The sequence below is a fragment of the Dryobates pubescens genome, chromosome 4 (assembly GCF_014839835.1).
Source record: "Dryobates pubescens isolate bDryPub1 chromosome 4, bDryPub1.pri, whole genome shotgun sequence".
NCBI classification, from domain to species: Eukaryota; Metazoa; Chordata; class Aves; order Piciformes; family Picidae; genus Dryobates; species Dryobates pubescens.
This window is the reverse complement of record NC_071615.1, coordinates 2,527,090-2,589,029: the sequence shown is the minus strand read 5'-3', so window position 1 is coordinate 2,589,029 and position 61,940 is coordinate 2,527,090. Positions and strand designations below refer to the sequence as shown.

The window sequence follows — 61,940 nt, the reverse complement described above, 5'->3', positions numbered from 1 at the left end:
CCCAGCTCGCCTTCTCCATTACCTCCGTGCTTAATAATTAAAGCAGCAGTGTAAAGGCATTAAAGTTTCAGGACCTGACACGTTCAGAGCAAGGCAAAAGGCTCAGGGACCAGGAAAGTGCTGCTGCTAGTAAGCCCTGCACAGTTCAGGCAGCAGGGAGCAGGTTGTTGCCCATCTGCCCACACGGACAAACCCTTTTCTCTCCATCCAAATCCTCTCTTCCCAGATCTGCATCCACTCCAGACTACAGGGGAGGTTTGCTCAACATCAAGTGCCTCTAAAAAAATCCTATTGGGGGGAGGGGGGCGAGGGGGGGCAGGTCTCCACGGGGAGCTTTTTATAGAGCACATGGCTTTGCGTGGAGCCAGCTCTGAGCAAGGGTTACGAGTTACCTTTGGCTGCGGAGGCTGAACAGGAGGGCTCTTCTGCAGGAGCAGATGGAGCCGACGTGCCTGGGAGCCAGCCCAGCCCTGCTGCGGTGACAGACTGTCCCACGCCGCCTCCCCAGTGCCACTGCACCCAGACCTCCCCATGCAGGAGCTGGAGGAGGCCCCCCAGGGGCTGAGCAGGGGCACGATTCATCCCACCACCAAACAAACACCAGCCAGCCCCCCACCCAACCCCACAGCAGGCAACCTCCCTGCTCCTCCAGCATCCAAGCACACACACACACACACACACACACCCCTCCTTTCCTCCTATATATAACCCAGCTGGCTGAGGAGGAGGATGCTTCTCCTCTCCTTGCTCAGCTGGCCAGAATACACAGTCTTCCCTCAAATACTCCTAGCAATTAAGGCAGCCCAGGCTGCCCCAGGGCAGGGGAGTGGGGTCTCTCTGCATTTTGGGGGATACAAGCCCCTTGTGTGCAGGATGGGATCCAGATAAAATTCTTTAAGGTACATTATTTGCTCTCAGAGCCTCACTGAATGCAGCCCACAGCAGCTGAGGTAGGTGCAAGAGCAGAGCCCATGTCTCCCAGGAGCAGCAGAGGCTGGGGTTTGGTGGATCCTTGCCCATAGGGCAGCAAGGCCAGGGAGTGGTTTGGGGGTTCTGAAGTGGGGGTCAGGAGCGTTCAGGCAGCTCCTTTGACTTCCCTTCTCTGGCTGCATCTCCTCCAAAAATGAAGTGCTGTTTGCATTAGGAAGAGCAGAGGACTGGGGCCATCTGAGCCCAGGCTGTGGCCAGAGCTGGGGTTTGGTGTGCCAGCAGCACAGTTCAGTGATTAATCCTCCCCCATGACACCGCCTGGGCCCGGGCACAAGTGAGCATTACCTTGATTAAAAGAGATGAGTTCATGCAGTGCTCAGTCCAGGCTGCCTCCCAGGAGAGCAAGGCAACACGTCCCCACTCATCAAATCCCCACACTGCAAGTGGTGTGGGGAGCCTGGTGGGTCCCCAGGACATCACTTAGCGCTGCAGGCCACCCGCTGCCTGATGCTCCCAGGGACTGTCCCTCCTTGCTAGGCAGCCAGAGGTTGTTTTCCTCATTAATCCAGCATTCGGTCCCCTGAGGATGCTCTTGCCCTTTCAAAGCATCTCCTGCTTTGTCACCTGCCTTTTCAGACACAAAAGACCCTGTTCTCTGTGCAGTGCCACCAGCTGGGCTCCTGGCCTGGGTGTGCACCAGCACCCCTGGGTACAACCCTAGAGCCCAGCTAACGATGCCCCTGGTCAACTTCTTCTGCTACCCCCAGGCCATTGTCCCATTTTCCAGCTTTGTTTCACCACTTTTATCTTTCAAAGAGACTTTTGGAGAGAGTTCTTTCATAGCAATATTAGCAAGGTGTTTTGAAGGACACCTTCTAGAAGCAGCCCAGGCACAGGACTGTCCTGCTGCAGGGTCTGCCCTGTCTCCCAGGCTGGTGCCATTTAGAATCATAGAGTTGTCAGGGTTGGAAGGGACCTCAAGGATCATCCACTTCCAACCCCCTGCCATGGGCAGGGACACCTCACACTGCAGCAGGTTGCTTACAGCCACATCCAGCCTGGCCTTAAACACCTCCAGGGATGAGGCTTCCACCACCTCCCTGGGCAACCTGTGCCAGTGTCTCACCCTCTCCTTCCCATCTCTGGAAGCTGCAGCCACCTCTGAGGTCACTTTTCCCCTTGTGTTGCTCCTGCATCTGCTTTCCTTTGCTCACTACCAAATATTTGACTACCTTTGTGGAAAGTTACTGGAGAGGTTTCCTAGAACAGGAAGCATTCAGAGCTGTGAGCTGCTCCTGGGCGTGCACCAAACACAGGGATGGTTACAACCACCCTTGTCCCACACAGAGGACCTGGGAAGAGGCCAGCCCCAGTCTTGCCAGCTTGCCCTGGCACCACTGACCACGGTAGTTGTGCTTCAAATGTGCTCCTTCACATCATAGAATCACAGAATTGTCAGGGTTGGAAGGGGCCTCAAGGAGCATCCAGTTCCAACCCCCCTGCCATGGGCAGGGACACCTCACACTGCAGCAGGTTGCTTACAGCCATCATCCCTTTTTATGTGGGGCTCTGACCAAGCTGTGAACTTGCTGCCCAGTTCTGCTTGGCATCTGCCACCAGGGAGGGCAGTGATCTGCTGTGGTGGCTCACCTCATGGTCTCCACCTCCACAGTGGCTCCAGTCCTTTTGGCGAGGTGATGCTGGTGGCATGGGGCAGCAGGAGCCACCAGATGGACATAGAATGATGAAATCACAGAATGGGTTGGGTCAGAAGGGACCTTAGAGACCATGTAGTTCCAACCCCCCTGCCATGGGGGGGTAAGGACACCTTCCACTAGCTCAGCTTGCTCAAGACCCTGTCCAACCTGACCTTCAACACACTGAGGGTGGAGGCATCCATAACTTCCCTGGGCAACCTGCTCCAGAATCTCACCACCTTCACTGTAAAGAATTTCTAACATCCAGGCTAAATCTCCCTTCTGCCAGCTGCCCCTTCTTCAAGCCCTTATAAAAAGTCCCTCCCCAGCTTTCTTGGAGGCCCCCTTCAGGTATTGGAAGGTTTCAGTTCTGGGCCCCTCAGTTTAGGAAAGATGTTGAGCTGCTGGAAGGTGTCCAGAGAAAGGCAACAAAGCTGAGGAGGGGTCTGGAGTACAGCCCTGGGAGGAGAGGCTGAGGGAGCTGAGCGCCTGGAGAAGAGGAGGCTCAGAGGAGACCTTCTTGCTGTCTACAACTACGTGAAGGGAGGTTGTAGCCAGGTGGGGGTTGGTCTCTTCTCCCAGGCAGCCAGCAGCAGAACAAGAGGACACAGTCTTAAGCTGTGCCAGGGGAGGTTTAGGCTGGAGGGGAGGAAGAAATTCTTCCCAGAGAGGGAGACTGGCCTTTGGAATGTGCTGCCCAGGGAGGTGGTGGAGGCACCATCCCTGGAGGTGTTTAGGAGGACACTGGGTGGGGTGCTTGGTGCCATGGTTTAGTTGATCAGATGGTGTTGGGTGAAAGGTTGGACTCAATGATCTCAAAGGTCTTTTCCAATCTGATCTGATCTATTCTATTCTATTCTATTCTATTCTATTCTATTCTATTCTATTCTATTCTATTCTATTCTATTCTATCTTCCTGGGACCTTCTCTTCTCCAGGCTGAACAACTCCCTCAGCCTGTCCCCACAGGGAAGGTGCTCCAGCCCTCTGATCACCTTTGTGGCCTCCTCTGGACCTTCTCCAGCAGTTCAATGTCCTTCCTGTGTCAGGGACCCCAGAAGTGGACACAGGCCTCCACGTGGGGGGAGAGGGGGTGTCTCACAAGACATCCAGCACCATGGATGGTTGCATGGTGAAGAAGAAGAAGACTTCATGCCCAAGCTGACCTGGCCCCATGGGTTCCTCACACCATCCCAGTTCCCTGTGCTGGGTGTCAGGATGATAAAGCAGAGCCAAGCTCCCCGGAGCGGCCGCAGCAGCTCCCATAATTAATGGCACTGCTAGCACTTCCCTGCCAGGCTATGAATAAAACATTCTTGCTGAGGACCCAAACTTTGAAAAATCTCTGCTTTTTTCCCCCCCTTGTTAATTATATTGGGTGGGACACTGTGCTTTTCCCATTTTCTCCCTCTGCTTAATCAGGAGGGTGGAAGCTGCTTTGGGAGCCCAATCTGCTTCAGACTGGCGCCCAGTTTCTCAGAGGAAGGGTATGACTGTTAGGGAGATTTTCTCCCCCCCCATATCTTCTCCCCAGTCCCCTGGAAAACCACACACCACAGAACAGAACAGAACAGAACAGAACAGAATAGAATAGAATAGAATAGAATAGAATAGAATAGAATAGAATAGAATAGAATAGAATAGACCAGGTTGGAAGAGACCTTTGAGATCATCAAGTCCAACCTATCACCCAACACCTCCTGACAACTAAACCATGGCACCAAGCACCCCAACCAGTCTCTTCCTAAACACCTCCAGTGATGGTGACTCCACCACCTCCCTGGGCAGCACATCCCAGTGGCCAATCTCTCTTTCTGGGAAGAACTTCTTCCTGACATCCAGCCTAAACCTCCCCTGGTGCAGCCTGAGACTGTGTCCTCTGTTGGTGGTTGCCCCCAGCTGGCTACAACCTCCCTTCAAGGAGCTGGAGAGAGCAATAAGGTCTCCCCTGAGCCTCCTCTTCTCCAGGCTAAGCAACCCCAGCTCCCTCAGCCTCTCCTCACAGGGCTGTGCTCCAGACCCCTCCCCAGCTTTGTTGCCCTTCTCTGGACACCTTCCAGCATCTCAACATCTTTCCTAAACTGAGGAGCCCAGAACTGGACACAGGACTCAAGGTGTGACCTAACCAGTGCTAAGCACAGGGCACAATGACTTCCCTGCTCCTGCTGGCCACACTCTTCCTGATGCAGGCCAGGATGCCATTGGCCTTCTTGGCCACCTGGGCACACTGCTGGCTCACGTTCAGGCTACTACCAACATCACCTGCAGCCCTGCCCCTGCTGGATCTCAAGATTTGCTGTAGCCATTGGGGTCTGCATTTTTGTTGGCATTTCTGAGTTCTTCAGCATCCAGGATCTTCTCCTGGAAGCCAGCCTCCCCAGACCCTTTTCCATCCTGCAAACATTTTTGCTGCATGCCCAGTCCAGGATGATGAAACTCACCATTGTCTTGCTGCAGAACAGGCAGCTCCTCACCCCTGGACCACCTGGACTGGAGGAGGAGGGCGAAGGGACCCTAAACACTTGCAAGTGGCATGAGTGTCAGGACGTTTCTCTGCCTCAGTTTCTCCATTTCTCTACAAAATCCACTAACTGCAGTGGAGGTTTTTCCAACCCACCTGGTTTTGCCCTTTGGCTGAAGCAGCAGATGCTGACAGGAGGCTGGGGACAGCTCAGGGGGAGAGTGGAGGGATGAAGGCTGATCACAGCTCACATGAGACCCTGGACTTCTCCTCTGCCCACCTACCCCCCCATGACTTGTATACCTATTTCCTCAATCCTAACCAACAGCACCCCCCCAGCATTCGTCCATGCCGTGCCTGTGGAAGGAAAGAGTTTGCATTCCCAAAGGCTTTTGGGGAGGTTGTGCTACAAGTTAGTCCCATCCAGTGACTTCTGCTGGGCGAGCAGCTCCCATGGCACCTTGGCCTGGGGAATCAGAGCACCATCTGAGCAGAAGCAGCTGCTGCCTGGACACATCCACATCTCTGAGCATCCCTCTCTGGGGGAAGGTGAAATTCCACCCCCGGCTTTGCTGACTCCGCTCCAGGAGCTGCATTAGCAGAGCTTTGCCAGATCAGTATCAGACCCAAAGCCAGGTCCTGCTGTTACAGAAGCATCTCTGCTGGCCATGCTGGGTGCCAGGCGGTGGGAGAGAATGCTGCCCTGCACCGAGAGCCCACAGGTGCTGGGGTGGAGGCATCAGGGAGCTGCGCCGCACTGGGACGCGGCAGCACGGTCCCCGTGCAGGTGGCAACAGCCAGGGCTCGCCTTTCCCCAGGGGCTTTGAGCTGCAGCCCTGCAGATTGAGTCAGGCTGGGTGAGGCAGCACTGCCCCTGCCATCTCTGGCCAAGGGGGACCTTCAGCAGAGGACCAAGCTCTGGGAGACACAGCAATTTCCTGCCTGAGCAACAAGCATTTGACTGCTCGCCGGATCCTCTGCCAGCCAATTTTCTCTCTCTGGGCTCCTTCCAGCTCGGAGGTTCAGCCCCAGCACGGCACAGGGCTGCAGCCAGCAATCAACAGATCCAACCTGTTCAGCCTGGTCACTAGCCCACATTCTCCATTCTGTGGTGCCTTCTCTTTTCCTTGCATGTTGCAGGGAGGTGATAGCATCCCCTTGTGTCCTCCCTTGCTTCTGTCTTTCCTGATAGTCCTGGAAATGCTCAGCTCTCGAGAAGATTGGTGTCATAACTCTCCAAAGCTGGAGTGTAAGTGCTTGAAGTGCTCTCAAATGGGAAGAGCTGACACCTTTAGCACTAGGAAATCTAGTTGCATCCACTTGCACAAGCTAAGGATGCTCCACTGGGTATTTAAGAGGGGAAGCCTGCAGAAGGAAAGGGATCTTCCAGTAGCTGTGCCACTTCAATGTTAAGTCTAGACTCTGCCAAGGTGGAGAAGAGCTAAGGAGAGCAAAATGAATGAGCAGTCTAAACAGGACACTAAAAATCCCCTGGTGCTCCTCAGTAAAGCAGAGATTAGCAGGAGGATTTGCAGGCTGGGACTCAGATCCAGTGCTGAGGTCTTGCATGAGCTTGGGTGAACAGCTTTGTCTCATCCCATCCTCCTGTTTCCCTGTCTGGCAAGCAGAGACAGTCTTGATCCTCTGGTAAAGGCTAATTTAATGCTGGCTGTAAAGCCCTTTGAGATCTCCTGGAGCAGGGAGAATCCATGGGGAGCACACTGCAATGGTGAGGAGCAGCAGGTAGGATCCCTGCTCCTTCCTGCAAGTGAACTCTGCCCTCAGGTGCTTTGCCTCAGCAAACTGCTCCTTTGATGGCATTGGGACCCTGGCACTGCAGAGCAGCCCCAGCTCCACCCCTTGCAATGCAGGGAGGCAGCAGGACCTGTGGCAGCCCCTGGCTTCCCCAGCCTCATGCTCCCTGTGGCTGGTGTGCAAGGCTTCCAGCCCACCAAGACAGCAGCCCCCACCCAAACCAGCCTTCTGCCATGCTCCAAAGCCAGCAGTCTGCCTGTTGAGCAGGGGGTTTCTATACAGGTGGGGAGATGAAGACCTCAAAGTGGAGGCAAAGTGTGCAGAGGACATGCAGCAGGTGAGTCTTTGCTACACTGCACACCTCCTGTGGTGTCAGGGTGAGCCCTTCCCCACCTGTGTGTCCCAGGGCATCTCCTTGCATCTCCCCAGGGATGGAAAGCAGCCTCCCTCATCACACAGCCATGGCAGGGACTGGCTTTGCTGGGCACTGGCACAAAGCAGCAGCAGCTTTCCCAAGCCCTCCTCAGTACAAACAACAGGGAGGGATTTGAGGTGGCCAACAAAGATAGAACCAAAGCTGGATTGGTAGCTGGCACTGTGTGCTCACCAGCCCAGACCTGACTCTGTTCACAGCAGCGTGGGCAGCAGGTGGAGGGAGGGGATTCTACCCCTCTGTTCCACTCCACTGAGACCCTACCTGCAGTGCTGGGTCCAGCTCTGGAGTGCTCAGCACAGGAGAGAGAGGGACCTGTTGGAAAGAGGCCAGGGGAAGCCATATAAAAGGGAGATTCAGACTGGATAGAAGGAAGAAATGTTTTACACTGGGGGTGGTGAGACACTGGCCAAGGTTGCCCAGAGAGGTGGTAGATTCCCCATCCCTGGAACCATTCCAGGTCAGGTTGTCTGGGGCTCTGAGCAGCCTGCTCTAGTTGCAGATGGCCCTGGTGACCTCTAAAGGTCCCTTTCAACCCAACCCAGTCTGTGGTTCTATGATCCATCACTCATACCCAGCACATGTAGCTGAGGGAAGATGCCTCCCACTCAGCTGGGCTCAGCTCTGCTGCTGGGTCAATAAAGGGCTCAGGACAGGGTCCCATGCTTCCAACATGTCCCCAGAAATACCCTCCCTGGGTGAGGGAGGGGTGGGACACGCACAGGACTCCTGAATCCCACTTGCAAAGGCAGCTGGAAGGGTGCTCAGGCACCCAGAGCAGCCACACAGGGCTCAGCACCGCCGGGCAGCAGGGCTGATGGCAAAGCATCAGGCACCAACCCTCCTCCTCCTCATGGAGCAGAGCCAGCGCTAACAAGGTCAGGAATTGGCCTTTTCTTCTCTCAGCCAGGGCTGCTCAAGTCCCTGTGGCCCACCACTGAAGCCAGAGCAGCAAAACCCATCAGCTAACAATGATTCACCTGAAAAATGAGGGTCTGGGGAAAGAGCAGCTCTTTGCCAACTCAGCACAAAGTGAGGCAATAATTATGGCAGGGGGGAGCAAAAAAAAAACCAACAAACCACCAAAGTCAAGGGTGGTGAAGCACTTCAAGGCATTTTCTCTTGGGAAACACAGATGTCTGCTTGCTTGGAGGTTTTCCAGGGGAATTTTAACATTCTCCAGTCTCAAACCTGGCTGCTCTGATCATGGAGGACAGAGAGGCTTAAGAGGAGGCAAGAAACACCCTGGAGAGGAGTAGGCAGGTCTCCCCTCCTTCCCTGCCTCCATTAAGGCTTCCACCACCCCAGGACCTATTTTCTCACATCTCTCCCATGGCATAACCAAACTTCCTGGACCTCCCTAGCTCCAAGCATCAGTCCCAGGCAACTCCTGGCTACGAGAAAAGCCCAGGGCAGGGCAGGGCTGAGCAAGGTGCCCCCATCCCAGCACCCTGCTGCACCATCTTCTGCAGCCAGCACACATCAGCTTGCTCAAATAAAGCCCCATCTGTGCAGGTTATTTACAGAAGGATGTTTGCTCTGCTGCAGAAGCTGATTTGGTGATGAAAGTTTAAACAGGATGGAGAAGGGAGAACAGAGCAGGGTGTCCTAGAGAGGGGATGTGGCCCCGTGGGTCCTTCCCAGAGTCAGAGCCCCACAGCAGCACCCCTCAGTCCCACTCACTGTGAGCACCTCATTGGCACAGGCACAGAGGCTGAGGTCTGTGGAGAGTCACCAGCCCCAGGACAACCTGCCCTGCTGGTTAGAGGAGACACAGAGTCACCTGTCCACACGCAGCCAAAACTCCCTGCTGGTGACCAGAAGCCCGTGGAGCCCCACCAGAGCCAGCCCTGCCTGCTGCCAACAGCCCCCCAGCAACAGGCACAGCAAAGCCACTGTCAAGCTGGGGAAGGGCAGAGCAAGGGTGCCTGAGCACCCTTGCAGCAACAGTTCCCTCAAAAGCAAGCCTCTGCTCTTGCCTTGCTGCCCAGTTAGAAAGGAAAAGGCCTGCTGAGGGGCTGGAGCACGTTGCTGCACCCCAGGGTAGACCAGGAAACCACCCCAAGTCCCTTCAAGCACCGAGATAGTCCCCAGGCACCACAGCCATCGTTGCCTTTGCTGTTGGGGGTAGATGAGGAGCCCAGCCCAGGAGGAAAATACCCAGATTATTTCCCAACCTTTTCAGGTCCCATGGGTGAAGGCTGCTTTGTCCCCTTAGCCTCTAGAACACGTCTGCCAGGCATGGACTGCTGGGGGTCACCTCTTTGAAGCTCCAAATGTCCCCTCTTGGCCATCCAGGAGCCTCCTGAAAGGAGGTGAAGCACGGGCAGAGCAGTCACACACTCATCCCACCCCAACTCAGCCACAGGGACTCACTCAGCTCCTTTCTCAACACCCTGAACGTGGCTTTGCTCTTTCTCCTACCTCCAAAGCCGTGGTGCAGAAAGATCTCACCCCTTCCGAGCCAGCCCTGGCCACACTGCTCTGCCCTGGAGCCCCAAGTGTCCGCTCCTCCCGCGGGTGAGGCCTGAGCAGTCAGTGGGGACCAGCAGCTTGGAGAAGATGTTTCCCCATGAATGGATCAAGAGTGGGGAAAGGGCTGGGGAAGTTGGAAAACCTGCATTCAAGCCAGCAACACTTGCTCTGCTGCTGGTTAGTGGCTGCACAGGAAACACCTTCCCATGCATCACCTGGCCAGACACGTTCCTAGCCAGGCAAGGCCACCAGTGGGCAGGGAGTGGACGAGAGGCTGCAGGAGATACACCCTTTGGCAGCTGCAATCTCCTCTTTGCCACAGCTGGTGGAGAAGAAGAGGCTGCCAGCGAGTGCTTCAGCTCTCAAGATGCTTTTGCTCTCTGCTTTGCAGCTTTGGGGCTTGCTATGGCCATTTCTAGAGGGGATTCTCAACCAAGATGAATCCAGCCTGGATGTGTTGGAGGTAATACACCCTCACACCTTGCAGTTCTGTGTTAGACTGAAGCTGTGAGGTCATACAAGAGGCTTTTGGACAGGCCCTGATCCCTGCCCCTTCCTGAGCTGACCCAGGACCGAGCAGTGCATAAGCAGAACTCTGCAGAGACACAGCCTGCTCCAAGTCCAAACTGCATCTGGTTAAAACCAGCAACATGGGTGGGAAATAGGTGGCCCAGGGAGCTGTGGGGCCACAGTTCTGCCACTGACCTCCCCAGGAGAGCAGGGTGCAGCAGAAGGCTGAACTCTGGCAGGATTAGGTTACTCAGAGGAGAAGCATGTGCTCACTGTGTCATAAACCCAAACACTGCTTCCTCCTCCCACCACCCTCACCGTGGAGCTGGGCGGTATCTCCAGTGCTCGCCACAGCACTCCTGCCACACCACCAGTAGCCTCCCTCTTGTCACATCCCTCCAAGGTGGCTCCACCACGTCACTTCAGAGCACGGGCATGGGATGGGGAAGAGGAGAGCTTCACAGACCTGACAGGAGCAGTCAGGTCCTTGAGGGGCACACCAAGGCTCTCTCAGCCTTCCCCTGTGACGTGGCAGATGCCATCCTTTCCCCTCCTATACCACAAAGGCATAGCTCCAGCACAGCTCCACCGTCACCGGTGCCATGACTCACAGGCATCATCCAAAGGCTGGTCACATTCCTCCCAAGTGCTGGGTACTTTCCATGCTCAGACCACTCTTCAGATGTTGCATCAAACAGCTCCTGGATGGCTGAGTAAGGCCCCTATCAGCTGCCTTCCCACTCCTCAGCGAGGCTGCATGCTTCTTCTGGTGCAGAGCCGTGGCTGCTCCCAGCAAAGTGCTGATTTTGCAAGGGGCTCTACCAGCACAGCAGAAGCAAAGCACTGCTTGGGACACCTGCAGATCAAAGCAAGCCATGAAACATTTGTTTGCCAGCCACGGGTGAAGGAAGGAGAGGAGGAGGAGCAGGTAAAGGTAGGGATGAAGCACCACCTGCAGTATGCCTTTGCAGGATGCTAGCCACAGGTCATGGAGATGTGAAATGGAGATCTGGAGTTCACAAATACATGATGGTGTCTGGTGCAACCGAAGGGCTGTGGGCTGAGGATGAGACACTGTTCCACATCCATGAGTCAGCCTCTAGTGTTGCTGTGGGCAGGAAGCCCATGGGCTGTACCTAGGTTGGAGATGACCACTAAGAACATCACTGATATGGGCATAAAAACCCCATGGCAGGGGTACTGCCAGCAGGGCATGTCCTGGGTTCCTGCTGCTCTCATCTTCTGGATCCAACCTGGAGCTGGGTTTCTGGCATGCTGGATGTGATCCCTTCATCCAGGTGACACTCTCCAGACTGGATGCTAAACCCAGCATCACTGGTTGTCTGAACACTGCATTTCCCAAGGGTCTCCTGCCATGGGTGCCACCCTTGGAAAGAAACTCATGGAAGAACAAACACAGACTGTGCAGAGGATATCTCACAGGATTTATCTGGCATTCAGGAGGCACTAAGGAGATACAGAAACTTTTGCAGGAAGCCTTTCTTCTCTTGAAGCTTTGGTCAGCCAGACCCCACCTTGGTGGCTCAGGACACTGCTTTGACTGTGAACGATTGAACCAGATGGTCCTTGAGGTCTCTCCATTCTCTGATACAATTCTATGACTTTCTTCCCAGCTCCACAGTCAGCCCTCAGCTTAGACTCATCCTCCACCCTCCTCTGCACCCTGGTTTTGAGGCATTTGGCTTGTGCTTTGCCAACGGGGAAGGAGCAGCTGTGAGCACAGCACGCAGAGCCGCGAGGCCAGGAGCAGAGCTTGCCAAGAGATTTGAAGCGGGGCTGCTTGTGAGTGGCTGCCCTTTGCTAGCTGGTTTCCTCCATGCCTCCCTCCTGACTGCGTGGTGCACTCAGCCAAATATCATGAAAGGTTCATCCACAAGCTGATCACCTTATTTGCCTTCAGAGCAAGATCTCTCTCCTCAGGGAGAGGTGGAAGCTGCCGCACCGCCTTCAAAGCCAGCGGAGGCTGCGCGGACTCGCTCCGAGGCTCCCTTGGCTGCGGGAACGGGTCAGGAGGCTTTGGAGAGAAGTGGCTGATGCCTTCAACGTGAAGTATGGGTTGATAAGGGAAGTGGAGAGACACATTTTAGTTCCTACTGGGTAATTATCACCTGTGGAAGGCTGCAGAGTTAGCTGGTGGGAGGGAAATTACAACCTAGCACAAAGCCAATCTCTCCCCCAAATCCAGGCTCTTTAGTGTTCTAGAGGGTTTGGTCTGGCTCCAAGGCTCAGCTTCTGAAGGAGTTTGGAGAGGTCCCTTGACAGACCTCCAACATGGCTGCAAAGCAGAAACTGCACTCCTTCTGTGGAGAGGTGCAGAAGAATGGGTGATGATGCTGCAGGGGGGGAGGCTGAAGGAAAACAAATGGCTTCGTGCGGGAGAAGCAGTCGTGGTGAGATGAGAAGTGGCTTAATTACAATAAGTCTCTTCACAGCAGAACTTGCCAGGTGCTAAAAGACTTTTTAATTTAGCAGAGCAAGGCAGATCAACTCCAAGCATCTGGAAGCTGAACCAGAAGAAAATCCAATTAAAAATCAGGCAAGGCTGCAAGTGGAGCAGGCTCCGGAGTGATGGATTCTTTGTTCCAGGACGTGTTGAACTCAGAGGAGGAGGAATCTAACAGATCCTTCTAGCACTCTCTCTGCTGCTGCTGAACACTCCTACCCAACTCCTGGGAGCATGCTCACTGCACTGCAAAAGCAAGGCCAGGAGCTGGGCTGAATGCAAAGCTCCAGGGCACGTGATGGAAGACGACCCACAAGTCCTACGAGGTGAGTCTCACTCTTTCATGCTTGGAGGCATTAATAACCCAGAACTAGCAGCCAACTCCATGGAAACCAACTGGTACTCAGTGACAAGTTCTCCTGTTGCTATAGGAACAGGGCCCAAACAAATAAAAATTACCTATAATTTTTCCTCCCCAAAGTTCTCCCACATTACATTTCCATAGCAACTAATTAGCTCATTAGTGATCCGAACCAACCCAGTGGTCAGGTGGAAGCGCCTGGCTCTGTCCTCTCCTGTGGTGAGCTGAGAGGAGCCACTCGCGTAGTTCAGGCCAAGATTAAGGGACAAGGCTTGAGCACAAGGAGCTGGGTATCTCAGGGATGGATTTCTTCATGCCTTCCACATGATGCCTCTGACATAAATATCACTTGGTCCCTTCTATTTCTAGCTGTCACCTCACACTTCAGCTTCTTGACCTTGTCGTTGCTTTCCAGAATCCCCATGACTCCTCCAGGCTCGGCATTGGGCTGGTGGACAGCTGCATGGTTTTGCAATGTTCTCTCATTCTTCTGCCTGTGATATCCAGGGCTCTTGGCTTGTTGCTATCTTCTGTGCCAAGCTAACATATCTCATCTGCAAGGTCCTTGCAGGAATCTCTCTTTCCTCGTTGACACTCCACAACCACACCTCTGGCACTTTACTGTCATGGGTCTCTTCCACGTCCAAGCCACGCTGGAACACTGGTCAGGCATTTTCACCTAAATCCTCCCACTTTGAGCCCTGTTCAACTCCACTTGGGCAAAAGAGTGCCTGTGACACAGAAGAGCCCCACTACTACCTCGTTTAAAGTAATGAGGGATGCTGTTGTCACTTTCATGGCCAAGGAGAGACTGTAGCTTTGCAGCTAGGATGCACTATCTCACCTTCTCTGGATTTCAGGACATCCTGGGCACAACATGATCCTCCCCTGGGGCTGGTGGACACGCTCACATTCTCTGCTGGGTAGAGTTCAGGCTGAGCAGCTGGAGCCAGGCTGGATGGCATCAGTCCACGGGTGCTGTGTGTCCTGCCCGAGCTCAGCAGTGGCAGGAGATGACCAATGACAGAGCAGCCAGGCGTTAACAATCGACCAGGAAGGGAAACGATTGCTGAAAGGAAAGAAGTGGCAGGGATACTGTTGACAAGTGTTGGTGTAATTAACACAAATGAGTGCATCTGAGGAGATTAGATGCATTAAGCCACAGTTACATGCCCACAGAGAGGAGATGCTACCTTCAATTAGTGTCAGAAACTTTGGAGAGCAGAGACCAAGTCTGAGTCCCTTCGCGGTAACAGAAATCCACCGAAACCTGAAATCCCCAGAAACCCACTGAAAAGCCCCAGAAATCCACTGGCTTGCAGCCACAGGGAAACAGAGCCCAGGTCTTTCTTCTTGAATTTGTTTCTTCTGATTTGCATTTTTTGGCACCTCTCAAGGAGTAAGTTATGAAAATAAGGGGAAAGAAATTACCAGCAGTGGAAGACGAGAAACTGAGAGACTTTGAAACCATCAGTCTGGAGGCTCTTAGTCCAGGGCCTTAAATACAAAGTGAGAACAAAACCCTCAGAGAATTACAAGGACAAAGGGTGATGGCTTCAAACTAAAAGAGGAGAGATTTAAAATAGATAGAGGGAAGAAAGATTCTTTTATGCTGGGAGTGTTGAGACACTGGCCCAGGTTGCCCAGAGAGGTGGAAGGTGCTCCATCTCTGCAACTGTTCCAGGTCAGGTTGTTTGGGGCTGTGAGCAACCTGAGCAACCTACTCTAGCTGCAGATGTCCCTGGTGACAGCAGGGGGGTTGGACTGGGTGATTTTAAAGGTCCCTTCCAACCCAAAGCAGTCTGTGATTCTGTGACTTCTAATAGAGTCGACTGCACTGAACGTTTCTCTTCATATAAATTGTTGATAAGGATGAGTCAGTGGAAGCTGAGTGTTGATTTCATCAAAGGCAAGAAAAATTACCCTAATCTTTGTGGATTTGGTATTACCAGATGGGAGGAATCTGTTGCAAAGACCACTGATACCATCTGGAGACCTGCCCACCCTTTGCATCCTTAGCTCGGGACACTTTCTGCTACCACCTCTGCTCCACAGGCTCCTAAATGCAGGAAACCCTTTTCCAGCCCATGCTCCTCACCAGGCTCAGGGGTGCAGCCCCCACCACAGCACAGAATGGCTTTTGCCTTCAACCTCCACCAGACAGGGCAGAGGTGAAGTGGGAGCTGGGAGGGGACATATCCCTATCCCCCAGGACTCCTGTCTGCTGTTACATCAGTGCTCAGCATCTGGAGTCTTCAGGAGGAGGAATGTGATGCTCATGTTGAAGGTTTCTTCTTCCTTACTTTGGAGTCCACTTGGAGTCATTTTGAGATGACCAACAACTCCTTGTGCTTCCTCCTCTGGTCTGCAGCTCCATCTTAAACCTGCATTTACTGCATGCTGTGCCATTGGCATGCATTGTGCACTCTTTTCTTTGTTCTCCTCCTCACCCCTGAAATCAGCTTTCCAGGCCCTTCACTGACTCCTGATGAGTTGTTTAGAGCTGTGGGGCTGTGATCCAAAAATCAGCATAAACATCCCTGCACACAAATGCTTCTGGCATGAATAGAATAGAATAGAATAGAATAGAATAGAATAGAATAGAATAGAATAGAATAGAATAGAATAGAATAGAATAGAATAAGAATAGACCAGACCAGACCAGGTTGGAAGAGACCTTCAAGGTCATCACATCCAACCCATCATCCAACACCATCTAATCAACTCCAGTTGATCAGCAGTTCTCCCCTGCTGATCCTGGGACTCCAGGTTCTCTCCATTCCAACCACATCCTCACTTCTCAACACCTCTACTTTCAGCCCAGGCCTGCATTTCTCTATCCCACATCATTACATGGGAGGAAAACAAGAAGCTATCCCATCTGACAAAGAATAACAGCTTGGTGCTGCTACCTGTGTGAAACTAAGGCTGTGCCACACAGGCAGCAGTAAGACAAATTAGCCAGAGCTACCTGCTCAGCTGGGAAAACTGCTGTGACATCTACACCAGGAAAAAAACAAACCCAGCACCTGCCATGGAAGGTCAAGAAAAGCTCAGACAGAGCAGGTCCCCCCCAAGTCTCAAGGAGCTGCAAATTCAGTGCAAGGCTTACAGCCTTGTGCAGCAGCAACAGCATCGCAGGGTTGCATGGAGGAGCTCCATCCTCTCACCTCCATGTGCCCTGGGGTAAGCAGCACTGGCACCCTGTGGGGTGGGGGAGTGGACAGATCATAGAATAGCTTCGGTTGGGAGGGACCTTGAAGGTCATCTGTCATGGGCAGAGACACTTCCCTCCAGACCAGGGTGCTCAAAGCCTCATCCAGCCTGGTTTTAAACACTGCCAAGGATGAGGCTTCCACATGTGCCCCTCTGATGGCTCATTGAAGAGCCTGCGGCCAGGGTGGAGGAGTTTTGTTTAAACCCAAACCATTCTCAGGATCTCCTGCCCCTTCACTGCTGTGTCCAAGCTGCTGCTGAGGGCCAGGGGCTGGAGGACAGGCTGCCAGCTCCCTCCTGCCTGCCTCATTACCTCCAGGATTACACACACAATAAACGCCCAATTAAGCACACGCTGGCAGCGAGGCATCTGGAGCAGGGGGCAGCATGGTTCTACAAGCAGGGTTCCACCTCCATCCCAGGAGCTGCACTTCCAGTTGAATTCATGTAAATCACCCATGAATTCCCCTAATTAATCGCTGCTGTCCCCACCGTGAGTGCCAGCAGATGGGGTGGGTGTGCAGGAGAGCTGAGCCCGCAGCCCCAACAGACACCAGCCAGGTCAGGATGAGGTCAAGCCAGGAGCAGCAGCGGTGGGGAACACTAAGACAGAGCCACCTCAGGGCTTTGTCAAGCAAATTGGCTTTTTGTTAACCAGAAACAGCACAACCTGGCTTGTGAAGTCCCCAGAGAGATGTACAGTGAGTCCACTGAGCCCCAGAACATGATCTGACCCCGGGATGGATGGAGCCTGGCTGCCACGTAGCTGGTCTGGTGTCTCATGAGGACCAAGTAGCATCAGCACAGGCATGGAAGCCCCCATCTTGCCTCCCTCCTCCACCAGCCCTGCCCCCACGTCACCCATGGGAATCTGATTATCAGCAAGATCTCTGCTGCTGTCAGATGTGATCAAAACCACAATTCAATTAAATTTGATTGGATTGAAAGTGGAGGGAGGGTTTCAAGGAGACAGGCACGTACACCCAGTGCAGGATGTCATTCCCCAGGGAAGAGGGCTGAGGTCTGCAGGATGGTCACCCCTGGGTGAGGGAAAAGCCAGGACAAGGCTCCAGCCCCGAGGTGAACTCCATCCCTTGGGGGCCAGGAGCCTTTTTCAGTTCACACAATCTGCCTTTGTGGCGGCTCCCAGGCAGAGTAAGGTGAGGCCAACCTGCCAAGATGCCTTTAATTCTTTCTCATCTTTTGAAATCAAATAAAATTCTGAAGGAGAAACTTTGTCATCTGAGCAACAGAGAAGAGGGTGGGGGGGTGGAAAGAAAGGAAAAAAAGACAGAAACAACCCCAAACATGCCTGGAGATGAAAGGGAATTGCAGATGTGGATTTCATCTCTTGCTCTTGTAACCAACGTGGAAATGCAGGAAGAAAAAAACAAAACAGAAAGAAAGGAAAGGGAAAAAAAAAAAAAAAAAAGAAAGAAAAAGAAACAAACACACACACCCCAGAAAAAAAAAAACCCTCCCAGACATGGTTTAATGAGCTTTGCATTTCAATGTGGCACCAATGTCACCGTGCAGACTGCTCCCTCAAGGTGCTGCCGAGGGCGCGGGGCAGCCTGGTGCAGCAAATATTGGATCAGCTGAAGTTCCACCAAGGTTTGCTAAACACAGCAGAGAGTGGGCCAGGCCAGAAGAGACCTCCAAAGCTCCATCTGACCTCCCTCCAGTCTGACCTCCCTCCAGTCAAGCAGGGATATCCCCAACTAGAACAGGTTGCCCAGGGCTTCATCGAGCCTTACCTTGAATATCTCCAGGGATGGAGCCTCAACCACCTCCCTGGGCAACCTGTTCCACCACCCTCATAGTGAAGAACTTCTTCCTGATATCCAATCCAAATCTGCCCTTCTCTGGTTTGAAGCCATTGCCCCTGGTTCTGTCACCACAGGCACCTGCAAACAGTCCCTCCCTGGCTCTCCTGGAGCCCCTGCAAACAGTCCCTCCCTGGCTCTCCTGGAGCCCCTGCAAACAGTCCCTCCCTGGCTCTCCTGGAGCCCCTGCAGGTAGTGGAAGGCTGCTCCAAGGCCCCCCCAGAGCCTTTTCTTCTCCAGGCTGAACACCCCCAGCTCCCTCAGCCTGTCCTTGGAGCAGAGGTGCTCCAACCCTTTGATCATTTTCCTGGCCCTCCTCTGGACCCTCTCCATCAAGTCCATGTCCTTCCTGCATTGAGGGCTCCAGACCTGCACACAGCACTCCAGGTGAGGTCTCACCAGAGCAGAGCAAAGTGGCAGAATCACCTCTCTCCTGCTGGCAACGCTGCTTTTGATGCAGCCCAGGCTGTGATTTGCCTCCTGTGCTGCAAGCTCACACTGCCTGCCCCTGTCCAGCTCCTCATCCATCATCACCCCCAAATCCTTTCCCCCAGGGCTGCTTTCTCACACCTCCTCCCCCAGCCTGTGCCGACAGCGAGGATTGTTCCAGCCCAGGTGCAGCGCCTCGCACTTGTTCTTGTTGAACCTCAGGAGGTTCCACCTGCCCTGCCAGAAAGCAGGGGGAGAGGCAGAGGCAGAGTTTGTTAAATATTTGAGTACATCTGGTTCTGCCTCTTCCCCACCCCTAGAGGAACTTAACAAAATGCTTTGCATATTTATTTTAGCGTGCACTAGATTTCATCAAAAAATAGCATCCCCAGCACTGGAAGCAGCCCACTTGCTTTGCATCCAGAGCTTTGCATTGAATCAATGAATCCAAAATTAAACAAGGTTGGGTGAACTCAATCTATACAAAGGACCTATTTGCTGATCAATACAGAAATGGATGCCTGGCCTCCCTTGGCTGTGTGAAATATGAGGGCTCACGAGAGAGAAATCGCTTTGGCTATTAGAGTTAAAAAAAGAAGAAGGAGAAATCAGATTTCATCTCCCCACATATAAAAAATATATATATATATTTATTTATTGGAGATGCTCTCTCTCCTAAATCATTCATGCTGGTTGTAGAGTATCCAGGGAGAAAAAAAAGAAGGCTCCTCTCTTCCATTCCTAATGAGATGGGGAAAGACCTCCCGTATTAGTCTTGTACTAAGTTTCAGCAGCACAGGGGGGCTGGGACTGCCCTTGGCTTCAAGAGGGAGTTCCTCACCACCACCATGGGGGAGATGACTCCCCCAAAACACACAGAGAACTCCCAACACAGGGAGGGAGAAGAGCTGCAGACACATCACCAGCAAGAGACTTCTAAGTGAGGGATTTTTTAGGGTGTCAGGGAATAGAATAGAATGGAATAGACAGGACAGAACAGAATAGACCAGACCAGGCCAGGTTGATAGGACTAGGGAGAAGGGAGCAAAACTAGGAATGGTTAGATTCAGATTGGATGTGAGGAAGAAGTTGTTCCCCATGAGGGTGGTGAGACACTGGCACAGGTTGCCCAGGGAGATGGTGGAAGCCTCATCCCTGGAGGTCTTCAGGGCCAGGCTGGATGTGGCTCTGGGCAACCTGCTGCAGTGTGAGGTGTCCCTGGCCATGGCAGGGGGGTTGGAACTGGCTGATCCTTGAGGTCCCTTCCAACTCTGACAATTCTGTGATTCTGTGTTGCTTTGGCATCAAAGTTCAAGGGGCACCTGGCTTTGCACTGACTTTCAAGAGCTGACAATAGAGGACAAGTAGCCAGAACCTACCTGGCAGAGAAAAGGGTTTCCTGAAGAAGCCAACTCAATATGACCATAAAATAACTCCACTCTCCACTTTGCCTGTGCCTGGATGTGCTTCTCTAGAGCAGGGTGGAGCTGAACCCACCCTGTGCTGTACCAAGCACTGGCTCCCCAGCAAAAGGGAGATGAAAGGCAGCCAAAAGTCAACCCAGGCCACCCCATATGAAGTACACAGGAGACATGAGCCACAAAAGTCAGTGGAAATCTCTCCTGGCCCAGAAGAGGAACAGAATTGGGGCTGAAGGGCACGGATTTGGGAAAGAAAGACGACTGGCCTCCTGGCTCAGCCTGGGGACAAGACTTGGGGACAGCTTTGGGAACGACCTGGCACAATCCTGCACTCAGCCAGGCCCCTTTCTCCTAAGCATGCTTCAATAACTGATCCACCAAGGGCTGTACCTGCTCTGCTCTGAATAAATCTGCATATCAGCCGTTTCCATGAATGAAAAATGCATGCAGCAGGAAATTGGAGGTGAAATCATACATCTGTTGTCAGCACTGCCTTTTTTCTCTTCCACCAGTTTCATTACAAAGAGACACATCTCCTCTGATAAAGTTACCACCACCAGTTCACTAATTGTTCCTGACACTTCCCTGTTGCTCTGATGATGGATCACTGCAGAAACCCCAGCCCCAGGCAGGCAGGCAGGGATAAAGTCACCTCTCTGGGCTATTTCTGGAGAAGAAAACATAATGAAGCTGCAGAGGGAACAGCCCCAAGCTGTGGGGAGGCTGGGGACATGGAAGTGGCAGGGGTGGCCCAGGAGACCTGTGAGGTGCCAGTGCTGGATTTGGATCTGGCACTGCTGCAGCCAGCTCCTGACATGCTTCCTCTGAACGAGTCAGTGCATGAATGAAAGGAGGAATGAGAAACAGCTGACCCTGGCCAGACACAGCATGGGTCCAGAAGGCCAGCTGAGCTCAAGGGACAATCCTAGCCCCAGCTTAGAATCAAGGACTGGTTTGGGTTAGAAGGGACTTTTAAAGGTCATCTAGTCCAAACTCCTGCACTCATCAGGGACATCTGCAACAAACCACCTGCCCTGGAATGGTTCCACAGATGGGACACCTACCACCTCTCTGGGCCACCTGGGCCACTGCCTCACCACCCTCGGTGTAAGAAACTGTCTTACTTCCACCTAGCCTAAATCTCTCCTTTTTTAGGTTAAACAATCACCCTTTGCCCTGTCACAACAGGCCCTGCTAAAAAGATTGCCCCATCTTTCTTCCAGGTCCCTTTAAGTACTGAAAGACCATAATAAGGTCTCCAAGCTTCCTCAATCACCTTCATCCACCCTCATCCTCCATCCTTTCTTGAGCTGAGCAAGCCCAAAAGGACTGGGTTTGAGCCCAGTGTCCTCTCCATGGGGTGCTGGTGGCTCCAGCATCTCCTTGGGGACACAGTGAGGGCCAGAGCACTCAGTTTCCACTCACACCTCAGATGATTTCAGCCCTCCTGTGGGCAAGTCGAGGGTGATTGTAGCAGCCAACTCCACTCAGCATCACTTGGGGCCACTTGGAGAAACTGGGTGGGATAGTAACACCACCAGTGGCCCCCAGCTCTGTGTGAGCATCATCCCATCCCCATGCTGTCCCCTGTCCTGTCCCTGCATGGCCTGCAGTCATGTTAGCAGCTTGACACACACCCAAGCAAAGAGGCAACAGCTGCTTCCCACTGGCCCAGATCAAAGATTTTAATTAAGGAGAAGATTTGGGGGAATAAAGGGCAAAATCCTTCCCAAAGCTGTAATTAAAGAAACTCAGGGTGAGGCAGGACGATGAGAAAGGGCATGTCCTGCTGCTGCCAGGGCTCAGCTCAGGAGGGCAGCAGAGACCCCCACCACGGCCCCCTGGTGCTGGTGCAGCCCCTTCCTCAGGAGGAGATATCTCCCCATACACAGGTCACAAAGGTTGCTTCACATCCACAACAACCACCTTTCAGTCATCACTGGGGACACCCCCAGCCCTCCAGCAGCATTCACTGAAGGTGGAGTGAGCTCCACATCAAACCCCAGCGCTGCCGATTCAGGTCTGAGCTGGGTCCGTGAGGCAGGAAGGTTCTCATGCGGTTTGACTCCAGCTCTGGTTCACCCATTCCGAGCCAAGAGGAGACAAGGGAGAGCCCAGGAGCCACTGTAGCTTTCAGGAGGTGAGTGCCACCACTGTTAGGACATGCAAAGCCCTTCTGGGATATTTGGAGAGGCTCCTGAAAAGCGGCAGGACTCGGGACGGGGTGCTCCGGGAAAAGCAGCGTTTCCTCCCGAGCTGCAGCACCAGCCAGGATGGGTGAGCAAGGGCTCCAAGACCTCCCTCCCATCTCCACAAGAAGCCTCACCACCACCCCTACACCTTGCCCTGGCAGAGCCCTGGGAGCCACCAGCACCTCTGAATCCTCCTGGCTTACCCAAGGCTCCCAAGACTTCACCCATGAATGCTGCCCCTTGCTCCAGCCCAGCTCTGCCAGGTCTCTGTGCCCGGAGCCGTGCAGCTCCAGCCCGGATCGATTGGCTGGGTTCACGTGGCAGCTGCTGGGTATTTACACAGCGATTATCAACCCTGTGAGGAGGAGGAAGGCAGAGAACATCCCTGGGGCTCCCGTTTCCAAGGCTATGGGTGCAGCTGCACACCAGCTAAACCCCTCCTGCCACCAGCAAGGGCTCACCAGGCACAGCTTCCCTTGCACGGTTACATCCTGGGGGTACCCTCAAGCTCATTTAACAGCTTCTGGCTGCCCACACTGAGTGGGGACCTGTTGCAGACAATGATGTTCTGCAGGGCCCTTTACAGAGGGTTGAGATGATCCAGGAGATAATGAATTGCTTTGCTGAGCTGGAGCAGAGGTGCTCAGAGAAACCACACATGCAAACCACGCTGCATGGTGTGTGGGGCAGCTCCAGAGGCAGGCTTGGGTTTTGTTTAGGAAACCTCAGCTTCCAGGAGAAGCAAAGGGGATGTGGGGCAGCTCCAGAGGCAGGCTTGGGTTTTGTTTAGGAAACCTCAGCTTCCAGGAGAAGCAAAGGGGATGTGGGGCAGCTCCAGAGGCAGGCTTGGGTTTTGTTTAGGAAACCTCAGCTTCCAGGAGAAGCAAAGGGGATACCACCCCCGAACAGACATGAGCAGCCCTGAGCAGGGAACAAAGCAGAGGAAAACACAGCTGCTATCAAAGTAACTGCTTTGGTTCATCAAGGTTCCTGTCTCCTCCAGGTCAAGATATAACTCAAGTGCAAAAGGCCCCCTGGCTCCCCTGCAGCCCTCTGCCCACGTGCCTGCAGCTCTCACCCGTGGCTCCCAGCGTCTGGAAACAAACAGCCTGTTCCAGCACGGCTTGGTATTTCCAGAAAGGTTAATGCAGCATGTGAGGGGCCAGAGCCACTGCTCACAGGGGCTGGAAAGCCTCCAAGCAAACCTGCCAAAGGCCTGGGGCTCTCTGCACAGGAGGTAACCTCCTTGGTCTCCCCCTACCCACCCCAAAGCATTCCCTTCAATCTCTGATATTTTTAAGCTTTGCACTGCTAAAGGTTCCCTCTGCCTCCCCCCATGCTCCCCACCATCATTGCCACCTCTGAGAAATCAACAGGAGTTTCAGGCCAGGAGGGAAGGCAGGAGGTCCATGCTTGCTGGGCAAGCCAGAAGCGTTCCCCCTGCTTCGGGGCTCCTGCTAAAGGCAGAAGGTCAGCCCAGGCTTCCAGCACCCCACCAACAGAGAGCTGTGGTTTGCCCTGGGGCTTGCAGTAGCAAAGCAGCTGCACATGGGCCAGTCCTGTGGCTCCCTCCACAAACACACACTCACTGGGGCTGCACTTGAAAACCAGCCTTAGAGATGCTTTATCCAAATCAGAGGTGAAAAGAGAGCAAAGCTTAGAAACTTTTAGCCAGGGATGAGGAGGGCTCACAGAAAAAAGGGGAAGGCACCAAAGCACCTGGACAGTCATGATTAAACCAGGCCTTGAGCTCTCCTCACCCCAAAACAAGCCATCTACCCTTCTGCTGGAAAGAAGGGCTAGGAGACCTCCACAGCAGCTCACCTTGGGCAGCAAAGACCTTTTCCAACCCCAGCACTCCTCAATTAACTCCTTCCCTCCCTGATGGGCTGCACCAGTCCCTCCAAGTACCAGCTGAAACTATTTTAAAGCCTCTGGCCAGCCTAGCTGGGCCTGAAGAGGCTGCTCCATATTCCTGAGGGCTCATTGGTATTCTGCAGCTTCAGCTCATTAGCACTTAGGTGCTACAAGAGCAGGAGCCTTGGAAGTTTCTGGGCTAGACAGCTATTAGGGGAGGATTGAACACATCTCACACAAACCCATGGCCTGCATGAACTCTCTAATTTACACCATCGATCTAGAAGGTGCCCACAGGCCACCTGAACCAAAAAAAAACCCCAGCCAACCAACCTGCCCTAGATACAGCCTCAGCCACCTTCAGGAAAAGGAAGGGGGGGGGGGGGGGGGGGGGAGAGTAAAAAGAAAATAAATAAGCCAAATAAATAACCTGCAGCCCCAGAAAACTGGCTGCATCATCACACCCCCTGCCAGCGCTATCAGCCAGCCCTCCTCCGCAGCCAGCTCCTCAGGAACGGCATGAGCTCCAGCTCAGCAGCTCCTGCAGGGACCCTCCAGCCCAGCACGGGGCCAGTACGCCCAGTACCAGCCCCCACCCCGTGCTGGGAGAGCACATTTGAGTGTCTGACCCCTTAGAGAGCCCATTCCCAACACTTGCTGCTCAGGAAAGGGCAGGGATAGCTGCTGGCCCTAACACTGAGGAGGGCTGCGCTGCTGCCACAGGGATGGTCTCAATGTCCAGTCCTTGTGTTGGATGAGCTGAGCTTTCCTTCCTCTGCATCATGAGCTGTATCCTCTCACCTGGGTTTGGGCACTGCCTGTTTACACCTTGTGATAGACCCATGGGAAGCCACTGGGTAGAAATAACCTCTCTTGGCCTATGGCTGAGACAAACAGGGGAGGGGGAGGAAAACCACCATTTCTCCTCATAAGGGAAGTCGAAGTGATGAATTTTCTGCTTCTCCTGAAGTTCTTTCCTCGGAGGCACTGATGCATTTTTAATGGCTCTCGATGCAGCTATTAAGCCGGTAATTGAAACGCTGAGCTCTCCAGCTTGGCCCGGGCCCCTCCTCCCGATGTCCCCCAGCCATGTGGGTGGGCCGTGGGTGCTACTGAGGTCGCTGCTCACCCACCGGACCCCTCCCACAGGTCCCTGCTTGCCCATAGTATCCCAGTCAGAGGACCCAGTTCACCCACAGCATCCCCAGCACCTCTCGGTCCCATCTCCAGGCAGAGCATCACCGCCGAAGTCCTGGCGCCCGAAGGACCTGGCGTCCCCAGCCTGACCCTGCCCGGTGGAGGCTGACAGGGGAAATATTTGGGGAGGGTCCATTCTCCTTTCCTTCTGTCCCATTGCCTGGAGGGGGATACAACATCACCATCATCACCACCACCATTACCACCCCGGACCTGCGGCGATGTGCAGCTGGCGGCCCCCTAATCCCGGCCACGCAGCCCCGAGGGGCGGCTGGAGGGTGCTGGGGAGAGTGGGCACAGCAGGTTGTGGGATGCGCAGGGACGGAGCGATCCTCGCCGGGTGCCGCCGCCAGCCGAGGCTCATCCCGCGGGGCCGGTACCGGGCACTGCCTCCCCCTCGCGGCCACGGGCAGCCCTGCCGCCCCCGGGACGCCCCCGGGAGCATCCTGCTGCCCTCCAGCCCCAGGCAGACAGAACTCAGTCTCCCCTCCCACCCTTGAGACCCCACCGGGGGGGGATCATTCCCCTGTCCCCCTGTCCCAGGCAGCCAGACCTGATCTTCCTTTCTGCGCGTGGGACCACCCCAAGATCGCCCCCGGCCGAGCATCCCGTAGCCCTCCTGCCCCAGGGAGCCGGCCCCCAGCCCCCACCCTCTTTCCCGAGCCCTGGATGACGCCGGCAGCACTCTCAGGGTGATGCTCAGGGGGCTCCAGCCCATATAAGCCCCAAGTCGGGACTAGCCTTACCCTATCGTACGAGGACGAGGCACAGAGGTAGCAGGATCCCTCTCAGGCAGTCATCCACCCATCCCTGGGGTGCTCAGGTGCCAGGCAGACAAGACAAGACAGGCAGAAGCAACAAGTGGGTTTGAGGGTGAATTTTATTGGAAACAAGGACTGGGTTTGATGGGTACAGACCGTTCTCAACAATACAAGGGGCTTCTGATGAGAGGCAAAATCCTTGTCCACCTTAAAGCCAAGCTGGTGTCCCCCAGAGCTGCCATCCCCCTCTGCCATCGAGGAGGGGACCAGGACAGGAAGGAGTGGGGTGTGTAGGGCAGGGAAGACCCATGCTGGATGAAGCCAAGCAGATGGCATATGAGGGGGCTGTGTTTGCCTCTTCAGCAAAGCCTTGCTTCATCCACAGGGTCCCAAGCCCATCCCAGAAGCATCTCCCCTGGGTCTGAAAGGGCCAACGCTCCCTTTCCCCAGAATATAGCAACTGGGAGGTGTTGGGTTTTTTCCCAGGAGGAGAAAAGCAGGAGACATGCAAAAAGCAAAAACCACCATTCCCCAAAGCACCTCATGAGGGTGAGATAAAGGGTGGGGAAAGGGGTGGGGACAAGGAGGAAAGTGAAAACAAACGAAACCAAAAGCTCAACATCAAACCCAGAAACAATCCAAAGCAACCAGCCAAGAGAAACAAAACTCCAACTGTACATCTGGGCTGCAGAGCTGCCCAAACAAGCAGGTAATGGTACAGGGGCTCCTGGACAGCACTGGGTGGTTTGCAGACTGGGGTGGAGGAGGAAGATGTGGAGAACATCAACCACCTTCTTATTTTACATGAAGCAGTGAGGGGAGGGGAGGGGGTCAGTGCCCAGCAAAACTGAACAGGCTTTCTCCAGCTCAGCCTGGGCTGGTTCTCAGGGTCTGTGGGCTTGGGGATGAGGTTAGAGCAGTGACAGGGGGGGAAAGCCCTGCTGCACGGTGAGGGGCTGAAACCATTTGCACCCTGGAGCAGGTTCCCCCGGGAGCAGATGGTGGCAGGCAGCCCCATTCCCTAGCAGAGGGTCCCCAGTGCCACTTCAAACCCTGGGCTGCAGGAGCAGAGAGCAATGGATTCAAAGGGACACAGAGGGGTGGGGGGGGACACGGAACCACTGGAACTGCACCCTGAAACCCAGACCTCCAGGGTGAGGCTTTTAGGAAAGATGGTTTTAAAAGGTTCAGTTGAGAAACAGAGGTCTTTCACTTAAAAAATACCAACACAACAACAACAAAGCCTCAGGCCAGGGTGTCTTCCAGTGACCCCTTCCCCACCACCCTAAATCAGCCAGGGGGGGAAAAAAAAAATCTTGGCCATATCACCAAATCTGCTGGCCACAGAGGACAGTCACACATTCATTGTTGATTGAAAAATATATAATATATATATATATATATATATAGCACACATACACACAAATATATATTAGAAAAGAAACCAAACAAAAAAATCCCTCTGGAAAAAAAAAAAAGTCAATCTAGTAAAAAAAAAACCAAAAAAAAAAACCACAAACAAACAAAGAAGAAAAAGAAAACCCCAACAAAATCCACAGCTGCTGTGCTCAGCCCCTGACCAGATACAGCAGAAGACAGAAATCCTGTTGGCTCCTGAGGGGAGTGCTCAGGCTGGGAGAGTGGAGGAACACATCAGGTTTTCACAGTGGAGCTGTTGGCAGGGCAGGAACTCCTCCTCTCCTCCTCTCCTCCTCTCCTCTCCTCCTCCCCTCCTCCCCTCCTCCCCTCCTCCCCTCCTCCCCCAGGAGCGAGGTGGGTTAAAAGCAGGGAACGCCTCAAGAGGTCCTGCGTCGTAGGGACAGAAAACCGGCGGCAGCCCCCGGGCTTTCAAGCTCAGCTGACACCTTGGTGGCTTCAAAGGACGCGAAGGGCCTCCGAAGCTGAGCAGGTGTCACAGTGCGAGGTCTTAACGTGAGCTCCGGGTTGGAAGGGAGATGGAGCAAAGTCTCCTCTGGGAGGCAGAGGCTGTCAAAGGCGTTAGGTGCCCGGAGATGGGGATGTGTCCTCCCAGCCAGGGGCTGGAGGAGAGGCAGGCAGTGTCTGGGGACCTGCTTGTCCCTCCATCACTTTGTGCCCACGTGGGGAAGGGAGCATGGTGTGCTGGTGAAGTCCTGCGGGCAGGCACGGGGAGAATGTGGGTTGATGCTGACATCGAGGTGGGTTCATTGACAAATGCTTTTTTCTCCCCCCTCCATGGAAGCAGTGCACTGAGGTGGGGAGGAGGACACCCAGTCTGGTGCTGCCTCAAAGGGTCATTCAGATGTCGAGCCAGGCATTAAACAGCCTCTGGTGCGAACAGCAGCGTGCCCAGGGAGCCCCATTGCCCCCTAAGAAGTTGTTCCTGGGGGCAGAGAGCTGGGCACAAAGGGAAGGCAAATGAGACCCAGCTCCAGGGAAGGGAGGGGAGAAGAGCTGGGCAAGCACAGCAGCAATTTTTCTCTCTGCCTTCCCCAGGCAAGCACAGAAACAAAACCTTCCTGCCCTGTGCACCAGGCTGCTGGGGAGGGGAGATGCCCTCTGGCACCCTCTGCCCTGGCCCCACAGGCATGGTCCTCTCCCCGGGACAAATACGATGATGTCAGCAGGGAACTCCTGAACCTTCCATCTCCGTGGCTTAGCTGGGAAGGTGTTGGCTCCAGAAGACTCATCCTGGGGGATTTTGTTTATGGGGCAAAGAGAAAAGAGACTGAGAGGCCAGATGGGGCCAGAGATGCCCACAGGTCGGGGAAGTGCGATTTGTGCAAACCACCATCAGAGTCCTCAGTTGCTCCTCTGCGGGGAAGCCAGGCTGGAGGGGACTGCACAAAGCTGAGCTTCGAGTTAGGAGTCTTCCCCCAGGATCTCTGTCACGAAGGAGGCCATGTCAGTCTCTTTGGTGTCATGCAAGGTAAAGAAAGGGTGTTCCTGCCAACAAGATCAAAGACAACGTCAGCCGATGCCCACGCACAGACAGGTCCAAGAGCAGTCCCTGGGGGGTGGCACACGGCTGGCAAGGTGCTCGGGCAGTCATGGAACATCAGCCTCCTCCCCAGGCTCCCATGGACACCATCCTTCAGCTCAAAGATTAACTAATGCTGTCAGGTTTGGTGTTTCTAGGTTCAACCCCAGGGGGACAGCCCACCTTGGCAGCTGTACCACCACCACTTAAGGTCTGATCTTGCCAAGAGCAGACAGGGCAGAGGGAGAAATCACCGAGAAACCCTGAGCTTAACAGCCATGGAATCAACACCCCCTTCTTTCCACCTCAGACACACTACACCCATGCCACTCTGTGCCTGAAAAATCACCCACATGTCCTGTTGTCCACTTCCCCAGGACCTGCTGGACTATTCATTTGGCTTGCAGAATGCATTAGGATAAAGCCAGTAGGAATGGCTCCACACTTACCATAAGTTCTAAATAGTTCATTCGCTCAGCAGGGTTCTTCCTTAAGCTGGAATCAAAGAAAACAGGGGAGAAAGGCTGTAAGAGCATCTTCTGCTGTATGTGGTCTGTCACAAGGGATCTCCCCTTCCCAACCAGCATGGCATCCTTCTGTGGGCACCACCTACTCCTTTCCCACCTTGGCTGAGCAGGTTGGAACCACCAGTGAAGCTGCCAGGCAGGTAACTGTCAAAGGACAACTCACAGTGTTTTGCCACACTGCTTGCCCACCCAGACAGAACAAACAGGGAAGAGAGGAGATGGCTTCCCAGCACTCACAGGGTGAGTTTTGCCTTGGTGGATCCACCTCTGCCTTGCAGCTCCCAGCAGCACCACAGGGAGCAGAGAAGCACCCCGAAGGGAGCTGCTACCCACAAAACCACAGATCAGATTTCACCCAGAGGCACCCAGATGCTGCCAGGTCTCTGTTCTCCTTTCATTGCTGCTTTGCCAGAAAACACCAAAATTTCAGCAGCAGCAGCGATGGCAAAAGGGGAAGAGAAACTTCTGCACCTTCCAACCAGCTCTGGGTGAGTCAGGCCGAGAGCAAAATCAGTTTGGGCAGCGCTTCCTGCCCCGGCCAAGCACCGGCCTCAGCATCTTGAAACGTGCACTTAAAGAACGACAACCCCAGCCCCCAGGGACCAGCCAGGCTGGCAGAAGCCACCAGTCCCTGCCAGAGCCTCACCACTGTGCTGTGAAGTCCACAAACTCCTTGGAGAAGCGGTCAGTGGGCAGCTGGGGCGAGGGCTCCTCCACCACCTGCTTGAGCTGTTGGAAAGGGGTCCCCCAGGACTCGTAGGGGAAGCGGAGGATGGCCAACTCGATCTGAGGGGGCAGACAAGTCGGTGTGAGACACTGGGATGAGCACAGCCCCATGCAGCCTGCCCAGCTCCTTCCTCACCCATTTTCAATTTGGGTCACACCACTTTCTGCCCTTCTTTCTTTTTTCTTTTTTTAAAGAAATACAAAGACCCAGAGGCCAAAAATACTTCCTCTGGTGGCTGGTTCAGCATTTTAATGCATTTAGAGGAAGCCACCAAAGAGATGCAAAATGGGATTACTTGAAAAGATAACAGCACACCCTTTCTGCACTGCCTTCCAAAGTGCTCTGCTCGCCACAAGGCAGCCTCTGGGCTTCAGCCTGGTACTGTATGAGTTAGACACACACACAAAAAATCCACAAACCCAAGAAAAACCAAGTGGTGGAACATCACTCAGGAAGATTTTTGCTAAAACCATCTCAATGACTGTGTCCTTCCTACAGGTCACCTCTGCTCCCTCACCCGTTCAGGCAGGATCCTGCTCTGGCAGGGAGGTTGGACTCGATGATCCTTGCAGCTCCCTTCCAACCCCTAACATCCTCTGATCATCAGGCCCACCATATCTTAGGCAGTGTCCTCAGGCCAAGGGTCTTGAAATGGGCAACAGAACCTCCAGCCCTGGCAGGGTGGGACGGGATGGGAGGAGCAAGAGGACTGCCAGGATGCAGGGCAGAGCCAGCTGCCCCTGCCTGCCTCTGGCTCACGTCAGGGCAGCTCAGCTCCTGCTGCTGGAAAACTGAATGAAGCCACCAGTCAGAAAGGCCTGGGTTAGCTCTACCACAAAACAGCCCTAAAACCCAATTGGTCTGAAATCAAACCCCTTCAGAAATTGTCAGTAAATAAATGAAATCAGGAAGCCAGCCCAGGAGGAAGACATTAGAGGGAATCAGGCAGCTTGGGGCTCCAGTCGGCTGCAGGCTGGCAGGCTTTCAAGCAAGGTCTCCTCTCCCATCCAGCCTTGGAAAGGTTGAGAGACTTCGTCATTCATGCAATCTCCCATCCCACAGCTTCCTGCATCTTGGGAGGAAAGCCAGAGCTGATTACATTCCCAGCCAGCCAGCCCAGCTCTGGCACAGGGACACCAAGGAGAGGGGCTTGGGTTTGGCACTGCAGACAAAACGAGCTGGGGAATAGTTGCCAAGAGATGTGCAGGGTGCACACAAACGTGAGGCTGCAGCACCCAGGACAAAGGCCACGGCTAAGAGGGCACAGAGGAAAAAAAGTCCTGAAAACAATCTAGCCCCAGGCAGAGTCTCCTGGCAAGGGAGAGCCTCGGCAGCCCCCGGAGCCAACAGCTGGGATTTCCTTTGTCCTCTGGCGCCAGAAGATCTCAGCTGCTCTCTGCAAGATCTGTTTCTTGCAGGAGGTAGATAAACCATCCTGAGCAGCTGCGATGCTGGACCTGAAAGCATTTCCCCTTCCTGTTGGCTGCTCTGAACTGCCCTGCAGGCAGGGCTTGCTGCAAGGCATGCACAGCATCCCTCGGCGCAGCTGGCTCACCCGGATCCTCCTGCAAGGCTTTGCTTGCCCAGGAGGGGGATGCACGCAGGAAGGCTGTGACCCACTACAGCAAACCCTGCTCCACTCCAAACCTCTCCAGCCAGTGCATGGGGAACAGCAGAGCAATTAAAAGCCCAAAGTCCTGGATACCCAACTAAGCCTACTGTTATCCAGGTGCAACTTGAGGCCATTTCCTAACCTATGGCTTATAATCTGGGAGAGGAGACCGACCCCCACCTTGCTCCAACCTCCTTTCAGGGAGTTGTAGAGTGCCAGAAGGTTTCCCCTCAGCCTCCTTTTCTCCAGGCTAAACAACTCCAATTCCCTCAAAAGATTTGTGCTGTAGACTCTTCACCAGCTTCACTGCCCTTTGTCTGGGCACACTCCAGCACCTCAATGTCCTCCCTGGGAGAGGCCTAAGACTGAACCCAGGACTGAGCTGTGACCTCACCAGTGCTGAGTACAGAGTGACTACCACTGCCCTGATCCTGCTGGCCACACTCTTTCTGATACACACCAGGATGCTGTTGGCCTCCTCGGCCACTTGGGCACACTGCTGGCTCACACTCAGCCAGCTGTCCCAGCTGTACTTCCCAGGACTCAGCAGGAAATGCAAGAAGGGAGGGGAGGAACAGAGAAGGGGCAGAAGACAGATCACCTCCTGGCAAGCTTGCCAGCTGACTTGGCAAGAACTGCAGCAGTGGTGGCAAGGCTGGGGGTACACTCAGCTCACAGCTGCCTCCCTAGGGGTGAGGTATCCCTGTGCACACAGGGCAGCACCTGCACCCTGGGTAGCTCATCTCATGCCCTGAGCTATCACACTCATAATTTAGCCCTTTTAGGTGAGGTGAAGCCACCAGACAGCACCAGTCATGGCAGGGATGGAGCCCCACCAGCACAGACCCCATCCCACCCCCAGGGCTGCAGGGTGCTGTTCCCAGCCCTTGGCATTACCATTGTGATCCCCAGGCTCCAGACATCCGACTTCACGTTGTAGCCCTTCTGGTTCAGCTCAGGGTTTATTCTTTCTGGCTGTAACAGCAAAATGGAAGGTATCACAACTCTGTCTTTTCTCCCAGTGCAAAGCCCACAGTGCAAACCTCTGGCTCCAAAACCCAGGCTGGGCAGACTCCCCCAGGCTCACATCCTCATGGGGGTAGGAGCTGAGGTTAAATCTAGCACTGATGAAAGCCCTGTCTTGCTCCACATAATCCACAGAAATTCTCCCTTCCAGCTCCTGAGTGAGGTTTGTGCTATGCCTGCAGCATGATCTCTGCCCCAGGAGCACAAGCCCACAGAGATGTCACAGATGGCAAAGGGAAATGCACACTGACTTGAGGATGAAATTAAATGATCCTGCCAAGAAAAGCCTCAGCATTTTCTAGCTGACAAGGAGCACCCCTTCCAACCACCACAAGCAGCAGCAGCCAGTGTTTTGCCCTGCTGCAAATGGAAGGTGGCAGAGGAGTCTGCTGTGGCAGACTGCACATAGCAGGGCTAATCCTCTCCTTGGAGAACTCAGTGCTGAGTCAGGAAGCTCAGAACACTCTGAAGTGGTTTCTATCTCAGAAACCAAGGCTGAAGTGGCAGCCTCTTTGAGTCAAGGCTGAAGGCAGCTGCCAGCTCCAGCCCCACACAAGCACACTTACAGCCATGTAAGGTTTGCAGCCAGCATCCATGGTCTTTGCCACCGAGTCCACCAAGTAGCCGCTGATCCCAAAGTCACACATTTTGACGTGGCCCTCCTTGTTGATCAGCACGTTGGAAGGTTTCACATCTAAGAGAGAGAACACAAGAGGGCAGATTGAGCCTTTGCTGAGGTAGCAGAGAGCCTGAGACCAGATGGACAACTCCCCACTGACCTGGGAGGGGACCAAGCAAGCCCTAACACAAGGGGAGACAAAATCCCACCACCCCTTTATTACAATTACCATAACCCCAGCCTTCAGGCAGAACAGACCTCTTCTCTTAATGAGGCAGGTCAAAAGGCTGAAATAAAGGGTTGAGGAGTTAATGCTCAGCTCCTTAGAAGAGATTTGTGCACCCAACACATCCTTAAAACACTACCAAGGTCTCAGGACAGCTTGTCTCATGCCCATCACAATCTGTCCACAGCTACACAAGAAACTACACCAGGATGAAGAGCAAGACCTGAATGTTACAATTCCCATCTGGCATTTTATAAGACCTCCTTCAGCCCTCACCTTGATAGACCTAACCCAGCCAGGAAGGCTTGGGGATTTTTGTTCCCAACAGCTGCCTTTGAGGCACCTCTGTCATCAGAGAGAGACACAGAGATGTCCACAGCGGTAGTGAGGAATTCAGTTAATATATTTAACCCTTCAGCTGGAAAGGAGGAAAAGAACAAGATCATGCAAATAGATGTAAGTGCATCTCAGGAACAAGCCTTGGGCATCTACATCTGTCCACCTTGGTCCTAAGTACCCTTAGACCCCACTGTGGGCATCCCAGAGGGACACACCACCCATCTCCTAGAAAGAAGCCCTCACATCACTTATTCCAAGGCTAGGTCTCCAGCCACATCATGCTACCCCCATCCAGCACCTACCTCTGTGGATTACAGAAAGTTTACTGTGCAGATGCTCCAGAGCTCGTACAATCTGGGGGCAAACAGAGCAAGAAGAGAAGCCATTAGTCAAACACAGCAGCAGCCTGCCACTGCAAACACACCACCTGTTTCCACACACCATGGCCCACAGCAGAGACCTCCAACAGGCTCAAGGGCTAGGCAAAACCATGCAAGAATACACAAGGCACTCACAGACACAGCCATCTTCCCCAAAATGTCTTCAGGGATGGTTTTCTTCTTCTCCAGCACTTTCTTGTAGAATTTATCTAGGGAGGTGTCCATGAGCTCCATGCAGATCCACACATCACCCTGCAGATGGAGAAAAAGCAGCTGAGAGGGAATTTTCTGGAAGTCTTCAGGAGCTGAAGGGAGCAGTGGGGATGAACTGACAAACAGCCACTGCTGCTTCCATACAGGGCAAGCCAAGGGCCCTGACACACAGCCACTGGTGGTCACAGCACCAGCACACAAGCTCAGCACTAGTCAGTGATGGGCAGACGTCCAAGAACCACCCAAACTACCTGCAGTGGCCTTCCTTTGAGGATCCACCCCAAAGTCAACCTGGGGTAGATCCAGGGCTTGGGCACGTGCCATGCAAGTGAGGAATCAGACCTGCTCAAGCCTTTGACTTTAACTCATGGCAGCATCTCAAACAGCTCAGGTGGGCTGAGGAAAGCAAGAGGTGGTTCGGAACAGTTCAGCGCCCACAGTGCAACTGGATGAGCCCCCAGTGCTCCAGGGTCCACCAGCCACCCCCTCAGCTCAGTACCTCACGGAAGAGGGCTCCATAGAAGGTAACAGTGTAGAAGCAGTCAACTGTCCTCATGGAGATGTCCAAGTCCATCAACAGCCTCTTCTGCTCCTGAGTGTTCACCGTGGCTCGGATCCGCTGAGACAAGAGAGCAGAGCACAGAGGCTTCAACAGCCGAAGCACAGCAGGAACACCAGAGGCTGCCAAACCAAGACAGGCCTGCCCCCCGATTTGCCACGATGGGTGCAGCTCAGCAGCGTGCCTGCACTCCCCGGGAGCTGCACATCCCGACCCCCACCGCCCTCAGCACGCGGCTGCCCTCACCTTGACGGCCATGATGGTGCCGCTCTGCGCGTGCCGGACCTTCTCCACCACCCCGTAGGCTCCGCGGCCCAGCTCCGAAATCGTCACCAGGTCATCAGCTTCCACCTCAAAGTTCTTCAGGGACAGAAATGAGAACATCCAGACAGTGAGGACCTCAGCAAAGGGCCAACGCTCGCAGCTCGCTCCTGCAGAGCGCTTCAGGTTGGACTTGGGTGGTCTTTGAGGTCTCTTCCAGCCTCATTGATTCTATGGTTCCCAGAGAGGGGACCCACAGGGCTCCCCCAGCTCTGGTATGCACCACAGGATCATAGAACTGCTGAGGCTGAGAGAGACTTTTGACATCACCATGGCCAACCACTCCCCAGGAGCTCACAGTCCCACCACTGCTGCTAAGCTAACACCTTCTCCCAGGCGGCCAGCACCACAACAAGAGGACACAGTCTCAAGCTGTGCCAGGGGAGGTTTAGGCTGGAGGTCAGGAAGAAATTCTTCCCAGCAAGAGAGATTGGCCATTGGGATGTGCTGCCCAGGGAGGTGGTGGAGTCACCATCACTGGAGGTGTTTAGGAAGAGACTGGATGGGGTGCTTGGTGCCATGGTTTAGTTGATCAGATGGTGTTGGATGATAGACTGGGCGTGATGATCTCAAAGTCTTTTCCAACCTGGTTAATTCTATTCTATTCTATTCTATTCTATTCTATTCTATTCTATTCTATCCTATCCTATCCTATCCTATCCTATCCTATCCTATCCTATCCTATCCTATCCCTAAGCACCACATCCACACCTCTCTTAAATACCTCCAGGGACGGTGGTGACTTCACCACCTCCCTGGGCAGCCTGTTCCAACCCCTTCTGTGAAGGAGTTTTTCCTCATACCCAACCTGAACAACCTGAGGCCATTTCCTCTTGTCCTGTCGCCTGCTGCATGTGAGGCGAGCCCAAGTCTCAAAGCACCACATTTAGAGAAGATAAGTATATTTTTGGCTCTGTTGAACTACAGCTCAAACCCTCTCATCTCATACCCACCAAGGCACATTTAATTCCCCCTCTGCAACTAGAGATCAGGACTTTCATCCTTTAAGCCAGGGCACACTGCAATTGGAAAGGGCACCAAAGCTTGGTGCCTCTCTGCCTGCTCAGCATTACTCACCCAAGGGTCTCTCTGCAGTTGCTGAACTCCTTGCAGGATTTTAACAGCTCCCATGCCAACACGAGCAGCAGCCAGGAGCCTCTGCCACAGCTCCAAATGCCTGGGCACAGCCAGGGATCCCCCACCTCACCCTGCATCCCAAGGGATGATCCCTCACAAACACACCTACGTGTCTAACACCACCTCAGGGGTGGTGGGACGGTGCCCACAGCAGCCCAGCAGCTCAGCTCCTAATTATCAGGGATTTCAAGTGGGGTTTTCCTGCTTCTGTGCTTTCTCCCAGCAGCAGAAAGCAGCCAGCAAGGTACAACCTGAGTTAGCACCCACACAGGAGCTCAGGTGACTGCAACTGCACAAAGCTCACTTCCAGCTGGAAAAATCCCACCAGAGTGCTCAGGCAGCAGGGGGCCAGCAAGCTCCTGCACAACCCACAAGAGAGTTTCCCTAAGGACACCTTCCCCTGCAACCGCTCTGCTGGGCAGGGCACGAGCGAGACAGGGGCTATTTTTGGATGCTGTGTTCACAGCTCTGAAGTCACAGACCTCCTTTTAGCCAGGCTTTATCCAGCCTCCAGCCTTCCTCCGGTCTCAGGGAACAAAAATAATACCAGGATGCCAAATTGCCCCAGTAGCCACAAAGGCAGGGAGGGTGGGAAACACGCACGGCACAGCGCCGGATGCTGTGCCTGCGAGCTACGCCCAGAGCCCAGAGGAAACAGCCTTTGGTGTCAAGGAGCCAAGCTGGGAGATGTGGCTGCTGGGCTCCTGGCCAGCAACCTCCCCCTTGGTGCTGGCCACTGGATGGCCAGCAGCCACCAGCTCTACCAGACCTTCCTACCAGCCCTGTCTCTGCTTATTGGAGCCAGATGTGGCTGGCAGGAGGCCGGGGCAGGGAGCAAGGGAGGTCTGTGCCTGAGCTCAGCGCTGAGCTATGTGCTGCCCAGCACAGGAAGGTGCCAGCCCTTTCCTGGGCAGATGGTGGCTCCAGAAATGAGGAGAGCAGGGCTGAAGGGGGATATGTCCAACCCCCCACCCAGGCTGCTGGCAGAGGAGGAGCAGGGCAGGCTTGCAGCTCCTGCAGAGGCCTCCAGGAAGGATCTGGTGGTGCTTTTCAGGACACATGTTCTGCAGTTGTTCCAGGTTATTGTTTGGTTTTTTTTCCTGGCATTTACCCTAAGGCTTCCCCAGAAGCTGGCAGTTCCCAGCACACTCCAGGAACCAGCATTGCCCTGCCCAGCAACAAGAGGTGATGCAGTGACACAGCTGATGCTTCCCTGCCCTTGCAATAGGGCACACCGCATCACCTACATGGATCTGATGGGCCTGAGGTCACCACCCACCCCAGGAACCCGAAACTGGCCTTCTACCCAAGCCCTCTTCCTCCAAAACACCTGGACCAGCACCCTCTTGCAAGCACTGGAGCAGGCAGAGCAGGGAATAAAACAAACCTGGAGAGCTTTCCCCAAGCTGCAGCCTCTCCCCTTGCACACACCATGCCCAGGCTGTCACAGAGCATCTCTCCCAGAGCTATTAACACACACAGCACAATGGCCAGAAAATGGCACAGGCAGCAGGACTGTTCCCTGGACCCAACTTCCCCACTTCTCCCTTAACCCCAAAACCTTGCAGTGAGGCCAAGGAGCCCAGATGCCATCAGCCAAGCCACCATCCAGCCTGGAAGGTAAGCAGACAGATATAGGGCTGAGCCACTGCATGGTATTTTTAGCTCCCTTGCAAACAGCCTTCTGCAGCCCCAGGAGTGCCCATAACAAGAGAATGAAATAAAAGAGTGGCTGTTCCTAGCAGTGCCTTTCATCAGGTCACCAGCAAAGGCTTTGGAGAGCTGGAGAACAGCTTTGTGCTCAGCTTCTCCTGGCCCATGGGCATTAACACAGCACTGCAGGTATGCAGGACAAAGAGGACTTTGCTTGGGGCAGTGAGGCCACATTGCCATAGGGTCAACAGGTTGGTTCCCTCTCTTCAGATTGAGGTGGCTGGTGGGGCTGTGAAGAGACCACTGTGGTCTCCCATGATGGACAAAACTGCACACTGAGCCCTTGCTGTCACCCACCTGCCTTGCAGGGACTGCAAGACCAGCAAGTGCACGTGCTCAGGGCTCAGCTGTCTTGCAGGCTGGGTGAGGTGTTCGGCTGCCCAGCAGTCACTGCTCTCAATACAGACACCCCACTGCTTCACCAGAGAAAGGTCCTGCTGTAGGATCCCATCCCTACAAAGATGCATCCCATGATGCTGTACCAGCTGGGTACTGCCCTCACAGGGTGCCCTGAAACCTCAACCTGACAGGCTGTCAGTCATGATCCAGTAAATTCTCCATGCAGGGGGCAAAGGGAAAAGGAAGTGAGCCAAGAGGGAAAGCACACTGACACGTACTTTATCTCCAATGGTAATGAAAGTTCTGGAGTCCAAGTTCCTTGGAGGCCTGCAAGAGAAGAGAGAGAGTCAGGAGAAAGTCCAGCTCCTTCAACCCTCTTGGGGGTTCATGAGCCAGGTTTCACCTTCCTTCAAGCACTTTCAGCCACTGCTTTCCACCGTGTCTTCTTGTCGTGGCTTCAAAACAGCCCCCTCCAAACACTCACCGATGCTTTACTCATGCCAGCAACACCTCACCCCCACCACCCACGAGACACTCACTCCACACAGGCAGCAAGAAGCCCAGACTCAGCCAGGTGAGACAGGCACCAGACCAAGAGGCTACGAAACCATCCGCGCTCGGAAGCCGAGCCCCGGGAGGCGAGAGGGGAGCTGCTCGTGCGGCTGAGCGGCTCAGCTGTCGTGCTTTGACAGGCAGGTGTTGTAACAGGGCAGCCACGTAGCCTGAAACGCAGGCTGAGGGCACAGCAGGTAATTCCTCACCCCTGAGTCATCTGTGTACACTCACAGGCCTGTGCCAGGCAGTGTGGCAGGCGGAGCAGGCAGCACCTCGGCGTCAGGCTCTGCGCTACACCATGCAGGCAAAAGTCTTCCTTCATGGCTTTTTTCCCCCTCCCCTTGTAACTGCCCACTTCCCATCATGGGCAGCAAGGTACTTTTAGAGCAGATGTGAGCCTTTTGCCCCTCCTGCCTCACTTCTTTGCTCTCTGTCACTCCTCTAGAGTTGAGATTGCCCAACTGGTTTAGCCTCTCCGTTCCCATCAGAGCAATACAGCAACCCCCAGCTTCAAGGAAGTACTTCAGGCTCACTGCAAAAGCTTTGCACTGTGCAAATATTTGCACTGCAGCTTGAAAAAGCTCAGAGAGGAGGAGTCATGGGTAGCCTGCACCAGCCTCTGGGCATGCAAGCACTCTGCAAACCCCAGCGTGGTGCCTTCTCCAGGGGAAATTCAAGCACCAAAGGCAGCAGAGACAGAATCACACAGAATGACTATGGCTGGGAAAGAAACTTCAAGGCCATGGAATCATGGAATAGATTGGGTTGGATGGATGCATCCATTGTGGAAGGAGGTGGCTGTTGCATGCAAGGCTCAGCATGTGCAAGCTGGGCTGCTCAGCATTAAGTGGGGAGTTCCCCAGGCTCCCCACTCTGTCAGATTTGCCCTATCTACCTGGGGTTTCAGTAGTGGCATTTCCCCTTCAGGGATTTCACTGCTCTCCTGAAGCTGGGAGGGTCTCTAGAACAGGTTTCTGGAGCAAACAAGGCTCAGTGGTTGAGCCCAGCCTGAGATGTTTTGGAAGAGCACCATGGAAGAGGAATTTTAGCCATCTGCTCTTTGTCAAACCAAGTGCCACTACGCTGGGCTCTCTCCCACAGCGTAACAAGCATGAGCTGCACGAAGCAAACAGGGCTGAGCAAAATTCCAGTGCTCTGAGGCACTGCTGGGCACCAGCACCAAGCAGCACAACAATGCAAGATGTCTGTGTCCTCTTCATACCAAGGTGAAGCATTGCAAACAACTCAAATTAGCTCCAATATTGACCTCATCTCTCATCCCCCATCCCTCAACCCTCATTGTCCCTGCTCCTTCCACAGTCCAGCTGCCACCACTATTTCTCTTCCCCTGCATTAAAAACCCTCAGACAGATTTTCTTTCTCCCCCATGACTTTGCCCTTTGGCATCAGCACAGCCATGGCTGGAAGACTGAAGCAAAGTCTCCCAGCAGCCTCCCAGCCTTTGCCTTCCAGCCACTTCAAGTCAAAGAAGACCTTTCCAGGCAGAGGCATCCAGGCTGTGGATGTGTGCATGCACATCTGCACACATGTGCAATTCCTTCTCAGCTCCCACAAGCCAGAGATTAAGAGGAAAAAAAACCCCTAACTATTCTGATTCTTCAGGCCATTCCCCTTGGCACCATCAGCTTGAATCCAGCTCCAGAGAACACTTGGCTGGCTTTAAGCAAGGGAGACACTTACGTGGTGTTGGCAACAGGTGGCTTGATGGGGACACATGTTATCCTCAGGTCCCTCTTCTTCTTGCCTTTCACTGCAAGAGAAGATTCACACATCAGCAACTGGCCTTTTGACTTGTCTTCCTTCAAGCATTCTCCTGCCTGCAGCCACCAAGTAGGGAAGCAGGGCCTGGATCCCTACACCATACAGCTACAGCAAGGTGACAAGAAGGTCACAGTCCTCACAGCCACCAACCTAAAACCTCAGGTAAGAGCCAGAAGCACAAGTGGGTCTCAATGTCCCCAGCCAGCACTTGCCTGCAGAAATGCTGAGGAGTGCACTGACAGAGACTGTTTGCCAAGTTTCACAGTGCCCTGCAACGCTCCTCAGACATCCCTAGAGTGCTCTTTACCCTTTGTGGCCATCAGCAGTGCCCTCTCCCTGGGGATTTTAGCTGCTGACGCTCAGGAGCTAAAGCTACGCTTTCTGCTGGGCACTTACCTGGTTTGTGTGGCTCCAACGATCCTTTGGAATCTGGAAGAGAGAAGGGAGACACCAGCTCAACCTCATGCTCCGGACCCACCAGGTACCAAGCCTGCACCCCTCACGGTCCCACGCAGCGCTCAAGGAGGGCAGCCCCGGCTGGGCTGCGGGCGGAGGGAGGCAGACAGGCTGACAGAACGCAGCCAAGCCAAGCCCGGCCTCATCCCCATTTCTCCAGCCACAAGAGGTCCCCACACCATTAGTGACGCTCCCAAAAAGGCTCCCTGTCCGCCTCCTTGCCCCACAGCCCCCCCCGCCCCGATCCCACGCCAGCCCTCTTGGAGAGAGCCAGAGCCCTTCTGCAGCGTGTGTCACATCTGGCACAGAGGGCCACGGCCACCAGACCTCAAGCACAGCCAGAGAGCATGGGAGCTGAAATGGTACAGATGAAAGCATCCAAGTCCTGACACACACACACACACCCTGCCAAGAGAGACAGGGCAGCTGCATTTTGCAGCTAAAAATGCTTGTGGCTGCACAGACCTGGAAGATGCATTGAAAAGCACAGGCCAAGGTGTGCTCCAGGCACTAGGCTGGGAGTGGACAGCCCTTCAAAACAGCTCCTACCTGCCTGCTTCCTGGGAAGAGGCGTGAGGACAAAGTCCAGCATTCCAAAGACTGCCAGGAAAGGGAGGGGAGAGGCAAGGAGCTGGAATTTCACGACACGCAGCACCGTGGGAGAGCTCCCTCAGCACTGAGACAAGAGGATGATATGTGTCTAGCATGTTCCTATCACAGCCAACATCCCTCCCCATCTCTGTACCACACCAGCTCCTCTAAGGCAGGTGCTTGAAACCCACTTTTCCAGTCCCATCCTTCCCCACAACCCTTGCTGTGGCTGCAGGGAAAAGCTGGTCTGCAAGATACTGCAAAGCTCCTAACTGCAGGACCTCCAGCATCCCCCCATGCTGAGGCAATCAGTATGGTTCAAGTCCATATCCCCATCTAATCTGCTGTCTTTCCTGCATCAGAGCTGGTCCATAAGGTTTGGGACCAGCACAGCTCCCATGAGCTACAGGAGCAATGTGAACTTCCAGCTCAGTGAAAGATGCTCCCCTCTAAGCCAGTCCCACTGGGCTGGAAACCATCTCTGCAAACCTGATCATATCCCAGGAATCATGGATTCCAACTCACAAGCCTGCAAAGTTCCCCTTCTCCACTGCTGGAAGGGGGATCATCAACAGCCCCAGGTGCCCACTAAAGGCACTTTGCAAAATACCTGGTTGAGCAATGACAGGAGCAAAGGCAGAACAGAGCCAAGGGCAGGATGCCACCCATGGGTTCAAATGCCTCCACCTTCCCCCACCCAGCCTCTTGCTGCTCAGCAAGGGGCTAATAACTGGGGTCCTGAGTCCTTCTGCATCCAGGCAAGTTGGGCAAGCTCACCGTGGGCACACAGCCCAGCCCACCCCACCCAGGGGGACGGACTGTGCTTGCTACTGCCCAGAAGCCTTGCACCGAGCGTTTCTCCCCCAGAAGCTGCTCCCCAGCGCAGACAGGGGTTTCAATGCAGCCCCCCAAGAGCAGCTCCCAGCCAGACCTTCACACAAAGCCCTGAAATGCCCCCCATCCTGGCTGGTATTTTACTTCGTCTGTTTGTTCTCCCTCTCCCCCATTGCCATAGTAACTCCACAGCCAGCACAAAGCTCCTTCTGTGCCGCCGGCTCCGCTGGCAGCTCCGGCCGCAGCTCCGTGACTCACACGGCAGGAGCAGGGTCCACAGGCTCCCCGAGCCAGGCCTCCTGCAGGACACGGCGTCAACCCTCCTTAGCCCTGGCTGCAGAAACCAGGCTGGAAGGAGCTGGAAGCACCCGGTCTGGGGTCAGGAATCAATGGGGTGTGTTGTTCAGTGGAGCCCAAGCTTGCAGCCAGGAGGCTCTGCAAACGCGGGTTAGAAGGGCAGCACGGGACACTGAGATTCCCTGCTGGAAACCCCCTGCAGCCACTTAATACCTCTGTGAATTGGCCATTCCACATAAACTCTTCTAGAACAGGAAGCCTGGACGTCAGCCCATACCTCCCTGTATCCCCAACCTGCAGCCCCTGGCTTCCTAGCCAGAGTGAGTGACAATCCCCTTCCCACTCTCTCCTGCCTAGCCTCACAAAACATTTCCTAACTCCGATCTGAAAAAGCACCGATTAAACCGGAGGTACTCTGCCACCACTCCCAGGCTCTGGCTGGGCCACCTACGCTGGTGGAAAACCCAGCTCAGCCCGTGCCTGCAGGAATAAAATCACCCTCGATGCTGCCTTGCAGCTGGGGAGCCAAGGTGGAGATTGGATTTGCCTGTACAGCTCTCCCAAAATTGGCCATGAGCTTTCCTGCACCCTGCAACCTGGCCTGAACTCCTTGCTGCAAAAGCTTTTCCTGCTCCTTACGGGTCTGGGTTAAGCACAGCCCAGAGAGGAGATGGGGACATGACAAAGCCTCCCCACGATTGCACAGCCCAGCAATCACCCCCCCCCCCAAAGTGCCCCATGGCTGCTGCAAATCCCAGAGCTGGATGTGTCACCTCTGTGAGGTGACCTCGTTCCTGAGCCCCTCAGGGAGAGCCCACGCACTGTTTCAGGGTGAATGGGGATAGAGGAAGGTCTGAGAGGGGGAAGACAAATAAAATTGCAGTGGGATGGGCATGACAAGACCTTGCAATTCAAGCCCTTCTGTCCCGAATACATCCCAGGGCAGCACTTGCTTTTAGCCCCCGCAGGCAGCTGCTCTCAGCTCCTCACCACCAAGGCCGCGGCACTCTCTGTCCCCACGTTCTGGTAGGGTGGGTGCAGAAGGGATTGCTCTGACACGAAGAACACTTCGTGTCACCTGAAAACCCCAGGAACACTCCACAGCTTCCCAGGGCACTGAGCTCCCGCAGGAGCGGCGGCTGCAAGCACAGAGCAGCACAGCTCCCCTCGGGAGATGCTCCCAGGGGGGACAAAAAGGCAGCACGGGGACAAGGCGCTTTGGGGACATGTCCTGGTTACCCCTGCGAGCCCACGGGCTCTGCTGGCAGCCTGGAGCAGGCTGGGCGCTGCCAGTGTGACATTCTGGGCAGCGGGAGGGGCTGGCAGCCGCGGGGGCACACGGCACTGAGCCTTACACCCGGGCAGGGGAAAATTAGCTGACAGAAGTTCCTGGTGTGGAGGAGATTGTAACCCACGTGATGCTGCAGGCACGTAACTGCATCCTTTATGCTAAGAAAGGAACCATTTCCTCCTAAAACATGAAAAAAAAGAAGAGCCTCACCATGACTTTTTCTCATGCCAGAACCTCCACCAGCTCAGAACTGACACAGATTATTTCCTGGAACTGCTCAAGTCAGTATCTGAAGCCTTCCCTTTGCCACCACCAACTTCAGCCCATTACGCTGCACCGCTCCCCGGGAGCTTTATCCTTCCTACTCCTTCGGCGTGGGTGGAGAGGAACGAACAGGACAATCTAAAGAACTGCAAATAAAACTATTTGCCTGAGCCGACCTTTGAAATTAAACCTCCCCCCACTGCCTTCCCAGGGCTTGGGTTCCAGCCCCAGGTGAAGTCCCAAGGATGGCTGTGGCACGGGAGGCTGCTTTGTTAGCACGGGGTGGAAATGTTTTGGATGCATCTCAGTTCGAGGAGGATAAGTCAAATGCCACGGCTGGGGGCAGAAGGCTGGAGGGTGGATCCCAGCCCTGCTGCAAAGAGCGAGCTGGAAGGGGAAAAAAAAAGCATCAAGGCGGGGAGGAAATAAAGAAAGAAATGAGAGGCAGGGTGCAAAGCAGAGAGGGGAATTCGGTTGCTCGAGTCATGAGAGCCAGCTCCTCACAAGCACACTTTGTGCTATTTTCCACCGTTGAGAGTGGAAAAATCTATCTGTGGAAGTGGAAAAAGGGCTCTCAACCTGCCGAGAGCCATCAGTCATCGCGGTCCCGCTGCAGAGAGGGGCTGCCGCGGGGCATCGCTGCCCCGTGCTCGCCACTTCTGCAAAGGAGCAAGCAAGGAGGAGGGAAAAAACACGCCTCAGAAAAAGCCCCTTGCAGCTCCAAACTGACCTGTCAGCCCGCGCTGAATCAGAGCTCCGGACTTGCCGTGGTGCCCCGCTTTGCCCAAGCAACAGGCTTTTTAGCACAGGGGACACAACCATGCAAGACCTGTGTCCCAGGAACGCAACCCAAACCAGAGCCAGGAGCCAGCTTTACCCTCCAAGGATTTTCCTTTACCCATGCTAAATGACACTTATTTTTTCACAGCTCAGATGCCAATGTCTTAACCCCAGGGAAAACAGGCAAGTTTGCAATGCTTTAAAAGAAACTAAATAGATGCCCAGATGCAAACATCGACCCCAAAACCAAGCCGCAAGCAAACCAAAGGAAGCAAAGCCAACGTGGATTGACCCCCGAAAGTTACACCGTCCCTGTTAGCACCGGAATCGGCCCCTTTAGCACCAGAATCGGCCCTTCGCTCTCCCCCACCACGTGTTTTGCCAGTTGCAACATCTACCTTGCTTCTTGTCCATGGTTTCCCAGAAATGAAGCACAACTCCAGCACGCCTGGCAGAAAAGCGGGAAGGGGGCGGCCGGGAGGGTGTGGAGAAAAAAAAAAAGAAAGAAAAGGCAAAAAAATAATATATCTAGCTAGCTAGGTCCTGCAGGATCCTGCAGAGCAGGCACCTCTTGCAAGCCCCGGTGGTTATTTTCAGTGGGGATACATGGGCTGGCTTCAGGCGGCTCTCCCGGCCCGGGGTTCGCAGAGCCCGGGAGCAGCGAGCGGGGTGAGCCGCGGAAGGCAGCAGAGCCTTCCCTCCTCGGCAGCTGCCGGAGCCTGGCCGGTCTCGGCTCCGGTTACCCTTGAAAGCTCAACAGTTGTAAAAACTGCAGCGGCGAAATAGCAGATGACGTCAACAGGAAACTGGGGGGGAGCCAGCTCCCAGCTCCAGGAGCCATTGAAGCGCTGGATTGCTAACAGTGCATCCCCGCGGGACGCCTTTTCTTCCGACAAATTCAGCCATTCAAACCCAGCCTGCAGGCACAGAGGCACAACCTTCTCCTTCTCCGTCTCACCCCCCCCAAGCATCCCCCCATCGGAGCGACCCTTGCTCGGGGGCAGCCCTGCCACCAGCCAGCATCAGGCAGTCAGCAGAGCCCACGCTCACCGAGGGGGTGCCGGGATAGAAAGAGGTCACATTTCTTCATGCTGCAGGTGACACCTTAATTGCTCTGCCACTAACAACTATTACCACAACAAATAGCAGAAATATTGTTCCATGACAATATGGGCACAGAGCTCAGCAGCTATTCCAGGGGTTGACAACCGAGACGGCATCTCTGGTGGCAAAATAGAGACTGCTGCATGGATTTGGGTAGTAAATAGCAAGGGAGAGAGATGAAGATGTGGGGGGAAAGAAGTGGGGGAGGTAGAAAAAAAAAAAACACACCTCGTCACTTCTCTACAAACACATGCAAGAAAAGCTGTGGCACAGCATTGCTGCTCTTCCCCTTTCCCTCAAAACCAGCCTGGCAGAAGCCAGCGCTGACATTCTTGATCGAAGCCAGGCTTGGCTGTGACAGGCTGCAGTTTTGTTTTCGATTTCCCCCGTCAGCCTGGAGGGGAGATACTGTAGCAGCATCTTTACCTTCGACTAATGGATCGACAATGAGCCTCCGGTTTGCTCCCTGAGCTGGTCCCTGGCTTGTAGGCTGTGCCTGGCCGTATGCATTTGCAGCCAGAAAAAGTCAGAGGTCAAGGTAAATGCACATACCAACATAATGAGTGACTCTAATTTTAAATGGTGTTTATATAAGCCCCAGAAGGACTGCGGAAGATATTTTCTCAGGCACAATTCCCCTCCCAGGGTATAGTTTCAGGCACAGATCATCAGCATGTGAAGGATGCTGACGCAGGAGCTGCTGCAGCAAGAGTCACCAGCACCAGTCCCCAGAACTCCTGGGGAGAACAGTGCTGAGCTGTCCTCTCATCATTAGCTTCATGGCTGATTCCCCATCCCAGACACAAGATGCCCCGAGGAGATTTCCAGACACCCACAAAATCAGGGTTGCTTTGGAGCAGAAAGTCCCTAACCCAACAGGTGGGGTGGGAAATACCATTTCCTTTGAGCTAGTGCTGTTGGGTTTCAGTGCCTGAGGACCAGGGGTGGTGTAAAGCAGAGCTTCCCAACATCTCTAAAGCACCTTCAAAACAAAACCAACCAAACAAACGAAACCAACACAAAAATCCAAGGGCAAAAAAATAATAAACACAAAATGCTCAGAACAAAAGGGGGAAAAAATTCCTAAAAGACATCCAAGCATCTCAGTATCAGTCAGGGTTGGAAGGGACCACAAGGATCATCTAGTTCCAACCCCCCTGCCATGGGCAGACTTTTCAAGTCTGACTACCGGCAGCTCTTTCACATGGTTGCCAGTCTGGTAGGAATCGCCTGGCCTTGAACTCATCCAGCCCTTCATTCACTACAGGTAATCCCAGAGGAACAGAAGGCACCACTGGGTGTTTCAGTGGTGTTAGTGAGGCCTCCCCACACCTCCGTGCGTGGTCATCACCCTGCAAAGGCGAAGGAAGCCAGGGGAGCAAACCCTCCCGCGGGGAGAAGTCACAGCGCTCGCTGCAGGTCCAGATACACCAGAGCAGAGCCAGGGAGGGGCAAGGATGGCTCCCATCACTCCCACCAGCCTCCTGCCAGTGGGCTGGCGTGAGTAAGTGCAAGACCACACCCTTAAAAACAGCAATGAGCTCAAGCAGCGCCCTGCCAGCGCCAGGCCCCTCTCCCCACCCTTCCCCTGCAAATCCCAAGGCCAGCCTGGTTAGGCTTGGGGACCAAGGAAGAGCCCCTCTGCCATAAGCAGCAAGCACAATGTCCAGTTTAGGGTCAGCAAGGAGCTTTTCAGCAGTGTGTGCTTGGGACTGAGCAAAACACTAACGGCTGCCCCAAGAGAAGAGTCACTGCCCAAGCAGGGGCACAGGGTGCTTTTCATGGGATACCCTTTTCCCTCCGTGGATCAAAGCCCATGCACCAGCAGGCCACACACTGCCCAATGCCCACACCTCACCATCTAACAGGAGTTCCAGTGGGTTTCCTGGCCAAGGCTGTAAAGCAGCTGCATCCCAAAGCCAGGGTGCCCAGCCCTTGCCTGTCCAGGTACAAGGTGCACGTCCCACAGGAAAGCCCCAGGTGCCCAAGCCATGCATGGGACCCACGGCCTGGAAACTCTGCAGCAGCTCTGTTTTCAAACAAAGCCTTTGAACCGATTTCAGTCAGAGAGGGAGCAGCAGGGTCACCCTTCTCAGCCCCTCGGGTGGTGCCTGGGGACAATCAATCACCGACACCGCCCAGGGCTCCGTTCCCTCCGGCCGAGCAGGATGTCACACCGAGGGGGCCACCTGGGCTGGGTGAGACCGATGCAAGGCAGATGGGTGTCACCTCCTGGTACCCAGCAAGGGATCTGGGGACATCAGGCAAAGCTGCCAACAGCCACATTCGTGCTGCCACCTCTGGGGCTCAGAGCCACACCCAGGCTCCGTGCACCGGTCAGATAACGCTGCCGCAAGCCCTGCCGGCTCTGCCAGCAGCTCCGGGAGGATGTCACCGCCCAGTTACAGTCCAGCTGTATTCTTAGGTTACCTGCATAACCCTAAGGACCGGGAATAAAGGAAAAAACCGGTTGATTTTGTGTTTTGTTCCTGCAGTCCTGTGACAAATGCAGGCTCCCCTCCGAGAAACCACACCTGAGCAGAGAGCAGACCTGCTCCTGACAAAGCTGAAAAGCAGCAGCTAGCTGGGATTTGCACTGTGCCATTATGGGACACATTACCTGCACGCCAAGAGTTGGGTTGCTTTGCACCAGAGCTTGGGCAAAACCCCGGGGCAAAAGCAGTTACAGTCCCAGGGACATCTCTTTGGAGCAGGCACTGAGCTGGGGGGTGGGCAGAGCTTCCTCTCCAAGAGGTGCCACAGGGCTGGACACTGCCTCCTCTGCATCCCTCACTCCATCTGGATTTCATAAAACGCAGCACAGGAGGCTCCACCTCAGCATGAGGAAAAACTTCTGTACTGCGAGGGTGACAGAGCCCTGGAGCAGGCTGCCCGGAGAGGTTGTGGAGTCTCCTTCTCTGGAGACTTTCAAGACCCATCTGGATGCATTCCTGTGTGACCTACCCTAAGCGCCCCTGCTTTGGAGGGGGGGTTGGACTCGATCTCCAGGGGTCCATATTGATGAGAAGGAATGCACCTACTCAAAGCTCAGCTGCCATGCCAGTGCGGACCCACCAAGGGCAGGCTGGGAAAATGCTTGGGGGGGGGTAAATTAAGCCAGACCAAACCAAGCACAGGGCACGAGTCTGGCCAGCCCACAGCACGCGTGGCCAGCAGCCACCTCGTGGGACCAGCACCGACTCGGCCGCAGCCCCTGGCGTGCTGCCACCAGACAAAGGTCTGGAAGCAATCCCAGCCCCGAGGCCTTAATGGTTAGGGGAAAGTGGAGGAGATGGTGCTTAGAGAAAAGCAAACGACCGTGCTACAAAAGCAATTCAAACACAGAACAACACAAAAACAGAGCGAAAGGAGGAGGCAGAGCCATCATCACCTGCACCTCTCTCTCCGCAGCAAGCACCCAGCTCTTCCCAGAGCAACACTCCTCCTCCCTTTGATTTCTCAGCCCACAGGCAAAGCCGTGAAAGAATAAGATGTGTTTGCAATTGATGTGTTCAGCTGGTGACAGTTTCCTAATGCGAGAGAAAACTCAAACTGCTTTTGGAATAGATCAGCTTGACAGGAGGCAGACTGTTAGTTAGCGGGAAAGGAAAAGAGCCATTTGACTTTTTGTCAGCTGTAACTCAACCCTCCAGAGTCGACAGACACTCTTTTTCTAGCCAAACTGGTGCAATTCAAGTACTTCCAGGTGTCTCTAAAACGCTGTAAACTTGGCAGGAGAGCAGAATATTCCTCCTCTGCTTCTAATGCAATTCTTTATTGAGGGGAGGTGGGGGGGAAGTAAATATTAGCTTTCTACCATCCTCCCTTCCAATTTATTTTGGGCAGGGATAGAGTGATTTCATTTCTGCAAATGATGTCAGACAGAGCAGGCACCTGCTCTGAAAGTGGAATTTATCAAGGGGGAAAATAACCAAGGAAGGACTCAGTGTCTACAGCCACCTGCTCAAGGAGAGGGATAGAAACAAGAGACCAACCAGGTGCTTCCCTGGCCCAGATACCTCAGGACCTTCCCAAGACCAGCACCTCTGCTGCAGAACAGGGCAGGAGCTGCTCAGATGGTTTGTAGTGATGTTAGCCTCTGGAATCTGGAGCTATTCCCTGCTCCCAGGATGCTGCTGCGGCTCAGGAGGACAAAGCCAAAGCACCTTCAGAGCAAAACCTCTGATCTCCAGCAGCGACCCAGCACCATGTCCCTGTAACTTCAGTGGCCATCCCTCTTCCCTGCCTCTGTCCTGTCCCCACTCTGGAGAGCCAGACAGAAGATCCAGAGGACTCATCAGGCCAGAGAGTTGGTGTAAAGCAGACATGGCCAGCTGGAGTCTCCAGTTCTTCCACTGTGTCTTTCTCAGAGAAGAATTCATCCCATCATGAGGGGAATGGGCTCTGAGATGCCTTCCCAGGCTTGGATGAGACAAAGGAAAACCAGAGGTTGAGAGCAGCCGAGGAACACAGAGACTGTCCAATTCCCCTCAGGCTGCTACTCAACCTTACCTCCATATGAGCCTGCTACTGCACTCACCCCTCAGCCAAAAAGCATCAGTCTTTACTGCTAATGATGCTCCCAAGTCAAGAGTGTTGAAAGGTGACCCATCTGGTCCCCACAACCTGCTTGCAAGGAGCCTGGGAGTAAGAGCTGATGTAGCAAGGGGAGAGCTGGCTCCTGAAACCCCCAGGAGAGCTTGGCCACAGCAAACCAGACCTGCAGCCTCTTCTCCTGGCATTCACCACACCAACCCTCTGACCCTCACCACATATCTCTGGCTCTCCCATCACTGTTGGTTCCTCTGCCCCAGAGGACAGACTACATCCACATTCCCAGTCCCTTGTCCAGCTGGTCCATGAGTTCAGCTCCTGCTGCTGGCTGGGTTAGGATGCTAAGGATATCATAGAACCTTAACATGCTTCAGGTTAGAAGGGACCTTCAAATGTTATCTAGTCCAATCCTCCTGCAGCCAGCAGGGACATCTGCAACCAGAGCAGGTTGCTCAGAGCCCCATACAACCTGACCTGGAATGGTTCCAGGGATGCAGCATCTACCAGCTCCCTGGGCAACCTGGGCCAGTGTCTCACCACCCTCAGAGTGAAAAATGCCTTCCTTCTATCTAGTCTGAATCTCCCTCTTTCAGTTTAAACCATCACACCTTGCCTTATTACTCATGCCCTTGTAGAAAGTCCTTCAGCTTTTAAGTACTGAAAGGCCACCAGAAGGTCTCCCTGGAGCCTCTTGGCTGAACAACCTCAACTCTCTCAGCCTGGCCTCACAGCCAAAGGGTTCCAGCCCTTGGATCACTGCTGTGGCCTCCTCTGGCTTTGCTCCCACAGGTCCATGTCTCTCCTGTGCTGAGGACTCCAGAGCTCCAGCCCTGCAGGTGGGGTCTCAGCTGCCCAGCCTGCTGTGGATGCAGCCCCAGACACGGCGGTGGGCATGGTGCCCGCTCAGATCCTCTTATCAGAAGCTGCCACATCCCTGCATGGGGAAAACATCCCTGTGGCAGATGTGCCCAGTACCCACAGGGCAGTTTTGATTCATACCCAGGCAAGGCAGGGCCTCCATGGGCAGTGTGCCCACAGCTCAGCAGCCTTTTACCACCACAGCCCCACGTGGCTGCTGGCAGGAAGGGCACAGCCTCGCTCTGCTGCTTCCCTTTGGGTGGGCTTTAGTTTTCCCTCTCCTTTTTTCCACTCCTTGCCAATCCAGCCATTGCACTGCAATTTTGAGAGCATTCAGGGGGAAAAAAGCCTTGCAGGTTTTTCTGCCTAGCCAAGCCAGACTCAAGAGCCATCTCTCCATCCTAGGAAGCCAGCAGTCCCAACACATCCAGCTCATATCCCAGCTCAAGAGCTCCCAGGCTGACTCACAGTATCACAGTCTCACAATACATCACAGGTTGGAAGAAACCTCCAGAGATCATCAGGTCCAACCCCCCTGCCAAAGCAGGATCACCCAGGGTAGTCCACATAGGAATGCATCCAGGTGGGTTTGAATGTGTCCAGAGAGGGAGGCTCCACAACCTCTCTGGGCAGCCTCCTCCAGTGGCTCCATCACACCCTCACTGTAAAGAAGTTTCTCCTCATGTGGAGGTGAAACCACTTATGTTCAAGCTGTACCTGCTGTTCCTTGTCTGATTACAGTACTCCACCCAAAAGAGCTTGGCCTCCTCCACTTGACACCCACCCCTCAGATATTTACAGACATTGATCAGATCCCCTTTCAGTCTCCTCAAGACTAAACAGCCCCAGGTTTCTCGATCTCTCTTCATAAGGGGGTGCTCAAGCCCCCAGTCTCCTTGTGACTCAATGCAGTTCAGCCCTGCAGCTCCTCAAGGGCTCACTTGAGGCTTCCAAGAACCATTTCCACTTTGATAAGAAACAACACACTCTAAAAATCCCCTTTAGTCCACAGAACCAGCCTCACACCAAGGGTGTGGGGAAAGCAGGGGTGCTCTGCAGAGCAGCGTGGGAATGGGCAAGGAGAGGAGCTGCAAGGAGCCAAAAGCTGTTGGAGACAAAGGGCCAGGCTGCCTGGCTCCCCTCCCTGTGCTGCAACAGTAAAACCCCAGGGGGAAATCCACAGTTACCAGACAAGAAATTCTTTGGGGATGCCAAATTAAAGGTAAACTCTGGCAGCTACCTGGAAGCCACACAAAAGAAATCACACATACAGGAGGAGAGCTGCTGGAGGAAAGGATGAGTTGTTTCCTAGCACCTCAGCAAGGCTGGTGGTTAAGAGTTTCAATTCAAACTCCCTCACCCACAATTTCTGCCTGGTGGTTTCTAGAGGCACCTCTTCCAGCCTCTGCTTTACTCTGCTCACCCAGGCACCCTTCAACAAAAGCAGGCAGTGTAATTAATACCTGTGAAAAGATTCTCCTGGGCAAGAGAGCAGGGGCTGCAGAGCACATGAGACAGCCTGGCCACAGGACAGCCCAGTGGGCATCCTAGGCTCAGAGGACAGCCCCAGTCCTAGCCAGTGCCAGCCATCCTCTGGCCACGATGCTCACAGCCAAGCAATCACAGGCATCAACTGAAAACCTGGAAGAAACGAGCTGTGGATGCTGATGAAGAGTGAATGCAGGGGGGTGTAGAAGCAGCAGATCTGCAACACCCACCTGCTTTTCTGGCAGTGTGCAGCTGTTCCCAGCCTTAAGGCAAAGGGGTGCTGCCAAAGAGAGACACAGCATAGCACAGAGGCTGATGCTGGTACATGCTGATCCCCCCAGCAGCAGCATCTCCCCGGGACCTGCATCCTCCTTTCTGACCAGCAAGCTCTTGCCTATGGGGCTGGTAGCTGGCAGGAGCATCATGGGTCAGCCAGGTGGGGAGGATGATTTTAGTTGCAGGGAGACCAGGGAAACCTCAAAAGCCACCTGAGCACACGTGCACACGCACGGAATTGCCTTGTGCTGGCAGGGACTCCCCGGGTGCAGACACGGGGTTTACAAACAGGCACGTGGGGCTGGGCCTGTCACCTGCCCCCAAGCACCTGCTAAAGGAGCCTGGAAGATGACAAAGAGCAGCCAAAGCAACGTATCAGCACAAGATCGTTTCACCTTTGGCTGAGGTGCAACTTGGCAGCAGGTCAGGAGGGAACCCAAGCAGTCCCCAGCAGCAGGGGATTTTCAGCTATGCAGAGCGGCTTTCGTCAGAAGCCTTTGTGGTGAAGCACATCTGGCTCTCAGGAGAGCCACGTCATGCTCAGTGACATGCTGCAAAGACATCCTCACGTCCTCAGGACAACACAACCCCCCCTGCACTGTGCCTGCCCAGGGGGAAGACCTTCGGGGCTGACTCAGAGGGACCATCCCCGGGGCTGCACGTCCTGCTGCTCTGCCATCTCCCCCTCAAGCCTCCACTTTCTCTCCCCCACACCAAGCAAACCAAGATCTCCATCCTGCAGCAAAGAACAGTCACATCACACAGTGTGCTTGCCCTTCACTGCCTTTCATAGGGAAGTCTCCTGCAGGGAGAGTTGCATGCAGCAGGAGAGGACATCTGCTCCACCTGCTTTGAGATGGATGGATGGATAACATCCTCCAGCAAGCTGGGCCAGGATGCCACCAGCTCCAAGGGCTGCCATTACCACCAGTGGAGACAGCCAGGCCTGCATGGCACCATAGGCAACTCCACACACCACAAAGCAGTATCTAACTGGCCTGCAAGCCCAGACAAGCTGACACTCCCTAGATAACCTCCGTCATCCTGCCCTGAACCACCCCCAGCCCGTCCACGTAACCACCACTGCATGCTTATGATCTGTCAGACACATGACTGTCACCTGCCAAGCCCTGCAGAACACCTCCTTCCTCCTCTATCCCCCTGCCCTGCACCACGGGTCACCTGCACCCACCACCACCAGGCCATAAGGTAGAACACAGCTCTTGGCACCACCACAGGGATGCCTGCAGGACCCCGCCCCAGCTGCAGGGTTTTATTCCTGCCTCATTGGCAATCTCCAAGACCTTTATGGGAAGAAAATAATCACCATTAAAAGCTGCTTGAAGTTTCCTGAAAGACACAGCAGATACTTGCAAGGCAGGAGGTGAGGCTGCAGGGTACAAACACCCACGACAAGGGAGACTCAGCGCCCAACAGGCAGCTCCCAGGGAGGAGAAGGTCCAACACCATCATCATCCTCAGACAGGGTCAGCGGATATAAGCAATTAGGCTGATGCCAGCACCAAACCACAGCTAAGGTTAGCAGCCTCTGATGGGAAATTACTTGTGTGGAGCACTTTGGAGGTTTCTTCCTTCCCCAAACTACATTATTGTTTTTTTTCTTTGGTGGTGGTGGTGTGGGGGGAGGAAGGGTGGAAGCTCTACAAACAAGTTCTGCTAAGTTCTGTCTCCTCCTCATCCTGCCTCCCCTCAAGTTGTTTTCAATGGAAATTCATCTTTAAAAAAAATATATATATAGAAGCAAGAAGCAGCATTTTGCTTGAAAGGATGAAATGGAGGCTCAGGGCACAGGGCAGATGTAGCTCAGCAGTGACCTCCCACAGCTCAGTGCACGCAGGAGGATGGATGCTGGAGTAGTCTGGTGGGTGCTGGACCCTCCCCAGCTCCTCATGCACTGTGCCAGCTCCCAGAAAAAGAGGCAAGAGCCAGGCCATCCCCTTCAGATGTCTCCTTCCCTGGCTTCCAGGCAAGCAGGGCTGCAAAGCCATTGCTCCCAGGGTCAGGGCAGAGGCATCCTGCTGCACCACACCCCAGCACACCAAACAGCTCCCTCAGGACACAACCACCACATTTCAGAGGAACCAAGCTCCAGCACTGGCTGTCTTTAACAACAAGATCTGCTGCCTTTATACACAATGCAGCTTCACTGGCCCCAGAGCTGCTGGACTGCCTGCAGCGGTTCCTGGAAACAACGTCCTGACCTCCAGCCAAGCACGGTGCTCACCATCATCCCTGACCTTAAAGCCTGTGATCCCCCATGTCCCTCTGCAGTAGAGCCAGCAGCACAGGAGGGCAATCACACCACAAGGAAAAGCCCACCAGGCTCCAGAGCTTCCCAGGGGCAGTCTATCTTCTCTTTCAGTGCACAAAGCAGCCCCGTGCCACGGTGCCCACAGATTAACTAAGCCATGTGGACAACACAGCACAGGATTAGTGGGGAGAAAAGATGCTGGAGAGAATCCAAACCCCCTCACCTTCATCCCACTGCAGGTTCAGAACTTCCTGCCCAGCATTAGGCAGCAATCCCCTCCCTCCCATACCCACTGGGACCACGAGACTCCCAAATCCTGCCCTTCCCCTTAACTACACCATAACTCACTGCATCCTGCATGGGCAGAGAAAGGTGTCCTGTCCCAGCTCCAGAGAGGGGAGCAGAGACTGAGACACTACAAGCTGAGGCCAGCTGGACCACAAGACACTACTGTGATATCTGAGACAGATGCAGTGGTGCCCAGTAATTATGGTCTTCCTTGGGGCAATGAACAATTACACTCACAGTGCTGCCATGGAATTAGTGCAGCATCAGCCCCAAGCAGATCTGGAGCTGTGGGGAGATGGATTATCTCCCAGACTGATAGAAGAACAGAAACTTCCAGTTTCTAGCTTGAAAGAAATCCTCTCTGCCCTCTCCCTCACCCAAAATCCCTGGCTGAGATTTGACCTGCACTACAGAATTTTGTCAGCAAGAGGTGGCAGGTAGGTCTAGCTCTATTTGTACCCACAAACAGTCCTGAGTCACACCTATAAAACCCCAGACTTTTTGTTGATAGACTAAAATCACCTCCCCAGCCAACCCAAGTTCCTCACCCAGCTCTTTCCCCAGCAAACAGCCTGCCTGGGCAGTACCTTTTTAACACCAGTGAAAACCATCTTCCATCCTCACAGAGCCCCACATCCACAGCAGTGGCTTCTCAGGTCATGAAATCACCAGGACCAGAAACCTACATCCCTTCCCAGGCACCCAAAGGGAAGCTCTACAAAGCACAGAGGAGTTTCCTCCAGCAGCAAACCACAGGGGCAAAGCAAACTTGGGCTTAGCCCTGAACCGGAGGCTGGAGCCCAGAGCTAGAAAAGCAAAGCAGCAGCCTTTAGAGAGAAGCAACATGCACTGAAAAAGCAAGTATGGGAGCATCCCTCCAGGGAAAGGGACTGCTGAAGCACAGCTAAGTATTTGTCACCTCCAACACGATACTGTGCCCACCATTATGCTCACAGAAAGCAGCACAAGGAAGAGGGCAAAGGTCTGTGCCCTCTCTGTGATTGTTCTCATCAGCTGGATGATTCCATGGGATCAGAGCTCCTAGTCATGCCACTTCCCTGCTCACATGCACCCAGGGGACATCAGGCTGGTGGCTGAACAGGAGCCCAAAGGCAAAGTCCTGCTTCCCCAGGTCATGGTTCCATGTGTGTTTTCAGCAGAACTGCCTGGGTTTGGGGTGGCAGCAGGAAAAGTGTGAATGGCACATGAGACAGTACAGGAGTCACAGATGACTGAATTGCATAATGGTGGTAAGATCCCATGGAGGGCACAGCCAGGGCATGGCAGGGACACGTCCCCATTGCTTATTTACCTACCCAGAATAGATGCACCACCAGAACAAACACCAGTTCATCCCTGGGCTCTGGCATTTCTCACCACCGGTTCTTAACAAGCCTTGGTGTCAAAGGAGAGCTGTCTGCCCAGAAACACAGCCTGCCTTAGCTGGACACCTCCCAGCAACACCCATCTTCCTGGAGGAAGATCTCTCCCCTAAAGAAAAGGACTTGCTTTTGAATTAGTTGCCACTGGGTGAGCCCAGGGGAAGCCAAGCAGGTCTCCCTCCAGACCCCACCTGTGCGCTCTTCCTCCCCACAGCTGCACAGCTCCTTTCTCCAGCAAACTCCCTGGGCTGGGAGACAAGCACCTCCACACCTTCCATGCCTCTGCCTGTCCCCTCAGGAGGGGCTTCCCAGGGGCCACCCAAGTCACAGCCAACAGCCATGGTGATGGGCACATGGAAGAAGTCTTCCTAGAGAGGCAGCGAATATACCTCAAGCCCCAGGGGAAAGGCAGCAGCCTGGAATTGCACACAGGGTCTAGCGGAGACTCTGCACCCTCCACCTTACTTCTGCACTCACCCTGAAGCTGCAAACCCCCCAGGGCTCAATCTCCTTCTGCTTTAACCTCTGGGATACATCTCCTGTCTCTTCACAGCATCCATTTCACCCAAAACACAAAGGTGCAGGCTTTGTTGGGAAACCTTGCCCAGCACCAGCCACGCGTCGCAACGCGCAGCTGGAGGCGGCGCCCCTTGCAACGCTCTGCCAAGGAGGACAACCCGGGCAGCTGCAGAGCTTCTCACACCATTCCCTCATTCAGGTGCATCCAGTGGATGGAAGACATCTGGAGGCATCTTTGGTGAGCTGGGAGAAGAGGGAAGCCTTTGCATGTTCCACTAAACATCAGACGGGCGCCGCGAGATCGACCCAAGCGGCGTTCTTCCCACACACCTGATGCCGCGAGATAACCTGGACCGAGCAGATAGGGGCACGGGAAGAGGAAGAAAGCCCCAATCCTCCCTAAGCTTAGCATAATCCCCAGGAGGTGTTTATCTCCCAAGCTATGTTTAGCACGGAGCGAGGCAAAGCTCTCGCCCAGCACCATTCCTATCGCCCAGCACCATTCCTATGGCGCGTGTCACGGCCAGCCACACGCAGCCCCAGAAACTCCCGGGGCAGGAGACAAGCCTGTGACTAACTCACGACGAAGGCAGGTGAGGCTTGGTAAGCATCTGTCACAGAAACAGCCAGCCTGAGAGCTTCAATGCAGCAGCCTCCTTTTTACCACCCTGATCAATTCAGCCAGCAAGAAAGAAACCCCCCACGAGCGCTCACTGGACTTCCCCCGAGGAGAAGCAGGGAGATTTAGCTTCAAAACCAGGCTGCCCAACAGGCAAAGGAGCTGCTGCCAGCAGCATTCACAGTGCCAGCAGCAGGTGCACGCACTTGGAGCTAGGACCATCCCTATGCCCAGCCTCAGAAGGCTGGCACTGCCAAGGCAAGACGTAAAACCAAGCAAAGGCACAGTGGATGGCAAGCAGGATGAGAAGAGAGGGGTTTGAAGAGACAGGTCAAGCAGACACACTCAGGATCAATCCCCATGCTGAACACTGCCCCAAGAGAGGCAAAGGAGCTTGGGTCAAATGGGGACCCAGAGCTGGCAGTGCACACCTGGCACACATGCAACACCTCCAGCAAAGGATATCAGGAGTAATTGTATGAATGAAGCAGTTGATCACAACCAACAGTCCCACGCAACCTGCAGATACAGACAAGTTCCAAACTTCCTCCAAGGAAAGAGCCACATTCCCAGGTGCTCCCACCACCGGTATCGCCCTTTGCTGCCAGCCAGGTTGCTTCCCCCCCAGATCCTCATTTCCTGCAGAAGCGGTCCCGCAGCCAAGCTCACCTTTTCCCTCCATCCACACATCCACACGCGTGAGCCAAGTAAGAGGTCTGGGCTAGGCTGTGCCGGTGAGAGCCTTTTTAAGAAGCCCGGCTGATCCCTTTCAGCGCGGGCCGGCGGGAGGCATGTGCTCGTACCTGTGAGTCAGCAGCTCCGCTCAGCAGCACCGTAAATCGCTGCTGATTCACACCCTGCTTACACAGCAAACAGGAAACTCAGGTCCACATTCCCTCCGGTTAAGACACGGGTCTTTTAAAAATGGGGGCTGGAAAAAAAAGTCACGCCGAGGTGCGTTCATCTGTTCACATGGTTCCTGACTTCAAGTTTCCAGAGCATCACTCCCGAACGAGGAAAAACTCTCACATTTCGATCCGGTGATAAGAGAGAGGCAGCAACCGAGCTCCCTGTGCTCCCTCCTCCGCCCGGTCTGCGCTCACGGTGCTGATGCAACCGGGTCCCGGGAGCACCAAGGCACTAGCAAAACCATCTCCTCATCTTCCTCACTCCCGCCACGCTGGCGGTGTCATCCCAGGCTGATGCTTGCCACCTGGTGCTCACCTTGGGACAGCGACCAGGCCACCTGAGTCACGGCGATGCTCTATAAATAACACCCGTGACACAGGGTCACGTTTTTGACAGCCAAGGATGGTGGCAGCAATGGGAAACTCCACCACGGTGCTCCTGGCACATGCAGCAGCATCGGGTCATGGATGTGGCACAGCCACCAAAACGAAAGTCTGTGCCATGGGGAATTGGATCTAGGACATAGGGTACAGGATCTACGCTGTGGGGAGCAGGATCCTCGCCCTCATCCTTCTTGCCTCGTTAGGCCAAGACAAAAGCTCTGTTCATCCTCGGCACAGGCTGGTGCAAGCCCCACGACACTTGCCGAGCTGCCACGGGGGGTTCTTTGAGGGGCAGAGCCTCCAGCAGCAGGGACAGCACTCCCATACTGTTATTTATGGTTCTCCACACCACTAACAGCGTCAGGCTCCGCGGCCTCCAGCTCCACTTCCCCTCCACGCAGCTCACAAACCCCGGCCTCTGCAGCCCAGAGGAGACACAGGAGCCTGCCCCGATCTCAGCGAGCGATGCTGGGCTGCAGACAGCTCACGCCGGGACAGGCCACGCAGAGGAAGCCCCGGCCGGCAGCAGCGGGGAGCCCACGCCCGGCGCGTTGGGCAACAGCCCCGTCCCCGCGAGTTACGCCAGACTCGACAACGCAGCCGCAGCCCGCTCCCCCACTCCCCAGCCCCTCTCCTCCCAGCCCCTCAGCCCTGCGGAGCATCACCCCCCGGACCCGACCCTACCTTTGGGCAGGGACATGGCAGCGACAGTCCCGCAGCGCCCAGCCTGAGCGCGGCGCCCGGCGAAGTCCAGCCCAGCGCGGTGGCCGCGGGGGAAGAGCGACGGGGCGGGGCGACATGCGGCAGGCTCCGCCCCCGCGAAGCCGGATTGGTCCGCGACGGGAATGGGGGCGTGGCTAACGCTCCAAGCTGGGAGAGTTTCGCGGTTCTCGGGCATAGGGGTGAGGAGGAAATGATATGGGCGGCCAGCCGGCCGGGCGGCAGGCAGGCAGAGTGCCGTTGCCGTGTAACCGGGGCGTCCCCGCTTTCCTCGTCACCGGCGTGACTCCGCCGCGGCACACGAAGGGTAGAGGTGGCGGCTGGGGCGCGGAGCTTTGCCGGCAGCACGGTTTAGGAGACCACCGTCCTGTGCTACGCTTTGCCCCAGGCACTTAGCATGGGGTGCTGTGCAGCTGAAGCCGGCCAAACTGAACTCTCGTCTCGTGGGTCTCTGCTCCTACACGCCGTGGGTTCCACCAGTGGGTCTAGCTGAGAAATCGATGGGAACTTATTCATCTCCGAGTCACTGACAAATTCTGTGACTCTCTGATTCAAAGAAATCAATCCCTCACAGCCCAGCAATGCGCAGTAGCACGTTCCGGGGTGAGGATGTGGGCTGCAAGCCTTCTGCTGTCAGCACAGACTAAGAGTAGGGGTTATTCAGCCTGGAGAAGAGAAAGCTCAAGGAAGACCTTCTTGTGGTCTTTCACTACTTAAAGGCAGTCTGTCTATCAGTGACTGGGTGAAAGGTGATGGTTTTAAACTAAATGAGGGAGATTTGGACATTTTTTACGCTGAGGGTGGGGAGACCCTGGCCCATGTAGATGCCCCATCCCTGGAAGCATTACAAGTCACGTTGGATGGGGCTCTGAGCAATCTGCTCTAGTTTAAGATGTCCCTGCTAACTGCAGGAAGGTTGGAGGAAGATGATCTTTAAGGTACCTTCCAACCCAAACCAGTCTATGATTCTGTGATGCTCCCCAAACACCTGAATTGGGCTACAGACCGTAGCAGCCAAACAGGACATGAGTGATGCA

At 54.5% G+C, this 61,940-nt stretch overlaps 1 protein-coding gene across 3 annotated transcripts; it reads right to left on the bottom strand.

The window, feature by feature from the left end:
* Positions 1-27,822: 27,822 nt before the first annotated feature.
* MAP2K3 (mitogen-activated protein kinase kinase 3) lies at positions 27,823-60,956 on the bottom strand. 3 transcript variants are annotated; one of them, XM_054180303.1, is made up of 13 exons: positions 60,868-60,956; positions 41,415-41,447; positions 40,938-41,007; positions 38,960-39,008; positions 35,418-35,531; positions 35,112-35,231; positions 34,535-34,651; positions 34,322-34,373; positions 33,402-33,529; positions 32,707-32,784; positions 30,117-30,256; positions 29,393-29,438; positions 27,823-28,909 (listed from the first exon to the last, which is right to left on the bottom strand). In XM_054180303.1, exons 1-13 carry the CDS (start codon positions 60,881-60,883, stop codon positions 28,826-28,828), a joined length of 1,047 nt encoding a protein of 348 aa, XP_054036278.1. In that variant the 5' UTR covers positions 60,884-60,956; the 3' UTR covers positions 27,823-28,825. The 3 variants fall into 3 exon arrangements, with proteins under 3 accessions (XP_054036278.1, XP_009895124.1, XP_054036279.1); XM_009896822.2 differs by lacking the exon at positions 60,868-60,956 and adding an exon at positions 45,930-46,012; XM_054180304.1 differs by lacking the exon at positions 41,415-41,447 and having other exon boundaries at positions 60,868-60,949.
* Positions 60,957-61,940: the final 984 nt, after the last annotated feature.

Coding starts and splice junctions, on each gene's coding strand:
- MAP2K3 (XM_054180303.1), bottom strand. Junction 35,232..35,417: donor GCACCATCATGGCCGTCAAG/GTGAGGGCAGCC, acceptor CTCTTGTCTCAG/CGGATCCGAGCCACGGTGAA. Junction 30,257..32,706: donor GGAGCCTGGGGATCACAATG/GTAATGCCAAGG, acceptor CTGCCCCCTCAG/ATCGAGTTGGCCATCCTCCG.